This window comes from Gossypium hirsutum, chromosome D06 (assembly GCF_007990345.1).
Source record: "Gossypium hirsutum isolate 1008001.06 chromosome D06, Gossypium_hirsutum_v2.1, whole genome shotgun sequence".
Classification (NCBI taxonomy): domain Eukaryota; kingdom Viridiplantae; phylum Streptophyta; class Magnoliopsida; order Malvales; family Malvaceae; genus Gossypium; species Gossypium hirsutum.
Window position 1 is genome coordinate 42,237,039 of NC_053442.1, and position 72,089 is coordinate 42,309,127.

Sequence of the window (72,089 nt, forward strand, 5' to 3'; positions counted from 1 at the left end):
CTAAATATCGAATATTGCCTTTATTTTCATTCATTAGAAAAATCCTCGTTTCGAGAAAACAATATGTCATATCCAATGCGTTAGGACACCACATATCGAATTCCCAAAAATGAGCTTTTATCTAAAAATCATAGGTTTTATTACAAAAGAGATACTCGGCTATCTAAATTCATCGGAGAAATTGAGGCCCAGTAAGTTAGGGCACAATTCTCTCGAGAATCATGAATAGCGTGTATTTTGACAAATTGTGAAAAAAGATTATTCTAATGCTTTTATTGAAACACGGTAAAAAACGCATTGATTAAATGAACAATGAATCATGCAAAATTTGGATAGTAAATATACACCAATGAGTGATGAACGATAAATCAATAAATAAAATGACAATAGTTCCAATCATGCATTATGCCACTATCAACATCAACATTCAAAAGTTATTAATTTAAAAGGAAGATGCAATGTAACTAATTTAAAAAAAGAGAAAACAAGTGAGAAAAGAAATTTGAATTTAGCAAAGTATTTACACAAAATTATACATTTTAAAAAAAGGGGTAATTTACGAAGATTTGAAATGATTTTGTAATAAAAAATGAATAAAATGTTTAAATGAATTCTAAAGAAAGAATTATAAGAAGGAAATAAAATAAATAAAAAAATGAATAAATCACAAAATTAGTATATGTTTTAAATTAAATAAGGAATATATGAAATGAAATATTTAATATAAATAATATACGTATTTATATAACAATATATGTAAAAGAGGTTGAAATAAGTAAAATAATAAAAAATATTTATATAGAGAAAATAGGTAAAATGTACAATTTGAAATTAGTGGTATATTATATAAATACGAAAAAAAATTAGTATAAATTGTATATACACATATAAAATAGAATTAGAATTATGAAATATTATTGTATAAAATTTTTAAAGTTAAAAATATACACATATATGGTTAAAAAATAATAATCATAAAATGTGTACAAATTATACTAGTCAAACATAAAATCTATAAAATAATATATTACAAAAATTAAATAATAATATAGGGAAAACTCAAAATAATACTATATAAAAAAATAAAATAAATGTATATAAACGATTAAGTAAATTGATGAATAATAAAAATAATTAATAGTGACAAGTAATAATAATAATAATAATAATAAACCCGTTTATTTAGTAAAAAAACAATGGATTAATTTAGAAATAAAACCAAATCCTAGGGGCGAATTTGAAACAAATAAACAAACGACTGAATTGAGCAACGCTAAACATTAAAGGGACCATAGCTGCAATTAGACACGCAAATTCAACATTTAATCCAAACAACGAAAACGACGTCGCACAAATATGGATGAAATTGAAATCAAAATAAAAAAGCGATTCAAATTAAAAAGATTGAAGAAAATCAAATCGAAACACCACAAAACAAGAGGGACTCGTCGTGCAAATAGACTAATGAACAGAAGCACGCGGATCCTGCCCCGGATCGGGTCACCGCGTGGGTCTGAGCTTCCAAACAGCGTCGTTTTTCAACGCATACAAATCCCCTCATTAAAACCTAATTAGCAACCTTCTCTATTTTTAAAAAAAAAAAGTTAAAAAGAAAAAAACCCCTAAACCCTTTTGTTTATGGCTGCGCTGCTTATCGCCTCAAAACAGAGGCTTTCTGAATCCCATGCACGACTCTGATTGCGGCGGAGCGAGCTCGAGACCGGTCACCAGGTACGTTTTCATTCTCTAAACTTACTTTCTCTTATATTTCTATACTGGTAATGGACGAAAGAACGAAAGAAAAATAAAAAATGAAGAAAGGAAAAAACCTTACGAAACTTAATTTTTTTGGAATCTCTTTTTTGATTTTGGTATTCAATATCTATGTCTGCGTACAGTGTATTCTTGGCTTTTTTATAGCCTGGTTTTTACAGAGGAAAAATAAAATAAAAATAAAAATAAATAAAAGGAAAATTGCCCCGTCCTTGTTATTCTGTTCTTTTCTTTTTGCTCTCATTTTCTTGCTTTTCTTGCTTCTGTTGCTGGTTTGTCATGATGCAGGTACAACGTACGGAGCAGTGGACGTGGCTGGGGTGACGTGGCGCGGAGTTTACGGAGGCTGGTCGCGGAAGGCTTGGCTGCGGCGCCTAGATCTTCTAGGGTTCCTTGCTTTTGATCTTTGTTGTGGACCATCGGGCTGGTAATTTGGGGCTGGGGTTAATGGGTTGGGTTTAGGCCAATAGGGTTTAGTTTACTGGGCCGTGTAAATAGACTATTTTGGACTGTTATTAATTTTTGTTTGGTTTATATTTTTTATTACGGGCCGGGAAAATTGGGCCTATTACATCCCCTAAATATGCAATGAAAGGACAATTTTCAGAAAAATCAAATGTTTTTAGCTTTGGGGTATTGACATTGGAAATTGTTAGTGGAAGAAGAAACTTGAGTTTCGAAGATGATGAGCATTCACTGAGCTTGTGGGATATTTAAGTATTAGCTATTATTAAAATTTCTCAAAGTAGTAATAAAATCTCTAGATTCCAATACCTTAACATTTGTGTTTTTTTAGGCATGGAAGTTATGGAGTGAAGGCAACATTTCAGAATTAATAGATCCAATGATCTCATCAGACCTAAGTTGTCACAGGGAAATGTTGAGATACTATCATGTGGGATTGTTATGTGTGCAAAACTTTGTGAAAGATAGACCAACTATGATGGTTGTGGCTTCCATGCTTAACAGCGAGATAGAAAACTTCCTACACCAAAACAACCACCTTTCTTTGATGAGAAAATTGTGGTGGATTACTCACAATTACAAACAAGCTAAATAATTTTAACCATTGATAATATTTTCTAAAATCATGTTATATAAGCTAATTTTATGTTGAAAACGTGTCTAGAAAAAATTGGAGGCAACTATTTTTTATTTTAATTTTTTACCAAACTATAAAAATTACAATCTCTATAAGTTTCTTGAATAATTTTTTTTTAGTTTTTTCTTCAACAAGCTTCAATTCAAAGTCATCAAAACTTAATTTTAGATAAATGTGATCCATTTCAAGGGTCGTCAAGATTTTACCTTGAAAATAAGCCCAGAGACTCACTTTTTCTTTAAATTATTTGAACATTTATCCAAAGGTAGATGAGGATTGGTTCAAGGCTTGTCAAGAATTTATCTTAAAAAATGAGCTTTATCTCTGATGTGTTAATATGATTGGATGGGAGAGGGCTTGAACCAATGGTCTTCAAGTTTTGATCAGGGATGGCTAAATGTGCACCGATAAGACTTAGTTTTAAAATCGAGCCATCTAGATTTGATCTTACATAAATGTGATCGACTTCAATATTCATCAAGATTTGACCTTGAAATGGTTTTGAGAGTCACTTTCTGTTGGAACATTTTCAAATATTTATAGTGTTCTAATAACTATAAATGAAAGGTTGTAATTAATCAAAAGTTTTATACTTTGGTTACTGAAAAAGAATTATAACTATTCAAACAATATTATTTGAATAGTTATATTTAATTAAGAGATATTGATGAATAATTATGTCTTTTTTAGATATGTAATTATTCAAAAAGACACATATAAAAAGATGTCTTTATGAAGAGACAGGAAAATTCTTATAAATAGGAGTGAGATTTCACTTGGAAAACATAACAAAAGTTGTCAAAAGTTATTTCTATTCTTCTTCCATCTTCTTCTATTGTTAGATTGTTCTAAAAAGAATTACTATAAAAATTCGTTATAGAAATTGATTTTCTTGTTATACATTGTTTAGTGCTTAGTGGGCTATTTTCTCTAGTGCAAAACACAACTAATTATCAAGCTTCATTGTATCCTCGAGGTTCATTTGCTTGAAACTCATTTTCACACTAAGTATAGGTAGGGGTGAATCAAACCTTAAAGATAGTGGCTTGACCATGCCTTGGAGGCTTGTCTTACTTCTTCATTTTTTTGTTCGAATTTTTGTTTGTGTGTTCAATATTTTCCTCACCGAAGTTTTGTACTAACAGTTTTAAAGGTCTAACTTTCATGATGACAACTAAAACACATGAACGTGGAACACTGAGGGAGTTGGCTTCTAACTTTGTCAAGCTTGATCGGTTTGATAATGAAAATTTCTAATGATGGCAGAAAAAAGATTCACTTCTTATCATCAACTTTGAAGATTGCATATGTTTTGGATACTCCAAGACTGGAAGAGAATGAAAACCAATCTCTTGTTGCAACTGGAGAAATACGAAAATGGGACAATGCTGATTAGATGTGCATAGGCCACATGTTGAATGGTTTACTGATGGTTTGTTTGACACATACCTGTAATACCCTATTTTGGCTCGGGTCTAAAAGGCCCAAACTATAATGGGCCTATAGGGCCCAAACCCTAAAACAGGACAGGAGCCCAACGTTTCCAGCACAGAGGAAACCCTAGGGATCCTTCCACATTCGCGCCGCAGCCCCGCACGATCTTCACCTGCATTAAAGAAAGGAAACACAGCAAATAAACCACAAAAATGGCAAGAAAATCAAGATTGCAAATCAAAGAGATATTAAGCAGATTTGTTTCTTTATCTTTTTTATTATTAAGGTTATAAAATGACCATTGAAATACTGTAATACGAATGGAAAAATCAATAGAAAACAAGTTTTTCTTTACAACGCAAGAGCCACAGAATATAAAGAAAATCAAAAAACTCAATCAAAAAAGAGAAAGGTTGATATCTGTTTCTATTCGTTATTGATTTTTTTGTCTTTCTTGCATACTGAAATAGAATAAAACAAAAAGTGGAAACTTACCATGGTTTGCTTCTGAAACGCTGTGGGAGGCCGAGGTAACCGTCTTCGAAGACAGACGGTCAGAAGTCGAAGAGTTTCTCAAAATTTGGAGTATTTTTCGGCCATATTTTGAAAGATTTGAACCCAGATTCGGGATTAGAGGGGCCGAAAAAGCTGAATAGGGGATTTTTCCCTTTTTTGACCACTGCAGACGGTGGTGCCGTCGCCGGAGGCCGGCGGCTGGCAAGGTGGTTGACGATGGGTCGATGACCGAACTTAGGCCGGACGGCTGAAGAAGGGGGAGAGTTTTTTGAAAGTTTTTTTTGTTTTTTTTTTAAAGAGAATGAAAAATGAATTTTTTTTGAAGTAAATTTGGCTTAAATAGCCCTTCAAAACGGCGTCGTTTTGGCATGGGTCGACCAGACACCGACTCGACCTGGCCTAGGATCCACGTGTTTTTGAGCAGAGGGGTAAATTGCGCTTTTAGCCCCTCCGCCTTTTAATATGTTACAATTAAGTTTTTTTATTTTTAAATTTATCCCTCTAATTTATTTTCAATTTCAATTTGACCCTGATTGAACAACGCCATTTAGAGGAGAAGGGAAAATTTCCCTTCCAGTCTCTCTATGTAATTCACGCGTTCAATTTGGTCCTTGTGATTTCAATTATTTGCAGATTTGCCTCGATTTTTTATTTGCAATTCAATTTAGTCTTTTTTATATTTTTCTTAAAATTAATTAATTTTAATAATGTAATTATTATTTTATTTTTATAATTTTCATACGTAATTTTTTTAAACCTATATATACATGTTTTTTATGTACATATTTTTTTCCTAACAAGTATTTTTTTCATACTTATATATATATACATATATTTATTTCTTTATTTTTTTTAAATTAATTAATTTCGATAATGTAGTTATTATTTAATTATTTTTAATCTATATATATATTTTTCATATGCACATGTATATATATATCTTTTTTTCTAATGAATAGTCTTTTATATTTATATATATATATGTATATACCTATGTTTTTTATTTGTTTTCAAAATTGTTTAACTACCTACTTATATTTAACACATATTTTATAATTTATGTATATATGTATATTTTTTTTCTTTGTTTTTATAAATGCATTGTGTATTTTATATATATAAGTTTTATAACCCAAAATTTTATGTGTAAGTTATGTTTACGTATTTTATTCTTCATAATTTCAATGTATATATATTTTGTATTTTTTTTCTTTATATTTTTTTTGTTTATTTCCTTCATTTGTTTATTGATTTATGTTTTTTTTTTCATTTATTCGATATTTCGTAGGTCATTATTTTTTATTATTTATATTAATTTCTTTTATTTACTATTTATATTATTTCTATACAATTGTTGTATTTGTTACTGCGACACTTATACATACATTCAATATAACATTACATCATCTTTTCACTTGATTTTAAAAATAGAAATTTTCAAAATAGAGATAATACTCGTATTTAGGATTTTCAAGAAAATTAAGCCCTAACGTATTGGGTTCCAATTTTCTTCGTTAAATCTAACAATCGAGAATTGCTCTTTAAATAAACAAAATAAAAATCTTGTTGTCGGGAATTCAATATGTTGTGTCCTAATGCATTGGATGTGACGTGTTGATTTCTCAAGACAAAGATTTTTTAAAAATTAATAAAGGAAATGTTCAATGATTGGGATTTTGAGAAATTGTTCCCTAATGCATTGGGCTGCAATTTCTTCATAAATCTTAAACAATTGAATATTCTTTTAAATTTTATTACACGAGTCTTTTGGACAAACTCATCTTGAAGAAATAAAATGTCGTGCCCTAACACATTGGGTGTGACATTTTCTTTTTCAAAATGAGAGAGTCTCAATAAATAACTTAATTTAGCTAAGGATCGTATTTTTCAAACTCTAGACATTAAGACATTGATTAATCAACTTGGTACCAATTTTTGGGCGTTACGAGGGTGCTAATCCTTCCTCTTACGTAACTGGCTCCCAAACCCATTTTTCTAAAACTCGTAGACCAAAGTCGTTTTTAGGTGATCCAATCACACCATAATAAAAGATTGGTGGCGACTCCAATTTTCATCAACAACTAATTTTTGTTTTTCTTCAAAAATAAAAAATGGTTTCGACAGCTTGGTGACTCCGCTGGGGAAAATACGAGAGTCGAGCCACAAAGTTAATTAATTTCTGTCTTATTGTCGAGAAAATAAATCATGAGATCCTTTTGCATTCATTCATTTTCTTGCTTAATTGATCTTTGCATAATACATTACATGAATTGAATGACGTTACCCTTCTAAGTGGGAGTGAGAAATTATTCCTTCGTGAGGTTTTCACCTCCGTATAGGATAGCGGATCGCTTTTGGGATACATCTGTACCTATGCCTTCGTGAGATTTTCATCTCTGTATAGTCATAGGGAAAATGTATTCCCCTAAACCGAACTTGATCTATATGAGCCTATAATGGGTGAAGATCGAGGAATCTGCTAGTTCGGGTACCTTTGCCCTAGAAGCCGAACCTCATATAATGAACCCTAGGAATCCACACTAGGTAGAGCTACATTAAACCCCTAGTAAATATCCTAATAGGTGTTTTTACTGTTTCTTGATTGCTTTCAATATTTATGCATGATACTGACTTTTCGTCTTTTATTTTGACTGCATGACATGGCATTTCATTATAAAAAAGGTGTTGATTCACATTCGATTACTAACTTAGAAAGCTTGTCATAAGAAAATGGATTTCTTGATAAAATAGAAAATAATACGGCTGCCTGAATATATTTCTAGAAACACAAGAAGGGCGATAGAAGAATTCGTGACTTTACTTCGTGGCCCAAGGATTCAAGATGATTGTCTAAGAGCCTTCAACATTCCAACTCCCTTAAAGAAGCTAATGGGCATTGCGAGGATAGGCAGACAATGAATTGCGACCAGAATCAAGCAAAAGGAGCTAGTAGTGATATCCATTGGAAATTCGCGAGGTTTATCTTAGCATCCGGATGAAGAAGGAGAAAATGTATTTGCCTAGAGTATGAGGGAAAAGCCGTATATATATATCCGCCTTATGTAAAGAAATTTGTCTTCTAGTAAAGTTTTCTAAATGGAATTGAATCAGAATCAACGTCTCTTTATGCATTCATCTCATGCATTCGCATTACATGTCATCATACGCATTTAAATCCACTAAAAGGGCCTAATCGATTAAAATCATTCTTCAGTTAACCTGGAAACCAACCAATCAACCAAACATTGTTACGGTACTCAAGCGAAAATCAAAGACATGGATCAAAGATTAGAAAGGATAGAATAGTTCCAAAAAGAAATGCAGGATCAATGATTGGGATTTTGAGAAATTGTGCCCTAATGCATTGGGCTGCAATTTCTTCATAAATCTTAAACAATTGAATATTCTTTTAAATTTTATTACACGAGTCTTTTGGACAAACTCATCTTGAAGAATAAAATGCCGTGCCCTAACGCATTGGGTGTGACATTTTCTTTTTCAAAATGAGAGAGTCTCAATAAATAACTTAATTTAGCTAAGGATCGTATTTTTCTAACTCTCGACATTAAGACATTGATTAATCAACTTAGTACCAATTTTTGGGCATTACGAGGGTGCTAATCCTTCCTCGTATGTAACTGACTCCCGAACCCGTTTTTCTAAAACTCGTAGATCAAAGTCGTTTTTAGGTGATCCAATCACACCATAATAAAATATTGGTGGAGACTCTAATTTTCATCGACAACTCATTTTTTTCTTCAAAAATAAAAAATGGTTTCGACACTACCAAAATAAGGTCACCGCTAAGGAATTATGGGACAAATGGGAGACAAGATACATGATTGAAGATGCTACAAGTAATAAATTTCTTTTTAGTCGATTCAATAATTATCAAATGATTGATGATCGTTTTGTTATGGAACAATTTTGTGATACCAAAAAAATGTTGAATCAATTTAAGCAATATGATATGAAAATGGATAAAATGATTGTTGTATCCTCCATTACAGATAAACTTCTTCCATCTTGGAAAGACTTTAAAAGAAGTCTAAAACATAAGAAAAAGGAAATATCTGTTGAGGCTTCGGTAAATCATCTTCGTACTAATGAAGAATATTGAAAACAGGATTAGAACCTAGATTCTGAAAATGCAAAAGTGCATGATATGGAGGAAGTACAAACTACTAAACCATCCAATCGAAAGTTCAAGCAAACTAACAGTGTTGAAAAAAACTCGATTTGAAAATGGCTTTCTTTCATAGCAGAAAAATAAAATTTTTAAAATTTACCCGATTTGTTATATTTATAATAATAAACCCTAACCGAACTCATACCTGTGTTTTTGGCTTAGTGGACTTTTTTGTTCCCAACTTTCAACCAAACAATCTTCTCTGCTATTCTTGTACCATGAACTGCTTTGAGTTTGGCTCGAACCAATTGAATCGAAACATAGAACTAGAAAAGATTTTCTCTCTTTTATTTTGGGTGAAAACGAAAATTCTCTTTTCTTTAATAGAAACCGTTAGAATTGTTATTCTAGAAAAATATATTTAATAGTTGAGAAGAACTTCTTTCAATTTCAACAAAGTAACAATCTCTCAAATTTGTATGTAATGTCTTACTGATACCATCTATGTATAAGAATAGAAGGTAGAGCCCTTGTTGAGTTGTTGTAACATCCCTTACTAGGTCCAATCGTAGGGCTCGAGCTATAAGATGCTACAACAGTAAACATAAATAATCACTTACATTTTTATCAATAATATTTAATAATTTATTAAGTATAAGTCAAGTTTTATGTTTAACATGCATTTCAAAAAAGTTCGAGTCTTAATCGAGTTTACGAAAGCTCTAAAATGGGCTAGGAACCAATTCAGGATAATTTTGAAAAAATTACAAAAAAGATAGGTAAAATGGCAAAATAGGGGTCACACGACCGTGTGGCCATAACATGTGACAGGCTGAGGTCGTGTGGTGCTATATATCATACAATTGTGTCCTAAAATTGTGTAACAGACTGGTGCCATGTAAACCTAAGTCACACAGTCGTGCCCTCAGGTCATGTAACTAATTGTGGTCATGTGGACCTAATTATAAAATTTACAAAACATTCACACGGTCGTGTCACCAGATCATGTGAGAGATTGTGACCATGTTTAATAAAAACTACCTTAATCATACAAGGCACATGGTCGTGTCACTTGTTCGTGTGTGGCACACGGCCGTTTGTTAGCCCGTGTGTAGCATAATTAACCCTTTTTAAGAATATTACATACCATTCCTACAAGGTGACCTACAATGCCATTTCAAGCTATTCAAACCTATCTCAAAACATGTCAAAACTAAAACTACAATTCATATAATGATCTCTGCATACAACCAATATGCCCTCATTGACACCAACAAAACATTAAACTCATGTCATTATGATTCAAACTAAACCCTTAACCACTTCATACTACAAACTAATTCATTTGTTTAACATCATTCAAACTTTACCATTGACCTTAACATTAATAATACCAAGCTTTGCAATAACTCGTAAGTATGTATGAGCAGTAGTTAGCAAATTACCAAGTTGTCGTGAATTCATTCGTAACAACATGAACATAATTTTATTAATTCTAAGTTAAGAAATGTAATTAATCTAACACAATTATGTCATCTTGATTAAAATCATCTTTTGAAATCGTGCATTGGAACTTTATTTTATTTTATTTTACTTAGTTAAATTTTTAGTTTTTAACCACTTCCTTAAAATCAAAAAATTTTTAATCACCAAAGTGTTTTTAATTGCATTTCATAAATATTTTCTTTGCACAGTCCCTGTGGTTATGATAACTCGACATTTACTTGTCACTTTATTACTTGTTGCGATTGCGTACACTTTCACATTTTCATCATTCCAGATGCCACACCATCGTCACACATCACATGCAATCCAAATGGTCTCACTATTAAGTAAACATATTTCATTTTAGCTTTCTTAATATTCACAAGTCATACAAATTCCAGTCATTGTTAACACATGCTAAACATTCATCAAGACAGACTTAGAACATGCATTAAACATGCATTAGAACCACATAGCAAAATTTTGAAACAAATCATGTAGGTATTGATATTGTATCAAATGTATCGATATTTCTCTCAAATGGTATTTATACAGCTTGGAAAATTGATACCAAACCCCAGAAATTATCAGTACCTTTCATAAAGTATCAATTATTTTACCCTGAGTATCGATACTTGTGATATGGTATCGATACCAGATTTCATTACTGACTTCTTGGACATTCGAAAAATCATGGAGGTATCATTTTTAAAGGACGAATATCGATGTTTCTGCTTCAGACCACAAAAATTCAATAGTTGTCGCTTGTGAATATGCAATGCGAGGGTGCAAGTAAACACATCAAATCAAGTAATAAAGTGATAAATGAGATCATCTCCAAACGAATCAGAATAGGTAAAAATATAGTTGTGTTATTACTATAAAATATACTAATTAGGCTTATGGCAAAGTAAAAAGAATAATGATTTGAAGTGAAGTATTGATTTCTGAAATATAAAAATCAAATAATGAATAAAATGTTCTAGCAATTCTTCGCGAAAAAGTTGAGAGGATTGAAGCTGTTAAGTGGGAAGGTTGGAATTACTTGGATTATATCATAATAACATAATAATGTCATGACAAAATCTTGACCAAATTACTGTTTGGAGTGTAACTACTACATTCTACTTCTTTCGAGAGCTAGAATTAAAGCTATCACTCTAAATATTTGTATGTCTACAAGTCTTAAGAACAATACCTAACAATATTCTTCCTTATTCCGTATCGATCACAACTCTCTTACTCTGTATCAATCACAACTCAATATCTAGAGTGCTACGGGTATTTGTTCGAGTACTTGCTCATATCATTTGATTACGATCCAACTTATTTAAAATTGTTAGAATTAAATCAAGTCTAAGGATATATCACGCATTCATCTTTGTCTAGAGCTTGCATGCATATATTAAAAATAATCCAAACCGAATAAAATAGTAGATCTATACAAAATATCACCATGATTATCAATATATCAAGATAGATCCAGTAATTCCAACCCAAGTGAAATTAGCTCATGGGTTGGGATTTAAAATAAAAAATTAGAATAATATTCAACATCACCATGAACAGTTTAGAAGTCACAAAAACTAGTTAACAAAATGAAGGTAAAATTGTAGGAAACTTTTGTCACTCCAGCTTTCACTTCAATACTGTTGAATCGTTTAGAACCCAAGGCTAGTTGCTCATCCCTTTCCTTGCGTCTCTGCTCTCCTCTTATGCTGCTACCCTATCCCTTATCTTTGGAATTTTTCATGACTTTTTCCATAGAGAAAATTTCTTTCCAAAAATCCTCTTCTTTTCTTTCTTTTCTCTTTCCTCTTTTATAGGGTAGGTCCCCCTCTATTAGCACACACTTTTCTCCCTCTTTTTTAGGTGGATTTATCTATTACATGTTCAGCTGGTTGAAAGTGACGAGGACTAAGTGTTGCATCAGCATGTTCCTGGAATTGCCATGGCATTTGTGTTGGCAATCCATCCAACCTTTTTCCATGATAATATTTCACTTCCTTCATTATCTTCCTCTTTTTTCTCCTATTCTTCATCCTTCCTGTACCTGCTGCATACAACAACCAATTCCCTTCTTCCAAACAGTAAAAGTAACATGAAATGTTACATTTAAGGCACAATCCAAGCGCTATTATGCAATGTTCTAAAAAAATAACCTAAAAATAAAAATATATCTACTTAAGTACATGGATTTAATCAAGCTTAGATGTTTGAAATATAACTCCTTTTCAGAGTTAAGACACCCCCGAACCTGAATTTTTGCTTGTCCTCAAGAAAAATTTGTAACAATGCATGAATTTACCATAACTACACAATTTCCTCTTCTACTGCTGAATCAAACGAAACATATTTTATACCTTCATTCTCAGTAGTCTTGTGTCTAAAAAAAATTAGTTCAAATTTTATAGGTTTTTTTAGCATACTAAGTGCAGAAAATGTTACCTAAAAGTACAATCTCCTAAATATTCATTCAATTCTAACTATAGCAAACACCTCCTAATGTACTTAGTTTATCTTTCCACTAAAATCAGTTTTTATTTTCATACTTATTCTGTCATTGCATTATATAAAATTTTCTCTAGGGAATTCATCTTGCCACATGATTTCTTTACTTGAAATTATTAATGGAGAATAAACTAGATTGCCAGATATTACATCACACCACAATATGCATGTAATTTACTCATGAAGCTAAGAATTTTGACTAGAAAGATGGATGGAGCAAACAACTACCCCCTTAGCTACTCAGCCTACTACTACAGTGGACTGCCCCCTAAACTATTTTTTTACTCACTCTTATTTGATCTTTCTTTTTTTTTATCAATAATACAATGGAGCAAATAGAGTATTACTAGACTACTCAACGATTTCAAACAGTTGAGTGTTTTATAGTGTCTTTTTTAAATTTTATTTTATTTATTCATTTCAAACATTTGGGTTACTTAGTTGGTTCAGGTGGATTTCCTGGCAGCATGCTTGTAGCACTGATTTTGTTTGAGCAGATTGATTGGCACCTCCTTTTCATTACTATCTGATTTTGTGAGATCATCAATCAGCTAATTTATCTCACGATCTTACTTTGATATGGGTGTAGTGGTTTGAGGTGCAGTAGTAGGTTCCTGTAGTGCAGAAGTTTGATTCATGTTATCTCCTTCCTTATCTGAGTCAACTTTCACAGATTCTGTTTTCTCTTCCTCTCTCTCTATTTCTTTGTTCTTTTCTGCAGTGGCTGGATGTGTTGTAGTGTTCGTCATAGCGACTTCAACTTTATCCTCATCTTCATCCTCTGAATCTGATAACAACTCTTTTGGAAAATTAAGGAATGCATGCATGGGCCTAGTAAAGTTTTTTTGAAAAGGTTTCTTGATGGCATTATCTCTCCTTCTAACATAACCCCAAAATAAAGCCATTTCTTCTTAATCCTTGCTTAGATCATTAGTTGTCCTCAGTTGTTGGTTCTCCATCAAATGAAACTGTTGTTTCAACATCTCAAGAGAATCGAGCACTTGCTACTCGAAAACATTGTGAGATATGGATGGAGTGGCATGGTACCAGTAGGTGGAGAAGGGGTTGATGCAGAGCTAGGATGCTGTGGCACTTCTTCCCCTGAAAATTTAATGGCAATCTGTTTGGTGATGGCTTATTTGTTAGGGATTTTGTCTTCATTTGCTTTGATAGGGACATTGACCTGTTGAAAAAGTGTAGTAATGGGAGATTGAAAATTCGAGGTGCCTACATTCTTTTGTGCACAACGATGAATTTCTCGAAAAATAACTTTTCCAAAATTTATCTTTCTTACAGTCATAATAGAGTGCAGTAACAACATGCGTTCCTTAGAAATAGTAGAGTTATGAGTTGAAGGGCTAAGGGAAGATTTAAGAAAATGATACCATACCCTACAATGAGGCTTCAAAGAAACACGATCGATGGTGTAGCAACCATTTCGAGACACTGTCCATTTGGTCCCTTCCACGCATAAATCCTCAAGAACTTGATTGAGTCATTTTGTTGTTATTGTCTTGAAAAATTGAAAATGTTCATCAATGCCTTCAAGTAAACCATATTATGCGTTGATGGTGTATTCATTGAATAACACCGAAGCACCGCGGACATAGATGAAAGCATTATCTGGAGAGGTTAAATGGGCATAAAATTCCTTTACAACTTTCGTGTGAACATCGTCAAGATGAAGGAAAAAGAGTTGCCATCCATGTTTCTCTACCACGGAAAAAATTTCTTTAGTGTATCCCATAAAGGTTGCGTCTTGAAAAAGAAAGCCTTTTTTCCATACAAAAGGGTCGCTTTGATGTGTTCCTATTGTACTTTTCTTCAACAGCTTTGCTAAGAAATGTCCTTTGTGGCATAGAGGTTGATGATGGTGGCATACATCGAGCCATTTGGGAAGAAATAGTGACTATAAAAAGAAAAATTTAAGACCTTTATAGTTATTGTTGGAAAGCTGAAAATGGTGAAAAAGAAGAAATTGAAAATAACTTGGAGAAAGAAAATGCATCGAATAAGGTAAAATTGAGAGAGAATATAACAGTGACGTGGGGAATAAGATTAGCCTGAATTTATGGCCTGCAATGGTAAAGTAAGAATTAGGCGGGAAAAGAAAAAAGAATAATATAAAAATAAAGTTAAAAATTTGCAAGTATGCTAAGTGGGATAACTATTACAAAGCCTGGGCCAAAATTACCTGCAACAAAAGAAAGAAATAAAAATTAATTAAACCGATAAAAAAAGAAATCAAAAGCAAATTAATTAAATAAAATCAAGCAAAATAAAACACTACGCGGTTTGAAGAGCAATAGAATGTTTATCACGAAGTGTGGGAGCCCCCCAATAATGCTTCAAACGTTTTCCATTGACTTTGAAATTAAAGTCAACCTTGCCATCTTTGACTTCTACAATTCCAATAGGGTAAACATGCACTATCTCGAAAAGGCCAAACCAACGAGACTTCAATTTGCCAGGAAACAATTTCAGCCTGAAATTGAACAACAACACTTGTTGTCCAGGTTCAAATTGCCATGACAAAATCTTCTTATCATGCCATCACTTTGTCTTTTCTTTGTACAGTTTGGCATTCTCATAAGCTTGAGCTCTGAATTCCTCCATCTTATTTAGCTCCAGTAGTCAGTTATTATCAGCATTAATCCAATCCATGTTCAATTTCTTAATTGCCTAAAATGCATTATGTTCAAGTTCAACAGGAAAATGGTAAGGCTTCCTATAGACGAGCTTGAAAGGTGACATTCCTAATGGTGTCTTAAATGCAGTACGATATGCCCAAAAAGCTTCATCCAATCTGGATGACCAATCTTTGCAAGTAGAATTGACCCCTTTCTCCAAAATTTACTTAATTTCTCTATTTGAAACTTCAGCTTGTCCATTTGTCTGGGGATGATATATCGTGTCAATTTTATGTTTGGCCCTATATCTATTCAAGGTAGTAGCAACTAATTTGCAGTCGAAATGGGAGCCTTCATTGATAAGTTCCTAGTTCATTAACCCCATATATCGTGTAAGAAACCTCTTTGATAAGTTCCTAGTTCATTGACAATGATCGCAAGCTTGGCAAAATTCATGTGCATCTTTAAACATGCTTGGACAATAAAAGCTAGATTGTAGAGCTTTTACAGCAGTTCACATAACCCCAAAGTGTCCTCCATATGGTGTTGAATGACACTGGTGTAAAATACTCTAAATCTCGTCATCCAGAGTACAATAATACTTTTCGTTCTTGGGAATATTACTACTCATAAATTAACAACAAACATGAAAAATAATCAAAAGCAACTAAGTCAAAAGCAACTAAGTAAGCTCAAACTAACAAAATTAAATCGATAATAACAAACCAAAATTTCACCAAAAACTTGTCGCGTGTGAATGTGCAAGTATACACGTCGAATCAAGTAATAAAGTAATAAGTAAGAACGTCTCCACAAGAATCAGGATAGGTAAAAATATAGTTGAGTTATTACTATAAGCTATACTAACTAGGCTTATGGAAAAGTAAACAAAATAATGATTTGATTTAAAGTATTAATGTATGAAATATAAAAATCAAATAATGAATAAAATGCTATGGCAATTCTACAAGACAAAGTTGAGAGGGTTGAAGCTGTTAAGTGGGAAGGTTGGAATTACTTGGATTATATCTTAATAACATAATAATGTCATGGAAAAATCTTGACCAAATTACTGTTCAGAGTGTAACTACCGCATTCTGTTTCTTTTGAGAGCTAGAATTAAAGCTATCATTCTAAATCTTTGTATGTCTACAACTCTTAAGAATAATACCTAACAATATTCTTCCTTACTTTGCATCAAACACAACTCTATGTCTAGAGTGCTACGGGTTTTCGTTGAAGTACTCGCTCGTATCATTCGATTACGATCCAACTTATTTAACCTTTTCAAAATTAAATCAAGTCTAAGGATATATGAATTTATCTATGTCTAGATCTTGAATACATAAATTTAAAATAACCCAAACCGAATAAAACAATAGATCTAGCCAAAATATCACCATGATCATCAATATATCAAGATAGATCCAATAATTCCAACCCAAATGAAATTAGCTCATGGGATGGGATTTAAAATCCAAAATCAGAATAACATTCAACATCATCATTAACAAATTAGAAGTCATAGAAACTAGTTAACAGAATGAAGGTAGAACTGCAAAAAACTTTCGTCACTCCAGCTTTCACTTCGATGCTGCTGAATTGTGCAAAACTCAGGGCTGATTGCTCGTCCTTTTCCTTATGTCTCTTCTTAAGCTACTACCCTCTCCCTTTTCTCTGGAATTTTCCATGAGTTTTTCCAGAGAGAAAACTGCTCTCCAAATCCCCCTCCAAAAATCCTCTTCTTTTCTTTCTTTTCTCTTTCCTCTTTTATTTGGTAGGCCTCCCTCTCTCAGCTCACACTTTTCTCCCTCTTTTTCAAGTGGATTTATCTGGTGCACTTATAGCTGGCTGAGAGTGATGAGGACTGAGTGCTGCATCATCATTTTCCTGGAATTCCCATGGCATTTGTATTGGCAATCCATCCAACCTTTTGCCATGGCAATATTTCACTTCTTTCATTCTCTTCCTCTTTTTTCTCCTTTTCTTCATCTTTCCTGCAGATGCTGCATACAACAACCAATTCTTTTTTTCTCAATAGTAAAATTAACATGAAATGACATTTAAGGCACAATCCAAGTGTTACTATACAATGTCCTAAAAAATAACCTAAAAATGCAAATATATTTACTTAAGTACAAGCATTTAATCAGGCTTAGAGGTTTGAAATATAACTCTTTTCAAGAGTTATCAGCAGTTTAAGGTATATAATCCATTCAAAATAATACTACTCAACATGTAACTTTTACCTTATCAAGTAATCACCAAAACGACCACAAAAATGATTCAATCACCAAAAACATGTCAGAGTAAGCGAACAAATAAGCTATGAAAGTAATCCAAACATTATGCCAAAGTTCATGCAACAATTCTACCACATTATTCTTCGTCCATTGACCATACATACAGTTAGTGGCACTTAAACATAGCAAATATTTAAACCAAAACAATATCAATGAAATAATTATAACATCCATCAAAAGTGCTAGAGAACTAAACCCATAAAATATCATGAGGACGACAACAATAATCAATCAAAGTCCAACCACATGATCTTATCCCCACAGTTCAAAAAAATAATATTAATACCATCTACGCAAATACTAAAGCCTAACTTGGATCACTTCCTTGGTATCCCCACATTGCCCACACCACAAACGCCAAATATTTTCAATGGTTAGAGAGATCGAGTGAGCTTAAACAAGCTCAGTGAATGTCAAAATAACCACAAAGTATACAGAACATCAAAGGTTAAACAATAGCATACTACAATATGTTCACAACCATATTCTAATCATGTCACGATAACATATTCACACTTCATTAAACCATAAAACTAGCATATACTCTCACGTACGACTACATTCAACTCATATTCAAATAACTGATTTTACAATAACTCATTAAGACTAAAAAATGTATACATTCTTTTATAACTCACAAGTCTAGCTTATATATTCACATGCATTCACATGTTAAATGGTAACGACCTAAACTACAATTACATACACAATTTACCATGAGAACATACTAACATTTGCATGAAACTTAAATAAACTCATTTAGCATATTATTCATATGTTTATGCATTTGTCTCACATCGTATTATCATAATATATAAGATGACATTTAAACTATAATTTGAAACTTGAGCTAGGAAACATAAAGGCGGGCTCTACCACCACACATCGGATACACGGATCTCCAACACGCCAAATGACTTATTGAGTCGAACATATCCCAAAAGTGAAGCAGAAAGCTAACACTTTGTAACACACCAAACATGTCCCGTTGAATGGAGCTTAGTTCACATTCCCCTATCTCTCTAACTTGTCCCAGGGCCTCAATGCCAAAAACATAATACATATAGGTGTGTACTCACAATCTTAGGACATGCCAACTATATCCAACGATTTCAAGAGATCACAAAGTCAAAATATCAATAATTACACATTTTTAATTTCTGATTTAATGTACATCATCTCTGTTCTTATTCACCAATTTACATCACAACTTGTACACAATGCATTCTTATCGGATTCACATTTACTTGCACTTTAAGTGCCACAATAATTCTCATTGAGCCATCACATATCCTACCACATATGTGTGCATTACAATTAGTACATCATATATCACATACAAGTATTATCACATATTACTTGTCATAATAATATCATATTCCATAATTCAACACATATATACTTATCGAAATTCCGCTCGCTTTCGCTACATATTTGCACTATTAGCATATCATTATTACTGTCATTTGACATGTATATCATGCCCACAACACAACACAATTCACAATAGTCATCACACATGTCTCATATCACAATATCGTACCATAATAATTAATCCACAATTATTCACATAATCACAAAATTTGCCAAAATAAGGCAAGGGGAATAAAAAGTTTACACTCAAAACTTAGGATAGGGGTTTAGGCTATTCCTAAGTTCCCAATTAACACTAAGAATTGTGTCTACAAGTAACAATTCCGAACACTCACCGATCACGCTTTCACCTAATTACCGAAAGCTTGAACTAGCTTTTCCTTACCTTCTGCCTTGCAAGTAGAAGGCTCCAATTATTCCGATACTTCACGCATAATAACCACACAATATACACACTCAAAAATTAGCCAAAGACTCACTTCAAATAATTAAAACACCAGATTCAACTAAATTCTCTTGTAATCAAAACCTTCGACACAACAAACTTGAATTTTAATTATCTCAGTCTATACTTAATATTTTTACCTAAAACTGATTCTGATCATCTAATTATTCACCTATGACTGATTCTCAACTTTTAAACTACTCAAAATACCCAATTCCTGGTATCAAAATTTTCGACATGTTCATGGCAATTTTCACGAAAATTTATTAAAACTTTAGAAATATTTAGCAAAACTTTAAAGTAAGTTTAGAAACCTTCTAATCAAGTTAAAACTAATTGAAAACCACTTTAAAACTACTTTTTTACCCAAAATCTTGAAATCCACCATTAACGACCTAATTTTCGGCTTTTATTTAAAACATGCGATTTAATAGCTAAAAACTCAATTTAAAGGATCAAATAACATCAAAACCTATTAAGGAATCATATCTTTACCTTAGTTGACAAAAAATCGAACGTTTAATCAAAAACTCGAAAAACCCAAAAATTCAACAATGGAGAAATCTATGGTGTTCTTAGATGTTTTTTCTTGAAATACTATGGAGATTTATGGCTTGGTGAATAATAGAAATTTAAGGAATTAAGTTTGGGGATCAAAATTGAATGAGAGGAGCTTTGGAATGCAATGGATGACAAAAGAAAAATATGGAGAAAAGACTAACATGGGTTTTATAAAGATGAAAGGGGAAAATAGGGTGAAAATTAAATTTTGGTTTAATTGTCTTTTAAAACTCATAATTTAGACCCTTTTACAAATTAGTCCTTATTTCAAATTTGAAAGTATTTTGAACATTATTTTCAAAAATTATTTTAATTTCAAAATTTTCATATACAAACATTTTTTAATACCATGCTAACAAAATTCCCGAGCTCACTAGAGTTAAAATCCCTATTTTACCCTCGAAACTTCTAGGCCCAATTTTGGGGTGTGATAGAATCATTTGCAAAAATGTGCATACACTATCTTATATAGAAGTGTAAAATTAGTGAACTGTTCCGAAGTGTCACTTTCACTAACACCGAAATGCAAAATCATTGAATTGCATTAAAGTGCCACTATCACTAGCACGCATGAAAATTTCCTGATGACATGTCATCTATATCCTACTAGTTCACATCTTGTCTATATGGACATTTATACTTTAAATTCATTACATTTACTCAACCATTAAAGACAATTTAAACTTTACACCTTTTACAATTTAGTCCTTATTAACATTAAAATTCACCATACTCTATAACTCCACTATAATATCACATTTTCTCTATTCGCTATTACATCACACTTCATTCAAATCCTATTTCTCAATATTTTAGTTCACGTCTAACTTTGTACACTTTACAATTTATTTATTTTACTACTATTTCAATATACCAAATCTATTCATTTTTTAATTAAAATCCAATTCATATTTTCATTACTCATTCATCAACTTTTATATATAATATTGACATATTCACATATAAATTAATCATATAACCATTTTAATTTGACTTACACTTAGGTTAAGTTATGTAAAGTAAAATTCTTGAAGTACTTACAACCAAGTGCTTGGATGAGCTTCTTTCTTCTTCCTTCACTCTTTTGGTACTTCTTTCCCCTTATAAAGACCTTATAAAGACCTTGTTGATCACCTCTCTTCTCTTTCTCTTCATTAACATAGCACACATATACATGATTTAATATCAAAACAATAATCACGTATCATTTCCATTCATTTTTAATGAAATAAACATGAAATACATACAGAAACCTCATCATCCTTACCTTGAACTTTTACCCAAATCCTTAACTTCACTTTTTCTCTCCTCCAAAGTGACCACTAGTTAACATTACAAGAAACTAAGCATACTATGAGGTTGCTCTATTGATTTCACTAAGAATCCATTTGAAGAATTTGAAGTTTTTAAGCTTGAGGTGGTTGAAAATGGTAGAAAGGACTAAAATGAAACAAAATAGAAATTGACTAAAAAAGGAGATAGAGGGTGACGTGAAGAATAGTGATGATGGGGAAGTCTCTATATGTTTCTACAAATTAAATCTATTTGATTAAATATTTTAAATTATTAATAATATTTAATTAAAAAAGTCTAAACGTCATCATATACTTCTAGTGACCCACAATTAATTTCAATCTCATCCATAATTCATAACACTCTCTTGGTTAAATTGCATTTCTAATCCTTCCTTTTTTTCCCATCAATCTAATTCAATCATTTGTACTTGAAATTTTCACACTTTTTCCCAACTCTTTTCGCGATTGTGATTTAGTCAGTACCTCGAATTAATTTCTCTTAATTCAAAAGTATTTTTAATTTCCTACAATATTTAACTATCTTCTCTACTAATACTCATGATTCCTATTTTATTTACTGTCAAAATTCTAATACATGCGAATCTCGAAATAATACTATTATCATTTTAGGGTGTTAGGCATGTTATAGTAAATTTAAACACCATTTTTGGTAATTATATAGTACACGAAAAGCAAAGCTAACTGGATTTCTAAATGTAGTGATAAAAACAACTTGGTCGATTTGTCCTTGATAACTTCCTTGTTTGACTCAATCAACCAAAGTCAAATGACACTCAAGTCAGACTATGTCAATTGAAGAAGTGATGTAAAACTTTAATTAATAGGAATTCCCAACAACAGCATATATAAAGGTTTATTGAAATGGCGAATAATAGTCGGGTAAGTGCTTAAGCCTTCTATCTTTTTTCAAATAAAGTTTTGGTATGGAGCCTAGTTAATAGAAAATATGGTATTGAGAGAGTTTTATTCCGTATTTAATCAAAATCTTTCACAAGCCAAAAGGTATATTGAAATAGCCGACAATCCTTCATTTGGGCAGCAAGATTGAAGTGACAAAGAAAGTACATTGATGTTATCAAAAGTCAATGACAGCCTTAATTTTTTAGAAAACGAAAATTCAACCATTGGGCTACTAACCACCAAAATCGCCCCCTATAAGTCAACAAGCTCACGTAAGAGTAAATTATAAGTTGACAAAGCAGTTGTATTTTTAAGTTCCATCTCGTTTATACCATGTTTGAGTTTACAGAGAAAAGTAGAGTTATAGAAGTAATTGCCATGGTAGCAACAATTCTAGTAACACTTATGATTATTATCATATTATTCATTGGAAGGAGACTTCTGAATAAAGGTATATACCACTTTTAGCTTCTTGGGAAAAAGATACCTAACTATGCACTGTTGATAACTGCATTTTGATTCAGTAATGAAAGGACAATGTGAAGAGGAAAGATGTCCAGGAATTTTGTCTCGCAATGTTCCGAGGAAATGCCAAAGAGGAGTCCAACTTCAAGAGCTTCAAGTGTTAGATTTTGAGAACCTGGCGGCTGCAACAAACAACTTCGATCCTGCCAATAAGCTTGGCAAGGGTGGTTTTGGTGTAGTTTACAAGGTAATGGCTATTACAATGTATTCATCCGTTGACTTTTATAGTTGTTAAGTTAATTCGTCCTTCAGCGGATTTAGGGGCTTGCAGGGCAGACCCCCTTAAAATATAAAATTATTATTTAAGTCCTTAAAATTTAAAAAAAATTAAATTAATAAAGGTAAAATTGTACTTCGGCCCTCCTAAAATTATAAAAATTCAATTTAATCTTTTAAAAATTATAAAGATATAGACAATAAAAAATTAAAATTTCATTCGTCCCCCCTAAAAATTTATTTTGGCTTCGCCCCTGCTTCTAGGGAAAGCTTCGAGATGGGCAGGAAGTAGCAGTGAAAAGACTTTCAAGAGCATCTAGACAAGGGATAGAAGAATTCACGAACGAGGCGACTGTGATTTCTCAACTTCAACACCGGAATCTCGTGAGGCTTCTCGGAAGCTGCATTGATGGGGAAGAGAAGATGTTAGTATATGAGTACATGCCAAACAAGAGCTTGGATATTTTACTCTTTGGTTAGAGCTTGTTCGCAGCCTTTTCTCTATCATTTTCAATTGTCACATTAATCCCATAATCCATTAGGAAATGCATACTAATGTTGTTTTGTTATTATTTTGAGTGAAATTGTGTTAGATTCACAAAATGCAAAACTTCTTGATTGGAGAAAGCGTTTCAACATTATAGAAGGGATCAGTCGAGGTCTTTTATATCTTCACAGGGATTCAAGATTACGAATTGTACATAGAGACTTAAAAGCAAATAATATTTTATTAGATGAAGAACTAAACCCTAAAATTTCAGATTTTGGGTTAGCAAAGATTTTTTTTGACAATGAAAGCCAAGCCACTACTAAAAGGATATTTGGTACATAGTAAGCTATTGTTTCTTAACCAAGTGTAAAAGTTTTTAAAAACACCACTCTTCAAGCAAGATTAACCATTTTTGCATTTGATTGATGAAATTCACAGCGGTTATATGGCACCCGAATATGCAATGAGAGGACAATTTTCAGGAAAATCTGATGTTTTTAGCTTTGGGGTATTGACATTAGAGATTATCAGTGGAAGAAGAAACTCAAGTTTTCATGAGGATGAGCATTCATTGAGCCTTTTGGGATACGTAAGTTGCAGTAAAACTTGATTGAATCCCAATAATAATCGAATATGCCTAACAGTTCAATCAATTGATATCAGGCATGGAAACTGTGGAATGAGGACAACATCTTGGCCTTCATAGATCCAGCTATATCAGATTCAAGTTTTGACAGGGAAATCCTGAAATCCATACATGTTGGACTACTATGTGTGCAAAACTTTGCGAAAGATAGGCCAACCATGTCAACCGTGACTTCGATGCTTAGTAGTGAGATAGAAAATCTTCCAGCACCAAAGCAACCTCCATTCATTGATGAGAAAGCAGCCATTGATCACTCTCAGTTACAAAGCCAAAATACTTGGAAGCGTTGATAAGATTTTGTTGATTGTTATAAACCTTTGCTGGTAAATAATTTGTCATTTGAACAGGCAGCTGAGTTAAATTTGAAAGCTAAAGGTCTATTACAATTTCCAGCCGGTAACTTAGGCGGACAGATCAATAGGCTCATTTGACTAACGGCCCATCAGCAAATTCCCATCTTCTATGACAAAATTTTGAGCATTATCAAATATACCACTCTGGCAGGCATCTTCGCTACCTCAAATTCCCATTTGCGGAACATGTCACGTATAATTATATTCGAACTTTGCGTTTTTTCTCATGTTATAACCATTTTAAGGGGATTAATATTTTACTAAATTATGGCACTAACACTGATCTTGGTATTCTATGCTTAAGTTCTATGATATGCAATTTTTTAAGTTTTATTTTGAGAATAAATTATTTTTATAAATTTTATATAGAACAATAAAAAAAATTTCTTACAGTCGTATACTAGTATTTCTTTTTTTTAAAGAATTGTTTTAAATTTTTTCTAATTAAATTTGTATCTAGTTAGTTCACGTAACTAATTTAATAAAATATTTAATAATAGTAAATATAGATAAATATAGTTGTGATACATTAATAATTTATATTATATAAAATTTAAAATTTCCATATATATTCATATTTGTGACTTTTCTTTTTAGCTTTTTTTTCTTCAATAATATAGAAAAAATTATTTACTAGAATAATATAAAAAATTATTTAATTACTAGACTAATATGGATTGTGCATGAAAACCCCAAACAGTTGACAATTTGGGGTGACTAAGATGCAATAATTGTGTCAAAGAGACATGGAATCCTGATAATCCTAAATTAGTAGCCGATATGACGGTTTGAGTTTCCGATGGCATGTCATGTCAAAATTTTAATTTTTTTAATTTTTTTAAATTATTTTTTTAATTTTAAAGAGTTTACTTATTATAATTTTTATTTTTTTTAAAATATGATTTTTAATTTTTTTAAATTTATTAATTTTATAATTTTATGTTTTTTATTTCAAATATGAAAAAATAATTTTAAAATTTATTAAAATTATTTATGTACTTTTAAAGAGTAAAAGCTAAATTGATAAAAGTTTACAGATAATATCAATTAAATGAGCTTAGACTCCCACATGGTATAAATAGTATTTTAAAACTTGATTTCCATTGCGCATAAATTTTAATCCAAATAATAATATCTTCCATTTTTTACTAAAGTTATATATATTAGAAGTATTAACTCCAAAGGCAAATAATAATATCTATTTTAGAAAAAATAAATAAATGAGCGTGGACTCCCAATGGTGCAGATAACTTGAACTGCATCTACTATGGTTGCATCTCCATTTTCTAACCTCTAATTAGACCTGTTCATGGGACGGGCCGGGCCCAGAAAAAATTTTCGGCCCACCTCCTAGGCCCGGGCCCAGCTCAAAATATGGGCCTGTAATTTTGTCCAGGCCCGACCCGCGAAAAATATTATAAGCCCGGGCCCGGCCTGGGCCGGCCCATTTTTTAATAAACATTAAAAAATTATTTTAAAATAAAAAAATTAAAATTAAAATTAAAATTATTTTAAAATGATTGGAATAGCAATGCACGGAATTAACTGGAATATCATGCACAACCGAAGATCATTAAATGTTATGCAAACAATAATCAAGTCTTATTCAGCCAAAACAAATCGAAATCTGAATGACAAGCTTTGACCAAATCAGTGAACAGATGAAAAGATCATCTCAAGAAAGAATCAAACCTTGCATAACTTGTGCTTAGAACAGCAAGAACTACTAGTGAAAAAAGGCAACTTAATCCAATTCTTTCTCCGAGTCTCTCGAGTATAAAAGTAGAGAAAAGTGAGGAATAAGCAATCACCATCTGCACATATGTGAATTAATTTGATGTTATGGAGCATTTGACAGAAATAAGGTAGTAAAATTCCAAAGGGGCTATGATTATGGATGAAATAGAATGGAAACTCATCTGCAATTTCTGATTCTTTCCATGTAAAAACACAATAAAAACACCAAATTAGAAACAAAGCAAGTGAGATTTCAACTATTTGGTATTCAGCAATGAAGCGCAAATTCGAAGGGTAGACAAAAATAAAATATTGAAGTTCATGGTTTCAACTACGGCAAATGGCTGTGTTAAGAACAACATTTGAATGACGGAAACAACCATCAAGAACCGAAAGCTAGAGGAACAAATAAAAAAATATAAAGAAGTAAAGTTGCAAGGCTAACCGGCAAAGTGTCCAGCAGTACTCGATTGTCATCAGGCCTGAGATGATAATAAGCAGAACCAAAAGCCACACTTGCAGTTCCTCCATAGAAAAGCAGCCAGTCCCACAGCACTCCTGGCAATCTGCCACCAATCCACCGTCCATAAACATCAGTTAATCAACAAATGGTCACAAATTTATCCTTTACAAATTACAACTTAAAGACATCTAAGTTTTTTTTAAAAAAAAGGGGGCAAAAAACACCTTATATTGAAAAAGCTTCCTCCTCCAAGGCAAAGAACAAACCCAAGAACACCCACAATCAGAAATGGGAAATTGGTGATCACATTCAACGTGTTAGGAACGCCTATAAGCAAAACAAAGAACGAGGAAACATAAAATTTTGGCGGTTCGAAAGTTTCGATTAGCCATATTTGATCATACAATCACAAGGATTCATCAAAAACAACAACATTAATATAATTTCCTTCCCAAAATGTCATTAACAAGGAAGATAACATAATCGTAACCATTGATTCAGAAGAAATGAAGTATCTTAAAGAGAATGAAAACGAGGAAACCGAAGAAGATGAGCAAACCCGTACGTGTACCAAACTCCTCGTTCTTGTATGCTTGCTTCTACTTGGCTATTCGGGAATAAACAAACCGACCGGAGGTGGATCGGTGGAGGTCTTGACGGTGGAGGTGGATCGGTACTGGAAGACTGTCGATTTTGGAAATGGGATTTTGGGTGAGGCACAGCACAAAGGTTAGGGATTTTGGTACATTTTCTGTTCTGACGAGGAAATGAAAGTAAAGTATTAAAATAAAAAACTATTATATTTTAAAAATAAAAATATATATTTAATATATTTTCGGGCCGAGCCCGGGCCAAAAAAACTGTGCCCGAGGCCCGGCCCGTTTTCTAAACGGGCCTAAATTTTTGCCCAAGCCCATATTTCGGGCCTATATTTTTACCAAATCCTCCCATATTTCGGGCGAGCCTTCGGGCCGGGCCGGGCCGCCCGGCCCATGAACAGGTCTACCTCTAATCTCTATTTACAATGGCTGCCCCAACCGTTTGAGGATTCACTACTTGCTTTTTAGTTTCAATTTATATATATGCCATTTTAATCCATTTTAAGCTACTTGATACATTGTTTCATTATTCGGATTTGTATTTTATGCATCATCTGTTGTACATAATTTATAATCTTAAATATGCCAAATGTTTTTATACTCTTTTAAATTTTAAAATTTAGTTACTATACTTTTAATTTTGAGACATTGAATCTTTATACTTTTTTATTTCAAAATCTTGATCCCATCATCGTTTTTTTTAGTTAAAGTTAATGATGTTAAAGGTAAAGCCCAATGGAGATCTCATGGAGACCTACAAGACTATGTTGGACAAATGGAACAAGTATGTAAGATTAATTCTAATCTTACTATTGAAAACTCATTCCTTAAATTGGAGAATTAAAAACTGGTTAAATAGATGGAGGTAAAATTTTCTTTCTTTGAGGACAAGACTACAAGATTATGTTGGAAAAAACAATTCTAAAACAATGAATTAGTGTATTGTTTTCTTTCAAAACTGACTAGTTGTGATGTTTATAGCCATAAATCTATTTACATATGTCATACTTATGTTTTGTACGAAGGAGACTAAAGTGTTCTTGGCTTTCACCAACTCATTCTTCTCTGCTATCATTAACTTCAAACGGTGCTAGTAACCGGAAGACGAATTATTGTCAAAAGATAGAATTTATTTGGGAAAATAATCCTTCTATATTTTGAGAGAATATTAACGTATTTAACGTGTATTTTTAACTTAGCCCTTAGTCTCTATTTATAGAGAGAATAACAAGTGTTTCAATCAAACAAGTATAATAATATTTAAATATGAAAATACAAATTTGCTGGGATCTAATGCCCTTAGTGTAGTATTTTAGTCTAAGTATGCTTCTATTTTTCGAACAAGTTAGTTTAATATAATATCCATTAATTACATTAATACCTTTTGTGTGTTGTCCATAATGTTATTGCACACAAAGAAAAATGGAAGCAAATATTGACTCACTGGTTATCTAACATTTAATTAATACTAAGTGGTATTACATGGTCGAATTATAATACGAAAAGATAACTTATATTAGTAGATAAATCTAAACATGTTCTTAGTCTAATCATAATTAAGCAAACGGATTGAAAGACTAATATGTCATCTATCAAGTCCCATTATCTTAAGCATCAGAGTTAATGGCCCCTGAAATATAGAGACATAGATTTGACTAACTAGATTGACAGTACATCAAACAGGTTCCAAGTAGAATAGTTCATAGATCTATTTATTTATTTATTCACTTGTGATGTTCATAGTGTGAGATACCCTAATCCTGAGTGGATAATGAACTGTGTATGTGTGACTCATATACTTTGATGTAGTAAAAGGCTAAGTTCAAATAGATTAGGAACCAAGTGTAACACCCCAAACTCGGCCTAGATGTTAAGGTCAGATCTGGCGTGTCACATTGAAGTGTTTTTCGAAAGAATGGACTCGTTGGTAAAAGTTTGTTTCTAGGTTTAAAAACCCTGTAATTATTATTTAACGAATCATCTAGCCAAAACCTTTGCCTTAATTTCTGCTTTTGATATAAAAGGTTGATCTAAAATCGTGGAAGCTTTTGAAAACTCTAATGTTTAAATTTCGTGTCTTTGAAAATAGTAATTATTTTAAAAATTCGTCATATCCTAAACTAGCAGTTTAAAATAAGTAAGCAAGAGCCCAATTAAAAATTTAAACAAACTTAAAGATCTTATTACAAAAACAAAACCCAACATAAACATTAAATTTAAATGAAAGCAAATGTAGAATTACTGCAGTTGTGTGGCCACCTCCGAGTCCCTCGCAGCACCAAATCGCCTAAGACTGAGGATTACCTGCATGGTTAAAAGGAAAGAGCGAGTTTACAAAAATCAATATGTAATCCCCTATCAGTCAATCAGTATACAACAAGCAATGACAGTCTGGGCTTGAGCCCTATTCAGTAACAGTACAGTGTGGGCCTTAGCTCAATACAGTAACAATGTGGGCGTAGCCTAATACAGTAACAATGTGGCCTTAGCCCAATATAGTAACAATGTGGGCCTTAGCCCAATACAGTATCGGTACAGTGCAATAATGCAATCCATCCCAATCCAGCCAACACACCACTCCGTACCACCAACCCACCATGTGGGGATAAAATTGACCCACCCAGCCAACACACCAATATCACAGCAAACCAGCCAGTAAAATAAACGGCATATACCCATCAGTAGGTCCACAGTCGTCTTGGGCGACCCGTGCAAACTTATCAGTACGATACACTTCCTCCAAATATAACAACCCATACACATGTAATATGTCGTGACATAATATCGTACGTGTATGCAAAATGTCATGCTCAATCACAGTCATACATATTATAGAGCAAATCAGTCATAACATAAGGCCATAACAGTCATTTCATCTCGTAGAGGTATTTCGGTCATTTTACCCTATTGGGGTATTTCGATCATTTTACCCTATGGGGGTATTTCGGTCATTCTACCCTATGGGGGTATTTCGATCATTCTATCTTATGGGGGTATTTAGGCCATTTTATCCTATAAGGGTATTTTGGTCATTTTACCTATTTTAGGGTCTCGGTGTAGATATCGACCTCTCGAAATGTCCGCAGTCGCCTCAAGCGATCAGGTAACCTAAATGGTCATAGATGCGACTATCTATATCCATATGAGACTTAAAAACCTAATTCATCATATTTATAGATTATCAGGAACATTGACTACTCCAGGCAACATTATCAGAATCCATATGACCACATCAAGCTTGAAAGCAGTTTCAATATACTACAATCTTTAACTTGCAACTAATAATAACTTGATCTGTATTTATCTTTTAATAACACTATTATATATAATTCACCAAAAATATTTTACAATTGCCCAAATCATTTTCTGTATAAAGATAACTAAAATAACTCTGCTTGTACTATCTGATTTACCCTAATACAGTAACAATGTGGCCTTAGCCCAATATAGTAACAATGTGGGCCTTAGCCCAATACAGTATCGGTACAGTGCAATAATGCAATCCATCCCAATCCAGCCAACACACCACTCCGTACCACCAACCCACCATGTGGGGATAAAATCGACCCACCCAGCCAACACACCAATATCACAGCAAACCAGCCAGTAAAATAAACGGCATATACCCATCAATAGGTCCACAGTTGTCTTGGGCGACCCGTGCAAACTTATCAGTACGATACACTTCCTCCAAATATAACAACCCATACCCATGTAATATGTCGTGACATAATATCGTACGTGTATGCAAAATGTCATGCTCAATCACAGTCATACATATTATAGAGCAAATCAGTCATAACATAAGGCCATAACGGTCATTTCATCTCGTAGGGGTATTTCGGTCATTTTACCCTATTGGGGTATTTCGATCATTTTACCCTATGGGGGTATTTCGGTCATTCTACCCTATGGGGGTATTTCGATCATTCTACCTTATGGGGGTATTTCGGTCATTTTATCCTATAAGGGTATTTTGGTCATTTTACCTATTTTAGGGTCTCGGTGCAGATATCGACCTCTCGAAATGTCCGCAGTCGCCTCAAGCGATCAGGTAACCTAAATGGTCATAGATGCGACTATCTATATCCATATGAGACTTAAAAACCTAATTCATCATATTTATAGATTATCAGGAACATTGACTACTCCAGGCAACATTATCAGAATCCATATGACCACATCAAGCTTGAAAGCAGTTTCAATATACTACAATCTTTAACTTGCAACTAATAATAACTTGATCTGTATTTATCTTTTAATAACACTATTATATATAATTCACCAAAAATATTTTACAATTGACCAAATCATTTTCTGTATAAAGATAACTAAAATAACTCTGCTTGTACTATCTGATTTACCAGACTCACTATGATCATTTCACAAATCTAAAATTTCCAAATCAATTCCTTTTGATATGCAGTCTACTACAGTATCATATAACCTTTAGCCAATCTACTCCCATAACAACATCAAATTCATAATATGGTAATAGCATCAGATCAATAGGAAAGTCATAGTCATAGATTTTCAGTAAATAGTTTCTCATACCAAAATAACCATTACACTCTAACCCATTAGATTATGACTCGAAAATCAAACTCAGTTGATTCAAAACTTTGATCCATTTCCGTTACTAATGTAGTGTAAATATGTGAGTAAGTTGATAAAGTATTATCCAATGCATATGCAATAATAATTTCGAAAAGATAGAATGTACCAGATATAATATCAGATGCAGTAGCTCCAGATCTAACAATTGTGTCTTCAATCCCACTACATGTAATTTTTGTATTATTACTCTGACCAAGGAATTTGCCTTTTTAAAACATAGATAGTCTAACACTATTCACAAACACAATTTTTTTCCTCGATTGTCTTTATTGACCTGTACAAATTCCTAATCATCAATACCAAAACATGAATTATAATATTACTTGAACCCATATTCAAATGGTTTTTAACCTTTTACTTCTTAAAAGCTTATCATAGTGAAATCACACATACTCAAAGTGACATTCCACGTACCTGTATAAATCATACATTTTTATATTTTCACTTATCAAGACCATTAAATACAAATAAAACAAAACATACAAGCATATAACTAACTTGTAAATCTCCCTATCATTTAGTTCATCGAATCAAATAACTTGACTTAATTATTTTTAATAACAAAAATCACACTAGGGGCATCATAGATGCATAATAGGGGTACCAAAGTGCAATCAAGAGCACAAATATGTGATTGGGAGCACCAAAGTGCAAACAGTGGTACATATGTGCATTCAGGGGCACCAAAGTACAAACAGGGGCACAGATGTGCATTCAGGGGCACCAAAGTGCAAACAAAGGCACAGATATGCATTTAGAGGCACTTTTTCATTTCCATATACACACTAAAATTCATTTCATTCACATGTAAACTTAATATAATTTCAAGAAACACTATTAATAATCTCTTCTCAGTTTCATATATATATACATAAATACTTGCCACTCTCATTGTTATATAAATAACCAAAGAAATTTCACACTTATATATATCAATCAATTAACTAGAAACCAATAATAAATTACAAGTAAACTACATTGAGCAACAATCATTATGAACTTACTTCTTGTTTAAAAGTCAAAATATTACCTTTACCTTTTTCCTTATCAAGCTCAACATGATCAGATTCTATTAACATTTATTAAATCTAAAAGAAAATATTCTTACCCTCATTTTAGACAGTTGTAAAACTGGTATACTATGACTTGCACCATAATTAGTAGTCAGAATGTTGCTATTAATTTCATTAATTTCATCACGTTCAGAATCAAATGACATCATTAAAATCTATAATGAAAATGGGGTTAGATTGGACCAATCAATAACCCACTATCACAGGTTTATATGGCATGTACTTTTTAATCTTTAAACACATTACATTTAGTCCAAGAATCAACTAAACTGTAGCTTTGATACCACTAAATGTAACACTCATATCCTTTATCCATTGCCGGAATAGGATACCGAATGTTACCAGACAAGTTTGAACAATTAATACGATTCACATTCAATAATCAATTCAATTCCATAATTACAATTAATATTCAATATAAAAGAGATCATTTGGTTTCGGGTCTTAAATCAAGCTTTCAAAGCTCTAAAAATAAGTTATGAACATTCATGGACTAAGTCAGAACAAATCAGAACTTTCAAGAAAAATTCAAAAATTTTCAAGTCAGGGGTCACACAGCCATGTGTCCAGGCCGTGTGACAGAGTCCAGCCCATGTCCCTCCAAACATGGTCGTCTGGTTAACCTACACACTCGTGTGCGACCTTACACGCTCATGTGCATGAACCGTGTAACTCTCTAATTTGGACCACACGATCATGTCGTAGACCGTCTATTTTCCCGTGTGAGATTTCTGCATATACTATTTAAAAACACGCTATGGGCACATGCCCGTATGGTTGCCCGTGTGCTTCACGGCCATGTGACAGCCCGTGCTTGAGGCCATGTGAGCCCAAAAATGACCCATTCCATGCACAAGTTTCATCCATTTGCTTAGACACATAAAACATTTTCAAACATACAATTTTATAGGTCATTAGACACCTTTAGTGGCATCCAAAATATATAATAGAATCAATTCAAATGCCTAACCAATGTGCCATCATCGACACCTCAATCCTTCATGACAAAACACTTCCATACTAACATATACAAAGCACACATACATAATGAAGTTTACTTCCATTTCATCACTTACCAAAATTTCATATAGGGTCATTGATTTCACTTAAATCATTGATTTCAACTTAAGCAAATAAACATATTTTCTTAGTTATTGAACCTCGCAACATAAGTTTAAAGAGTCCTATTACATGTCATATATACCAACAAAACAAAGTCTACCAAAAACCTACCGGATAGTATGATTCCTTGCGTTGATCCGATCCTCTGAACCTTCACAACGTAAATCTAAAAAATGAATTAAATACAGGTAAGCTTGAATAAAGCTTAGTAAGTTCGTTTGTATATATTGATAAACTTTTCCAATTAAACATAGTAAACAGTTAAAATTAAATGTTGAAATTCCATAAAATGTAACCTTTATCATAAATTAACAATCAGTACAATAGTTCAGTATATTCAGTGGGTAATGCTTGTTTGAGCTTTACTCAGTATACGAGTAGATTTCTTTTACTCGATAAAGCATTCTTTTCAGTAGATTCAATAGGTATGGCTCAAAAGCGCATATGGTTCAGTAGATTCAGTAGGTATGGCTCAAAAGCGCATATGGTTTAGTAGATTCAGTAGGTATGGCTCTTCTGAGCAGCAATCAGTATATCAATGGGTAACACTTGCTGATCTCTTTTGGTATATAATATAACATTCAATAACATTATATTAACAAAGAGTACAAGGATTATTGGAATCATAATTAAATGCACGAACTTACAGGATTAATTTGCAGTAACGACTCATAGTATCTCAATCAATGATCAATGTCATTTTAATTCCTTATTTCCATTTCCAATTACACACATCAATATAATTCAATATTATGAAATTATGTTCCTATAATACATTTAAAAATGTACTAAAATTAAACCGTACGAACTTACCTGACTAAATTGCAACAACGACAAAGGTACAGGGACTACTCGGTAATTTCTCTTTCCCTAAATTTTCCACTCATTCATGATAAAATAATATTTCCACTCAATTAACCAATTCCAATAGTAAAATTAATAATTTTATGCAATTAATTCCTCTTTGGCATTTTTACAAAATTACCCCCAATATTTTATTTTTATTCAATTTAGTCCCTAAGCCCTAATCATGCAAATTAACAATTTTTTATTTGAAAAAAATCTATGGCTGAATATTAAATAAACTCAATACAGCCCATATTTTTAATTATTTCTCATCAAGTCCTTGTAAAACAATTTAGTCCTTAAACCTTAAAATCATCAAAAACTACTTTACAAAATAGTCCTATTTAACAACCAAAATCAATATTCTTTCATAAAATTTCAAGAATAACGAAAACTCAACAATGGCATAATTCAAAACATTTAACAATTTCACAAATTGGTGCTTGAGTTAGCTAGATAAGCTAATACTAGTTCGGAAACATAAAAATTACTAAAAACGGGTGCGATTTCACTTACCTATTATGGAACTAAAGATGGACGAATGGTTTTCTCCTCTTACACTAGGGTTTCGGCTAAAATGGAAACAATAGAGTGAATAAGATGATTAGATTTCATCTTATTTTAATGAAATTTAACTTATTAACATAATTACAACTTCCTCTTTAATTTCACTTAATATTTTAGCAAAAAGGAAACCAAAACCGTCCACTATCCCTTGAAATGGTATATTTACCATTTAAGGGCCCTGCCTTACGTTCCCTTATCATTTGATGCATTTAATCTATAAAACTCCACTTTTACAGTTTTTACAATTCATTCCTTTTCTCTTAATTAACTATCTAAACGATAAAATTTCATAAAAAAATTTTAACACGACATTAATAACCTTGTAAATATTAAATAATTAATATTTATGATCTGACACATCAAAATTGTGGCCCCAAAACCATAATTTCTAATCATACTGGAAAACGAATTAATTAGTAAATCCTCAATTAATTAGGAATTAATTGCAAATTACCAAAACCTAGAGAATTTCATATCATTTCTATTATTAGGTCATTTAAGGAGGGTCCAATTACAGCATTCGTCCTTCAATTAATTTAAATTTGAACTAAACAATCTTATTTTCAATTTAATCCTAAACTAATTTGGACTAAATGAGCAAACAGCCCAAAAGTTAGTGGATTTAATCATGCCACCACTTCTTGGACTTTTTGACCATGCTTTAATTACCATTTTGGCCCTTTTACTATTTTAAATCAATAGCAATTAAGTTTTGCCTCTGTTACAATTTAATCCTTTTAACTCAATTAAGCAATAAATCATCAAAATTACTGGACCCAACTTCAATTCACATATAATACGACTGTAAACATCTAATAAAAATTTTTGCGACTTTATATTACGGAAACGAGGTTCTAATACCTCATTTTCAATGACCACTTGACTTTTGAACCCAATCACTTACACTAACTTTTAATTCAATTGTTTAAAATCATCATATCAAAATCCAATGTAAAAATTACTATTAACTCGTATAATTTTAATGCCAATTATATGAACTTACTCGTCGAATTTGTGGTCTCGAAAGCACTATTTCCTACACCATTGAAAATTGGATTGTTTCACAATCGATCGAAACAAAATTTTGCCTAAGTCATTTTAAAAATTTCATGTTTCCTAGGAGTTTGCCTTTAGAAATTACTAAGTCAATTCTAGAGACTTAAACTTTCATGCATGTCTAACTCTCCTAAAGAATTAAAAATTTTATGGTATGATTTACAAACTTTATTAAGAGTAACATTATGTCATAGTTCAGCTAGCACAACAATTATTGAGATAATAGAACATTATTCATTCTAGAAGATAGCATAATTAACAAGAATTCAAATTTCTGAACAAAAATATAACTTGACCATAATTATAAGAATAATGTATCTTGAAAAACAATTTCAATTTTTGGTCCCCCTACTTAGGATGAAAAATGTCCCCATTGCTTAAAACAATAGAGAGAATGAAAATATAGAAGTAAATCAATATTGTACATCAGGTAGGACCCTAGGAAAAGGAGGTGAGTCAATCTTGACTACTTACATACCAAGCTTTTCCAAAGCAAATCCAATTCTAGGCATGTACATATTTATTTTCACACTTCTTATTTTGCAATTTGTTCAATTTTATTGATGATTTTCACATCTTATTTTATTATGCGAGAAATAAATTCCTAAAAGAGCTTAAAACTAAAAACTTAAAATATCCTAAAAAGTAAAATAAAGTAAAAACAAGATCACCCCTTTTATTTATTTGCAGTCCCCTCTAAATACGACCACCTTGTTCCTTCCTTGACATCGAAGTCTATGGTTCAAGTATAAAGTCTAAAAATTCAAGCATAAAAACAAACGAGTCCTGAAATATATATTTTAAATGCATCTCTGATTAAGTCATTTCGTATTTTTCAGTATCTCCAGTAAGGTTGTTGCTGCAACTATATGTGTTGCAACATAACCATTATATCAAATTGTTCACTTCGTAAAATGGTGCTAAATGAAGGGACTCTTGGCATTGGACTTAGAAAATGTGTTAAGGGTGGTTTCAGTTTCGGCCAAGTGATTGACTAGACAATGGTAAGGTTTAGAGTTGAAGGGGGTGGCGGTTTTAAGGATAGTTTAGAAGTGATAGTTGGTGACTTCGAATGAAGGTGTTTGGGGTGGTAATTTAGGGAGTTAAGGGCTGTGACATTAAGGGATTAAGTGAGATGCACTATTGGGCTACTTAGGAGTGGCGGTGGAGCAAGGGAATGGCTATAGGTTTGTGCTGAAAAGGGTTGAATATTTCCCTTCCAAATAGTGTCTTAAGCCCAATGGCAGCTCCTTTTTGGATCCTAAGCTCTTGTACTGAAAGTAAAATAAAAACACTCAAATAAATTAGTGTTTGGGTTAAAAGTTAACCCTTTATTTAACAAAATAAATACTTAAATTCTTCAGGCTACTTAGAAAAATATTAGTCAAAAAATTACATTAAATCAAACTCCCATGAAAGACAGGAGAGGTCACAGATGGTCCCGTTTAAGTCTCAATCTCCTATATAGAATTTTAATTAATGTAATGAACCAAAGAAAATTTTATCTAAGTTTACCCTTTTATTCAAATAAGACAAAAACTAAAAATATAAAATAACGATAGAGAAAGTGAAAAGAACTCCCTCTATTTTATTCAAGATCGTCATTGACCATGGTGGTGTCAAATGGCCATTTGTTATAGCTACCATACCCATCTAGGAAATAATCACATTCTTTCCCATCAAATATATCCAACATCTTACTAGGGAAAGAAAACCCAGAATGATCTTTCCTGGTGGCCTTGTTTAACTTCTTGTAATTCTTACAAATCCTCTAACCCATGACTCAAAAATCTGCAATAATCTATCTAACACCCTTCTTGTGCTTTTCCAAAACAACAAGTGACTCTTCTTCTTGATTCTTGGTGAACTCAACTGAAATCATGATAAGTAAAGTTGGAGATAAACCCAAATAATCATATTTCAAATAAGGAGGCAAAGTCTTCAGTTCCAATTCAGCTGGCTCTTCAATCAACACTTTTGGTTGTGTGTACTCCCAAGATAATAACTCTAATGATTCCAGTGGAACTTCTTGAGTGAATCCCTTCGTTTTACCTTCTAACAAAGCCAAATATTCCTCATCTTCATCATCACTTGGCGAATCTGCTAGAAGAATACATTCTAGCGGATCATCTAGAGAATTGACCTCTAATCTGTAAAAGCCAGTGATTCCATCTTGGAAATAGTAGAGAAGTCATCAACTATATCTAGGGATTTAGCAGCATCGAAGTCATTAAAAGTCACCTTGCCATCAAATATTTCTTTCAACTGACTGCTTCTCGAATTGTTGAGGATAGGGAAATAGTGGAATCTTAGTTTTAACTGGACAACTCTTCTGTGGAAATTTTTTTGCATCTGACAAGGGTGTTAGATAATCATTGATTGGTTTTGAGTTTAGTTCATCAAGGATCATCAAATCTGACTTCTATGAATAGGCTCGGTTTAACTTCCTCTTTGTCTTAAGCTACAACAGGCTCATGTTGAACCTCAACGACCTTGGGCTCCAATGTCTTTCCACTTGGAAAAATGACTATTTTGCAATATTCTTTGCCCGAAATTCTTGGATTTTCAATATCATTGGCCAAAGCTCCTTGGGGTTTATTTCGAAGTACATTGGTGAGCTGACCCATTTGATTCTCTAGATTTCTTAAAGTGGCATCATTCTTCGCTACGCATGCCTTCAACAGATTTTCAAGATCACTTGAAGATTCAGTTGGTGGGGTTATTGCACTTGTTGAGAATATTTTGGCAGATAATTTGGTCGAAATGGCATAGAGGAGTCGTTATTGTTCACCCATTGATTACTCTATAGAGAAATTGGATGATTCTGCCAAGAAGAGTAGTAAGAATTTGATTTCGGGTTATTCCAATTCTGATTTCCTATGTAATATTTTTACTCTTGATTCGATGGGCAATTTTCAAAGAAATGGTTATCTCCACTTTCTTCACAAGAAATATTCTCGAACTAGTTCGACTGCTAACCTGTCAGATTACCATTAAAACCAATAACAATTATGTTCTTAAGCATAGAAGACATGGGCTGCCAAAGAAGCAAGTGTGTCTGCTTCATATACTCTTACTACTCATGTATCTGAGGCTGCTCGGTTGGTTTCCATTGATATTTATTGCTAACAATTCTTTCAATAATCTCGTAAGCATCATTATAATACTTAGAAAGAAGGGCTCCATTTTCTGAAGCATCAATATCATTCTAGTACGAATATTGAGACCAATATAAAAAGTCTCCATTTGAACGCAGTAATGAATGCCATGATGAGGCCATTTTCATAATAACTCTTTGAACTGCTCCCATACCTCATATAAAGATTCTTCGTCAAGTTGCTGAAATGAAGTGATTTCGTTTCAGATCTTGTCGGTCAAAGATGGAGGAAAGTATTTCATTAAGAAACGTTCAACTAACTTTTTCCATGTAATTAGGGAACTGGATGGTAGGGAATTCAACCACACTCGTGCTCTATCTCTTAAAGAGTATGGGAATAATCTCAGTCTCAAGGCATCGTCGGTCACCTCGACTAGTTTAAATGAGTCACTCACTTCTGTGAATAGTCTAAGATGAAGATGTGGATCTTCAGTAGGCATTCCACTAAATTGACCCATATTTTGCAAAATTTGGAACATGACTGACTTTAGTTCAGATTGTGGTGCCTCAATTTCAGGTCTCACAATACTCTAACTGAGCTTGTTAAAAAGAGGAATGGCATATTGTCGAATGGCGCAATTTTTGTCATCAGCAACAATGATCGGACTATGAGTATTATAAACGAATGCTCCTCCTTGATTTTGGTTTTGATTCATGAAATTCATCTCTTCAGTCCTTCTTTGTTTTCCTTGTCTTATCCTTTGTCTGAATGTGTTTTCAAATTCAAGGTCTACGGGGAGTAAGTCAATAATTTGATCCATACTCATAAACACCTAAAACAAACACACAAAAAATAGAATTAAAATTTAGAAGAAAAAAAAAACCAAAATGAAAAATTAATAATTTCACAAATAATGTCTTTTAAAACAGTCCCCGGCAACAGTGCCAAAAACTTGCAACGACGGAAATGTGCAAGTGTACACAATCACAACAAGTAATAAAGTGACAAATAAATGTCGAGTTATGGTATCCACAGGGACTGTGAAAGAAAAATATTTATGAAATGTAAATCAAACACTTCGGTGTTTAAAAATATTTTGATTTTGAGGAAGTGATTAGAAACTAAATTTTAACTAAGTAAAATTAAATTAAATAAAAATAAAAATTTCAATGCATGATTTCAAAAGATAGTTTTAATAAATATGGAGTAATTGTGTTAGATCAATTACATTCCTTAACTTAGAATTACTAAACCCATGTTCATGTTGTTAGGAATATTTTCACAGCAGCTTGGTAATTTGCTAACTACTACTCATACGTACTTACTAAAGTAACTAATCTCTTAAACATTTTTCAATGCCAATTCAAACAATTAGTCAAGCTTTATAAGCACATAAAAGATTAAGTAAGGCAAAAATATATTTCTATACTGAAGCAGTTTAATAATTAACTAATCTCTTGAACATTTTTCAATGCCAATTCAAACAATTAATTAACCTTCATAAGCACATAAAAGATTAAGGTAACAATATATTTCTATATTGAAGCAGTTTAATCACAATAATCTTGCAAGTTATGCAAGGCTAATGTACCGTTTAATACTGTCGCTAATTTAATGTAACACCCCGTACCCGAGTCCGTCGCCGGAGTCGGACACGAGGGGGTTTGCAGACTTATCTCACTTCTTTGCACAATCCATTTTAAAAATTTCCAGGCAGTTGGCTAACTGCGTCACTGTCACCTTAAAAATCATATCTTGAGTTCAGAAACTCGGAATCCAGTTCCGTAAATTTTCCCTGAAACTAGACCCATATGGCCATCTATTTTTCTAGAATTTTTGGTTGGGCCAATTAGTACAGTTTATTAGTCAAAGTCTCCCATGTTACAGGCATTGACTACACTGACCTTTGCGCATTACGACTTGGATATCTCCCTGTACAGGGCTTCAATACTGATTCCTTTTGTTTCTATAAAAACTAGACTCAAAGAGGAATCTATACATGTATGGCTTGACTTCTAATTGTCTCTGGTTAATTTGTAATGAATTTCCAAAGTCGGAACAGGAAATCCAGAAACCGTTCTGGCCCTGTCTCACGAGAACCTGAATATCTCTTAACATACTGTCCGTATGATTGTTTCGTTACTTTCCTATGAAAATAGATTCATCAAGGTTCGTTTACATAATTTATTCACTATTTAATTCCATTCCTACTATTTTTAGTGACTTTCCAAATCTACATCACTGCTGCTGTCAGCATCTGCCTTTAAGGTAGACTTTACCTATTTCAAGGTTTCCATGATTCAACTAGCCCTTTTTGCATAAATAGCACAATTTATGATAGTGATTAACCATTCCCATGGCCAATCCTTGTCAAGCATATCCACACCAAATGATTATAACATTATACTCAAACACATATAAGCCATTTTCGCATGGCTATCCAAAATTATACAAGTCCAAAGGGTCCACGACCCACAACAAACAAGTAGTCCTATACATGCCATTTCGAAGTTCAACCAAAATTGTACCAAAAGGGGGGCTTTGATAGTGTGGGCGACTTTGACTTCAAGATCCCGAGTCCGATAGCTGGAGAACCAATCTATAAAACAGAGGAGCAATGAAACGGAGTAAGCAATTTATGCTTAGTAAGTTTTGAGCAAGGAATTCCAGCACAACAAAAGTATAGCATTCATATAGCTAAACGGATAATTTTATATGCACAAATTTTCGATATCATACTTGCTTCACATTACCAACCCTTATGTACATACACAAAAGATCAACTTAGCCAAAGGCCGGTAGCTCGTTTATCAACTGAGCGAATACTTATTTGTAAGGGCTCAACTAAATTCAAGCACATACGAAACATACCTCAATGTTGGGATGTTTCTAGAGTATTAACTGAAATTTTTACAGCAAGATCATTCATTCCCAAATCACGTACCTTCGGAATTTAACCGGATATAGCTCCTCGTTCAAATGCCTTCGGGACATAGCCCGGTTATAGTAACTCGCACAAATGCCTTCGGGACTTAACCCGGATTTAGTAACTCGCACAAATGCCTTCGGGCTTAGCCCGGAATTAGTATCTCGCACAAATGCCTTCGGATCTTAGTCCGGATATGGTCACTTAGCACAAAGCCTTCGGGACTTAGCCCGGACATCATTCAAATAACCATGTACATTTAACAATAAATCATGGCACATTCGTATTTCATTTTCGTTAGCAAAACTCAAACACAAGACACTTATCATTCTTGTAATTTCGGCTCAATAGCCACACACACAAAGAGCATGATTTTGATTTGCTTAAAACATGATCTAATCAAATCTTAATTTAAGCTCTCTTACTCAAGAACTTACCTCGGATGTTGTGGAACGATTCCGATGGCTATTCGACCACTTTTTCCTTCCCTTTATCGGATTTAGTTCCCCTTTGCTCTTGAGCTTAATTAAACAAATAAATTGATTTAATCATTTGAGCATCGAAAAGAGGAACACAAGGCACTTAGCCCATATTTATACATTAGACATTAAAGTCATATATGTACGGAATCATGAATCAAACTCAACATTTTAGCTAATTTTCCCCCTTGGCCGAATTTTCTAAGCCAAGACAAAAGCATCAATATGCTTGCCTCCAACCGAATACATGCAACACCAAATCTTCTTCCTATGGCCGAATATGCATGTCTATGTTGGGGCCGATTATATGCTTAATACTTCCTACAAGTATGGTTACTTGTATTGATTATAAATATCATCTTGTTTCAAGTTCAAAACTTGGCTAATACACACATATATACACTAGTAAAGCATCCTCTCCCTTTCTATCAATTTAACACATGCATTGCTCATTAACATACAAAAGTTATATTCGGCCTTAGCACACAACTTGCTAGCCGATTCTTCCCCATCTAGCAACCAATGCACATATGTGCTCACTCAAAAATGCTAAAAAGGAGATTCAAGAATCATCAATCCACCATCACATGCATCATTAACAAGCTTCATATTTAGCATGCAATGGCATTAACACTAAATCCACCTAGGCCGAATCTTAACTCATCTTCATGCCTCATCACCACAACATCAAACATCAACCAAGAATGATGCATCCATGGCCGATTGTCATTTCCATCACATAGCAAGATTTAGACCATGGGCTAGGTAGAACTCAAGCTAACAACTAAAACATGCATGCATCTCATGGAACATCATCAAACATACCTTAGCCTAGCTACATGCATGGCCGAACCTCTTCAACCTTTCTTCTTCCTTCCTCCTTAAAATTTTTGGCCAAGGATGAACCAAAGGATGAGCACTTTTTTTTTGTTTTTCTTTCTAGTTTCGACAAAATGGGGGGGGAGAAACAACCATACACTTTTTTTGTTTTCATCATATTCCCTTTCATTATTTAATTTCCATGCTCATTATTTTATTTTTTTTCCACCCATGATGCACCAACCCAACATGTCTATGACATGTCTTGCCCATCACACTTGGTCTACCATGCTTGTCATGGCCGGCCACTACTAATAGGGGGGAAATTGACATGCAAGTCCCCCCTTTTTCAACATGCACTAATAGGCCCTTATGCTTTGACCTATCACATTTCAAAATTTTCTCACATAAGTCCTATTGACTAAATTCACATGCAATCGACTAAATCGAAGCTTAAAACTTTCACTCACTCATATTCACATATTTTAGACAATAAATATCACATTCAAACATTTCGGTGATTCGGTTTAGCGGTCCCGAAACCACTTCCCGACTAGGGTCAGTTTTGGGCTGTCACATTTAACCTTCAACTACCTTAGAAGATTAAACATGCACCAATTAAATACTATGTTAATTAATTATAATTTCAATACATTTAATAATTAATTCATTTTGTTACCTTACATTTTATAATGCAAGTATAACATAAGCATGGTTTTATTTAATTGAACAACGTACCAAGGCCTATAACAATACAAACATGATTTTAATAATTCAAGTGAACATAATGCAATCAAGCTAACATGAATTCATTTAAGTCATTTAATTAGAAGAACAACAACAACAAAACAATCCTTCAAATTCATAATCTCAACATAAACAATAAAAAAATTAAAGAGAAGGGAACTAGAAAGCAAATCCAATATTTATCTGAAGCCAAACTAGTGCACTCCTCTTCTTCTCTACTTTTTTTGTTGCTCTAATTCTTATCTCATTATAGATAGTGGGTAAAGTTCTTTGTCATTTTCCAAACTTTCGAGTGTTAAAGAACAATATAGAAAATGGTTTGCGTTGTCATATAGCGTCAGTTCTTTTCTAGTTTGTTTATATTCATGAGTTATATCCAAGTTTACCATTTTTTTTACTTTTTCCTTCATATTTCCACCATTATATAAGCAAGTACCTATTTAGACGATCAAAAACATAAAATCGTGAATCGAGTTTCAATCTTGTAACAGAGTTCACATCAAAAGGCATAAGATTTTGAAGAATGATATTTTATGTAACTAAAAATTTATTTGCCAAATTGTGTTCTTTCCTAAATCTTACAATGAAATTTTATGACATTAAGTGGTTTACCCCTTTTAGCCTGAAAGTTATGTATATTGTTTATTACTATGCGCATACCCAACCGTTTATGTTAACCAAAGTTTTCTCCAATTGCATTTTTGAAAAAGAATTTCAGGCTATAACGTGTCATTCCTAGATCCTCCTCAAGGGTCGAGTTTGGGGCACTACAAGTTTTTTGTATCAGAGCCTAGGTTTAGCCAATTCTTGGACAAGCTGAGGATAGTTTAACACCCCTGTCATGCATAGTATGCCTCTGGCTTAGTCTTATCGTAACATACAAAATTTATCTTTCTTTTGTAAAGAGAAGGAAATATCTGAAAGTTTGAGATAGGTCGCTTATGCAGATATGGAGAGCCATGTTCCCACCCAAAAACAGGCTACTATCGCCAATGACAACAACACTAGGAATGCAAGAAATGCATTCTAAAATATGTTCTTCACCATGATGGCATAACTATTTGAGTAGGTCATGGGTACTAAATTTGAGCAACAACCTTAGCAGCCTCAACAACCGTAACACCCTCCTCAACCCTACCCTGAGGCAGTACGCCCAACACAACCTACTCCTCTTGCACCTATAGTGAGTCTCCCGATATCTGATCCTATCTTAGAGATTTAGAAAAGAGGAACAAAGGAATTTTCGGGAGATAAGAAAGATGACCCCACTAACACTGAGTACCGGTTGTCTCAGTTAGGAAGGGTTATTAAAGAGTTAAAGTGTAATCAAGAGGACAACCTTTGATGTGCCATATCCTTGCTAGAAGGAGAAGAGTACCAATGGTGGGAAAACATGGTCAACATTACCCCTGAGCATCTAACCAATTGAGAATTATTTTTAGAGAAGTTCCACGAGAAATATGTCAACCCAACGTTCATGGAACAAATGAAAAGGGACCATCTGTACTTGAAGTAGGGCAGAATTTCCATCTTGGAATATGAGCGTAAGTTCATGTGACTGAATAGGTACACTAAAGGTATGTTCCCATTAGAAAAAGGTATGTGTGATAAATTTGAATGGGGACTTAGGGATGAGCTTCGTGCCTTAGTGGCAGCTTCTCAATATAAAACCCTGTCAAAGGTAATGGTTATAGCCAATAAGATGGAGTCAATCTTTAGGGATAAGAGCAAGAATTATGAGAAGGAAATTATGAAGAGAGGAAGATCTAGCCTTCCACATTCCTCGAGCTTTAAGAAACCAAAAGATCATCCTTTTCAAACTTCAAGAAGAGAATCGTAGACCTCTAGCTATAAGCGTTATGGATCCCATAAGCCAGCTGCATCCATGGCTAACTCTGGTAGTTCTCAAATGGAAAAAAGGGACTACAATTTCTATGGAAGGAATCATAAGTGGAGTGTAGAAAGAAGTTAAGGGCCTGTTATAGTTGAGGGTCTAGAGACCACATGGTTAAATATTGTCTGACTGATCGGAGATGGCGATTAAGTTTAACTCAGTTCAAAGGCCATAGGGGAAAATTTTTTATAAGACAAATTCTGGCGCGTCAGCACGTGCCTGTGCTATGAAGGCCAAGGAAGACGTCGACCTGCCTAAGGTCATAATTGGTAATTTTTCTTTCCTCTAAAAAAATATTTATGCATTGATTGACCCTGGGTCTACTCACTCATATATATGCACTAACATTATACAGGGTTTAAGTCTCGAGGTAGAATGTTTTTTTACCAACATATTATTAACAAATCCCTTGGGGCAGAGCAATGTAGTGAATAAGTTAATAAGGAATTGCCCTTTAGCTATGGGTGAGCACGTGTTTTTAGCAAACTTGTTGTTATTGAGTTTTCATGAGTTTGGCGTCATATTGGGGTTAGACTAGTTGATTAGGCATAACGCTATGGTTGACTGTTGGTCTACAAGAATGCTCTTGGCAAGTTCTAAAGAAAGGAAATATGATTGTCTAGGAAAATTTCAAAATTGGTAGGTAGAATTATTTCTACGATGTCCGCCAAAAAATTGATTATTCAGGGTGTTGATGCCTACTTGGCGTATATAATGGATACACCTGAGTCCATGAGTGAAGTCAACCAAGTACCTGTAGTGCGAGAATTTACAGATTTGTTTCCTAAAGAACTTTCTAGTATGCCTAAGGATAGAGAGATAGAATTTTCAATAGAATTAGAACCCAGAACTGCTCCTATATCGTGGACACCCTATAGGATGGCACTGGTAGAACTTAAGGAATTAAAAGAAAAATTGCAAGACATGTTAAGTAAAGGTTTCATAAGGCCTAGTATATCTCATTGGGGGTGCTAGAATTTTCAATAGAATTAGAACCCGGAACAGCTCCTATATCATGGACACCCTATAGGATGGCACTGATAGAACTAAGGAATTAAAATAACAATTGCAGGGCACGTTAAGTAAAGGTTTCATAGGGCCTAATATATCTCATTGGGGGCGCCAATCTTGTTTGTCAAAAAAAAGCATGGGTCTATGTGTCTGTGCATGACTATTATCAGGTGAGCAAGGTCACCACTAAGAATAAGTACCCTCATCCCAGAATTGAAGACTTGTTTGAAAAATTAAGTGAAGCTTCAGTATTCTCCAAGATTGATTTAAGGTTTGGATATTATCATATAAGAATCAAAGATGTTGATGTGCCTACAATGGCATTTCGATCAAGGTATGGGCACTACGAGTTTTTGGTGATGCTATTTGGATTTACTAACACACCTGTAATGTTCATGCATTTAATGAATAAGGTGTTTTAACCTTACTTGGATCAATTTTTTATGATCTTCATTGATGATATATTGATCTATTACAGGAATGAGCTTGACCATGAAAAGCATTTAAGAATGTATGAAGGACCTTGCATGAACATCAATTGTACATGAAGTTCAGTAAATGTGTATTCTGGTTAAAGGAGGTACATTTTCTAGGACACATGATTTCGGCGAAAGGTGTCATGGTGGATCCCGCCAAAATAAAGGTAGTTCTTGAATGGAACTCACCAAAGAATATTACTAAGGTTTGCAGCTTCTTGGGATTAGCTGGATACTAGAAGAGGTTCGTGAAAGGTTTCTATAGCCTCACCTCTCACCAAACTCTTAAGGAACAAGGAGAAATTTGTATGGAGCGACGAATGCCAGCAAAGCTTCGAGAAGCTAAAGGCAGTTCTTACCAAAACTCAAAGTGTTGCCACAACCAGAGCTTGGAGTGGAGTATACAGTTTACACTGATGCGTCATTGAATGGACTAGGTTGTGTCCTTATGCAAAAAAAAAAGAAATTCATAGCCTATGCTTCATGTCAATTAAAATCGCATGAGATGAACTACCCCACGTATGACCTGGAATTGGCAGCTGTGGTCTTAACATTAAAGCTCGAGAGACACTATTTATACAGGGAATGATGCCATATCTTTTCTAATCATAAAAGTCTAAAGTACCTAATGACCCAGACGGATCTGAATCTACGCAGAAGAAGATGGCTGGAAATGTTGAAGGATTATGATCTAACCATCAAGTACCATCTAGGAAAAGAAAATATAGTGGCAAATGCATTGAGCAGGAAAACTATGGCGGCTTTGTTGTCTCTATGAGCCAAGTTGACACTAGTTGATGATAAAGGCTTATTGGAGGAGCTAGTTGTGAAACCAATCCATCTCTCCCTAATTTTGGGTAAATATGGCAAACTCAAGTTCAAGAATCAAGTATTCGTGCCAAAAGGAAATAAATTAAGAAAGGAATTATTAAGAGAAGCTCACTAAGGGCTTTTTTCACTCCACCCTGATGGCATCAAGATGTATAAAGACTTGAAGGATCCATACTAGTGTTCTGATATGAAGAAAATCTCGAAATATGTTTCCATATGTTTAACATGCCAAAGAGTGAAGGCGGATCATCAATTTCCATCAGGAAAAATTTATCCTTTGGAAATTCCCAAATGGAAATGGGACAGAATCACTATGGATTTTGTATCTAGGATAACTTTTAGCCCCTCCATGAAGAACTCTGTCTAGGTAGTAGTAGATCAGCTAACAAAAACCAACACATTTCCTGCTAGTGAATACTACATATTCATTAAAGAACCTGGTTGAGTTCTATATTGTTGAAGTAGTGCGCTACATGGGGTATGATCTGCCACAAATTGATGTGTCAAATTAGGCTTCTTATTACATTTAACAAGCTTGTTTCCAAGCAATTTATATGTTTATATTATTTTTTTACTTAGTTTTCTATTTAAAGCCACTCTTGGCTGAGAAAAAAGAAGCTTGTAGTTTAGGTTTAGAAAGCTATTTGGTTTAGGTTTGTTTTCATCTTTTAGTTTAAGCTTATAGTAGTTTTCTTTTCCATAGCTTAGGGTTTACTTTTCATTTACATTTTCTTGTTTTTCTTAGTGTTAATGGTAGTTAGTTAGGTTTGTTATTACTATAGCTGGGTTTATTTACATCTTTAATCCTTTTTCCTTTCTTGTAACGACATTTTCAGCTTTAAGTTTGACACATTTCAATTTTTTTACATTTAATTAGTTAAAGGTTGTTCCTTGTATGTTCCTAGCTTTAGATTTCACTGTTAGATGCTTTTATTTATCTTTCTTGCAAGTTTCAAATAGTAAAAATCCTAACTTTTATGTTTTCTTTAGGGTTTATGCTCATGGTTGTTAAGGTTTTTATTTTTACATTTATTTACTCAATTGTTAACATAGATAACTAAACCTAAAAGGGGTTGGTTGACGGAGATGTGTGTAAGCTGATTTTTAGACAAAGAACTAAATCGTAATAAATTGGACTAAATCGAATAGAACTAAGAACTTAGGTAATGATGGCCCTAACAGAATATCAAGATAAAGTGAGACCGAGAGGTAATCTTTTGTGCACTCGTTCATTGGTCTCGGATTGACTAGTGAGATCGAAAGATAAATCAGAACTAATTTGTCTAAATCAGTAAAATTGAGATTGGAAGATAAAATGGATCCACTTAGTAATTTAAGTGCTTTAAGTCCCTTATTTGAGGATCGATGAACCATATCGAAATTAACCAACCACAATTAGTTATTTATTAAATAATTTCTTAATTTTGTGTTTTTTACAATTTAGTCTTTTTCTGTCTTAGATAACTAATTAGTTTCAATTAAATTCATTAATGGTTTGTCGTACTATAGTAATTAGTGAGTAGCTAGCTAGACTCCCTTCTTGTATGCATTTTTTAATAGAAATCGCTGAATCGCCAGCTCCTTTAGGTTGACCCTAAGGAATACTTTATGTTCCATCAGAACTATAAATATTACAACTGACACTTTACGATTGCAATAAAATCGGGCTTTAAAATTTGTTATATAAATTCATTATTTTAACACGCACACGCATATTTGGTCAAGTTGTTAGCGTCGTTGCCTGGGAGTTGATGTAAGCTTTGGTGATTTTTGATTAATTATTACATGCTCGTTAGAAAGATAATTAGAAAAAATTAAGTCTATACATACAAAAAAAAATTATGGTTTTCTTGGTTTTGTTTTGTTGATTATTAACTAATAGTCATGTTTAATGGTAACTATAGGTGGCCTAAAGGACCATTTGTGTCTAATGTTGATGGCACTTCAATACTTAGTTGGGATGATTACGACCCTTTTGTGAAATAAGGATACAACCCCTGCTATGATTGGTATACCTACTCGTATCTGGTAGCTAGCGACAACCAGGATTCGAAGGTGCTTAATGATGATCATGATCAGATCCATTGGGATCACACCTTCAAGAATGGAATGTCAGAATGCCGAAAAAACATAGAAGCTATCAAGAACCAATTGAGCCAAATACTTCAACTCCTTCAACACTGAGCTAGGGAGCAACTTCAGTGGACGAGTGTCTCGAGCCAGACAAAGTTTAAGTGGAGGAAGAGGTACCCTATGAAATCGTTGAGCAACAAGACTTGAAGGTTGATGTTCAAAAAAAAATAGAGGTCGAGAACTTGAGTGAAGTATTAAGCATTAAAGAGGAAATCTCTGACTCTAATGTGGTAAAAATGTAGAGGAGTCGCCACACTTCTTGGACATTTTAGAAGAAACCCCATGGCAAGAATCAAACGAGGAAATGCTCCAACAAAGGTTTGCTCAAATGGAGGTGAAGAACTCAGAACATGTTGAGTTTCTAATCCCGACATTGATGATTCCTAGGAAGGTACAATGGAGGGGGTTCGATTTCAATAAGAATTGGCATAAAGTGTACATATTGACACGGCCTAAGTTAAGGCGGGTTCAATATGTTCATTTGCTGAAAGAGGCCCTAATCAACCTGATGATGAACAAGAAAAGGGTAAAAGTCTTGAGAATTGCATGGAAGTTCCACTTCGGGGGCATGACATACCATCGGAAAGCGATTTTAAGTTTAAACTTATTTTGTAAATAATTAAACTTATTCAAGATGAGACTCTACTTACTTTTGTTTAGTTTAGATTTAAAATTTGTTGCATGTTCAAATTTAGGATTTGGTAGGTTTAATTTTTGTATAGTTGGGAGTTTAGACTAAAAAATTAAAAAAAATTATACATTACAATGCTATCACAATACCCATAGGTTGGTATCGCAATACCCAAGATAGTTTCAAAATTGGGGCTTTAAAAGTTTTAGGGGTATCATGATACTAGCTCTAGGTATCATGATACCCTGTCAGATTTTACAAAATACTTGTTTTAAGTATTGCGACCCATGTGCTTTCACTATATTTAACCCTAAAACTAAAATTTTCTTAATATTTAGTCCTAATCTCCCAAATACATTTTCTTTTGTGGGCTTGTTTGTTTTGTGCAAGCCACCCATCCAAAGATTACACAACAACTTTGAGCTTAAATGTAAAGGTGGACTACCCAAGCTAGTTTGATGTTCCTTCTAGGAAAGTCCGGTAACCTCTTAATCTTTTGTATTGGGCTACACATTAAGGGCAATGTGTAATTTAAGTGTGGGAGGATGCATATTATTTTCTTTTCTTTTTTTATGCGTGTTTTGCATGTTTTCAGCTTATATGTCATTTTTCAAAAAAAATTCAAAATTTTTGAAAAATATTTTTCTTTATTTATTTTATTTTTGTTATTCTATGCATGGTGCTTGAACATGAAGTGATTGAAATTAGTGGATTGTGGCGTGATATTGTGCATTAAGTACTTTGAATGTGTAAATTTTAATTGATGCTTGATGAACTCTTTGTTTTGTGAATAAATTGTTTAGTTCAATTAATTACATTGTATAATAGGATAGAGGTAGTTGAAAATTTTTTGTTTTATCCAAATGATCAAAAAGAATAAAGATAGGTGTATACATGCATGTTTTAGAAATTGTCATTATTCATTAAAATAAGTAGAAACATCTTTCAGTATTGTATTCGTTGAAATGCTAAGGGATGACCTAAGATATTGTTTATGTAGCCTAGAGCCTAAAGAACCAATCTTAGATGCTACATTATCCATAGTTCTTGAATTTGAGCATTACATTGTCCTTTCTTGATGACCCTTTATATTTGAAACCTTGAGCCGAAATTGACTTCAAAACTCAACCCTTCACAGTCCCTAAACATTATATTGCACTATCAAATGGACATCAGGCCATGGACATCGAGGGTTCGGTAGGAACATTACGGAGGTTTCTTACAAAATTTACTTGAGTGACTAGTGAAAAGAGGTTGATTTAGCTCGTAATTGATTCTTACTAAAAATTGTGCATAAGAAGAAATGAAAATATGAAAGAAAGAAAATATAGTGAGGATCAAAAGCATTATGAGAGAAAAGAACAAACGAATGAAAAATATGCTCAAAATCATAATGCACAAAAACGAGCTAAAATCGACCCATCTCTTCCACATTGAGTATTTATGTTTGTGAATATATCTTCATGTTTTCAATCTGAAAAATATTTGCTGAATTTGCTGGAGCTATTTGAATCTTGCCCATTCTTCATTTCTTAATTCTAATGCTGTAACTGTTTCCATTGAATTTTGATTTTTTTTCTTCCTAATGCTTGTAGGAAAATATCAATTGCCTACTCGGCTAGAGACAGGTAATTTCTTCTTCTGCATTGTTTCTTTTTGTTCAAAATATTTGGTTAAAAGTTTGCTAACTTTTGTCCAGAAGTTTGCTTCGAATTTGAGCAAATTTAAGGTACTTATTCCTATGTTTCCCTAATATGTTTTCTTAAAAAAACATCTCCAATTGTGGAAAATTTTTGTATGGTTATATTTTAGCTTTATATTTTAATTATTATTTTTGAGTTTTAAAAGGGAGTTTTAATTATCATTTTAGCTTTATATATCATCTTGACATAAAACTTCAACTATATATTTTACTTATTTTGATAAATATAGACAAATTAATTATATTTCATTTTGCCAACTCAAAGTCTTATTTTTTTACATTTTACTTATTTTGATAAATATAGACAAAATAATTATATTTCAATTCCTTCTCCCGACTAATACAAGGAAAGCAAAATCAAAATTACTCAATCATATAAAATAAGATAAAATATATCTGTCACAAGATTATTAATAAAAGCTACAAAATGATCTTTGAATTATTCAGAAATTAAAAATTCTATTTTAAATGAATATATAATTTACATAACTTACATAAATATATATCATATCAAAAATCACATAACTTATATAATTTACATAACTCACGTAACTTACATAATTTAATAACCATATCATAACTTACATAATTTACATACCTTTAAAGAATTAAAAAAAACTTTGGATCTTAACTTAATAACTTATATATATCAGACCATAACTTACATAACTGACATACATACATAACTTAATAACTTAAATATATCATATCATAACTCACATAACTTACATAACTTAATAACTTATATATATCATACCATAACTTACAAAACAAATACATAACTTACATAATACATAAATATATATCATATCATAACTTACATAACTCACATACATACATAACTTAATGACTTATATGTATCATATCATAACTCACATAACTTACATAACTTAATAACTTATATATATCATACCATAACTTACGTAACTCACATAACTTACATAACTTACATAATACATAAATATATATCATACCATAACTTACATAACTTAATTATACTTATAACTTACATAAATATATATCACATCATAACTTACATAATTTACATAACTTAATTATACTTATCCTTAAACCCTAAACCCGTGTAATTTATTGTTAACTTTAGACTTCAAGAACTACGAAATGGACCGATCTTGGATGAATTTGTCAAGGGTAAGAAACGACTATCGAAATGGAGTACAAGCTTTTCTAAATTTTGCATTTCAAAATGCAAGCCAAGAGAATATGATTCTTTGCCCGTGTAAGAAGTGTGGCAACATTAATTGGCATTATCGTGAAGTTGTCTACGAGCATTTAATTGTTGATGGGTTTATTCGGAGTTATAAAAAATGGATTTTCCATAGAGAATGCACACCTAGTACTTCCTCTTCAACGATTAATCTGGCTTATCCTCATACTGCTTACCATCGGTCTGTTAGAGAAAATGACATGGAAGATATGTTGCGGGATGCATTTAATATGCGCAATCATGGTTTCCAATCGTTTCCACCCGACTTTGTGGCATCCGATGATTGTAATCTCAGTGGAAATGCTTTTACCGAAACAGGAAGAAGTGTACCTTATGAAGAGCCGAATGGAGAAACGGTAAAGTTCTACACGTTACTTAATGAAATGAATGAAGAACTTTATGAGGGATCAAAATTTTCAAAAATTTCCTTCTGTATTCATCATTTTCAGTTAAAATGTTTGGGAGGGTGGACCGGAAACTCTTTGACAATGCTGTTAGAGTTTTTGAGAGATATACTTCCGTTTGCAAAAATCCCTCATTCATGCAAAGATATGAAGAAACTGATAAAAGATTTAGGCCTTGGATACAACAAAATTCATAGTTGCCCAAATGACTACATGTTGTATTGGGGTGATCGAAAAAAACCAATAGTGTTGTCATGTATGCGGCCAATCCCGTTGGATGAATAGAAACACAAAAGAAGGGAATGACGATGAAAATGATGCACAGTCAAGGAAGAAGCCAATATATGTAATATCATAATTTAAGTCTTGGTCTTATTAAATATTTCAACTATTTTATATGTGTTGTTATTGTTGTAATTAGTTACTAAAATTTCAACTATTTTATGTGTATTGCAGATAAAATGCCTAGAAGAAGATTGCGAGATCTAAGTATTGTTCAAAATGCTCCAAACTCGGAAGAAACAAATAGTGAACAACAGACTGCTATTGGATCTGCGAATGTTCTGAATACACCTGACGAACCTGCAGAAATTCAAAGTAATGTTAAATTTAATTTACATGCGTGTTGACTTTTATTATTGTTTTCCCTTTCAAATTCTTATATTATAATATACCATTTTTCAGCTGAAAGTGGTGGGACGTGTAGAGGTCAAGGACATACGCTACTTAAAGATTTATACGAGGTAGATCCTGCCGAGCGTGTCAAAGTATGTAGAAACAGTTTTGGTTAGCCTGTTGGATCAGAAGCTCAACTTTTAGCAGGATATTTGGGCATTATAGCATGAAATGCCAATATGTTGCCTATCAACTACGAGCCATGGCATCAAATGCCTGATAGTAACAAAAATCAAGCTCTTGATAATATTAAGGTAACAAAACTTGAATGTAATTTATAATACTTTGGTTTAAGTTTCATTTATATTTACTTTCTAAACTTGTGTTTTTTGTAGGTGAGGTTTGCTTTAGAGGTCTCGGATAATTATGTCAAAAAGGCATTGGGAAAAAGATGGAGAGACCATAAAAGTACTTTAAAGAAAGATTATTTTAAGACAAAAACAACCCTAGAAGAGAAATTGCGAAATGTCCCGCCGAGAATGTTGAGGTACCAATGGGAAGATGCGGTTAGATTTTAGAATTCAAAGAAATGAGAGGTATTACGTACTTCCAAACTCTTATAATTATTTCGGTTTATATTATTTACTATATACGTAATAATAATTTCATAATGTAGGATCGTGAATGAGTTGGAACAGGCAGCAGGCAAAAACAGAAATTCACTCACACAGTTGGGTCGAAAAGTTTTGCTTGTATAGCTGAGGCCGAGGTATTTTGAATTTATTAATAGTTTCAAATATTTAATACTTTCCAATAAATAATATTCTTACTACTATATTGTAGGAACTGTCCTCTGGTCAAAAAGTTGGACGCGTTTAGCTTTTTGACATTACACATAGCAAAAAAGATGGATCTCCTATGACTTCTGAAGCTGCAGAAATTATGGTATGTTTACTTAATAAAATTTGAATTATTTTAAATTTTTATAATGTTTAATTACAATGGTTTAATTCGTCGTTTGTAATGAAAATAATGTTAAGTTATGTTGCATTTGTTTTTATAATATATATTGCGTTTCTAACTCTTTGATTGGTTTATTAGGAGAAACTAAAGGATAAAAAGGCATTGTATGAAGCGATTGCTTCGAGTGATAGTTCTGTTAATGTTGACAACATTGATAATCGGATTATTACTGAAGTTTTGGGTCCTGAAAGGTATGGTCAGGTTCAATTTCAAGGATCTTTTGTTAACCCAACTCAATATTTTGGATCCAGCTCGCAGCAATACATGCCTTCGGGGAGTCAGGCTCAAGCTGAAGTTCAGAGGTTAAGAGACCAGATGCTCAAATGCAAGCGAGCACAGTTGAGCAAATTACTCAACTTAAAGAAGAGGCAACATCAAGAGAAGCTGGGGTTCAAAGAAAATATGAAGAACTCCAGCTACAATTTAAAGCAGAAGCAGCAACGAGGGAAACAGAGGCAGCAGCGAGGGAAGCAAAGGCAGCAGCGAAGGAAGTAGAGGCAGTAGCGAGAGAAGCAGAGGCAGCAGCGAGGGAAGTAGAGCAGAGCAGAAAGTACGACGCACTCCAACTACAGCTTCAGAATATGATGAAGATGTTTCAGCAGTCGCAAAATCCGCCATCTTAGACTATTGTATGAATATTTTTAACATTTTAACTTTTAACATTATTGTAAGAATAATTTCAATTATACTTCATTTATCAATTTATATCATATATCTTTCGTTAAATTTGAAGTATCATTTAAATTTGCTATTTTTGGTTGGTTTCCATGCTACAGGAAGGGTTGCATATGGATGAAAATTGGATGCCAAAGTTAGTGGCGTTTTTAGTAAAATGCTGCTAAAGGTCATGTTTTTAGCGGCATTTGCTATAAAAGTGCCGCTAAAGGTTATGTTTTTTAGCGGCGTTTTCTACAAAGGCGCCGCTAAAGGTCATGTTCTTTAGTAGCGTTTCTATAAAAGCGTCGCTAAAGGTCATGTTCTTAGTGGCGTTTTCTATAAAAGCGCCGCTAAAGGTCATGATCTTTAGCGGCATTGCTATAAAAACGTCGCTAAATGTCATGATCTATAGCGGCGTTTATGTGAAAAAAGCGCCGCTAAAGGTCATGACCTTTAGCGGCGTTTATGTAAAAAAAACGCCACCAATATTAGCAACGTGGTCTATAGCAACACTTTTTAGCGCCGTTATAGGCCTAAAAAATGTTGCTAAAAGTAGGGGTGTGCAAAATTCGAGTAAAACTGAAAAAATTCGGTTAACCGAATTTTTTCGGTCGGGGGTCGGTTAATTATTTTTTGATTTTTCGGTTAACGGTTAATTCGGTTCGAAACCGGTCGGTTAACCGAATTTTTTCGGTTTAAGCGAAAAAATTAATAAATAAAATTATAATATATAAATAGGCCCACTATTCACCTAAACCCAATCCAAGCCCAAGTATTCAACCCAACCCAATTACCCAACCTAACCCAATCATAAAAATTACAAATAATTTAATAAATAAAAATAAAATTCTAAAACTAAAACTAAAACTAAAGTCTACAAGTCTAAAAATAATTTAATTATGTAGTGATTCAATTCGGTTAATTCGGGTAATTCGGTTAATTCGGGTAATTCGATTAATTCGATTAATTCAAGTAATTCGGTTAATTCAGTTAATTTGGTTAACCGACCGAATTAACCGAAAAAATTTCGGTTCGGTTAATTTTTTTTGAAAAAAATTCGGTTCGGTTAACGGTTAAAAATTTTGAAAGGTCGGTTAATGTTATTTCGGGTCGATTAACCGAATGAACACACCTAGCTAAAAGCTTGTTTTGCTATAGTGTGTAGTAATCAAACACTGAAAATAAGAGCTTGTTTAACGATGGGCTGATTTATTACACACATGTAAAATCAAAAAATTGGCATATGTTTATTACCACAGTTGCACATATAATTTTGTTAAATATTAACCTTCCTTTGGACTGATCAATATTAACGTAGCTTAAATTACATGCACACAAATTTTTATATTTTAAAACAAAATAATTTCAACAACAGAGGTCACTTAGACAACTTATTGTTTCAATTGAGTTATTTTAAAAAATATATAAATATACTAATATTCAAATTTAAAATTTCCATAACAGTCAAAGACTAAAACTAAAATTTCTTATCATGCTACAATTTCTGAAATAACCCACCTAAAATAAGGTTGTATAAATGATGCAATAAAAAAAACTGAAACTTTAATCTTTAACTTTTTTAATAGCTTAACCAAGCACCAATCCAAATTTTTTTTTTTACAATAAAATACAAAATTAAAATTTAACTGAACTTAAAACCAAATTTTGTATCATAGTGAACATATATATCTAATCATAGTAAACTATTAACAACTTTAACGAATGCTTAGCCGCTCGTCATATCTTAGTGCCATTGCTTACATATATTAATAAAATGATATCCTCGTCATTTCAAGCCAATCGAAGCTTTTCGCTAAATAAGAATCACATACCGAGCAACATGCAAATATCTCATATATTCCAGCCAATTGGAAAATGTTAGCCCAAGCAAAATATATGATTAACCATGTTAGGATCATCATTACTACAATATAACCTTGTTAAGCGCTAATGATAATAAAGCAACTTAGCACTTAATCCTTTAGTGATTTTGCATGCACTGCATTTTTCAAATTAAAGCATCATGATTCAAAAGTATATGATATTCATGATATCTAGAACTTAAATAAAAGATTTATTATATCATTAACACTTAAGTCATGTATATATATATAGTAGCCCCAAGAATTAAACATCTAAGCAATTCTAGCAAGCCGAATCAACTATTCATCTTTATAAAACCCTAAAACTTTAATATAAAGACTCAAAACTTAAAAAAAATTATCAAGAATCTTAAAAATTCAACATAGCATATAATTGAATTATTAAATCCATAAAAAAATAAAATAAAGAAACTTAATCAATTTCCAATGATTCAACATGATGTGGCTCAAATGCAACTTGTTAGAATCATAAAACAATATCTAATATAAAACTTAACAAACCAGGATCTGTCATGTAAAATCATCAAGAACAAGACTAAATGCGGAAGCGTACTTGAATCCAGTGATTTCTTAGAATCTTTGATATTGTAGTTTTGACCTTCCAAATTAACACACATGTAATTCAGAGAAAGTGGTTCTCTTTTCTAAAGATGAAATATTAGAAAATTTACGTGTGTGTAATTAAGGGACCATAACCCTAATATATAACTTTTGCACATTAACCCTAATTTATAATCAATCCATTATCAATTAGAAATCTGTTTCTATACTATCTACACATATTTGACTCATACTTTGTTTAATAATTAAAGACCAATAAACTTTAACCAAATTAGATTACTTTTAATATGGGCTAACCTTTTATGATAGTAAATAATAACATATAATTACTCTTATTATATATGTGATGTCCATATTTTCTAACAAAAAAAATTAAAATAAAAAATAGTTGCCTCCAATTTTTTCTAGACACGTTTTCAACATAAAATTTGCTTATACAACAAGAATTTAGAAAATATTGTCAATGGCTAAAATTATTTGGCTTGCTTGTAATTGTGAGTGATCCATCATAATTTTCTCATCAAAGAAAGGTGGTTGTTTTGGTGTAGGAAGATTTTCTATCTCACTGCTAAGCATGGAATCTACAACCATCATAGTTGGTCTATCTTTCACAAAGTTTTGCACACATAACAATCCCACATGAAAGCATCTCAGCATTTTCCTATGACAACTTGGATCTGATGAGATCACTGGATCTATTAATTCCAAAATGTTGCCTTCGCTCCATAATTTCCATGCCTGAAAAACACAAATGTTAAGGCGTTGGAATCTAGAGATTTTATTACTACCTAATACTTACGTATCCCAAAAGGCTCGGTGAATGCTCTTCATCTTGGAAACTCGAGTTTCTTCTTCCACTAACAATCTCCAATGTCAAGACCCCAAAGCTAAAAACATCTGATTTTTCTGAAAATTGTCCTTTCATTGCATATTCAGGGGACATATAACCACTGCATTTAATTCATCAACGCAAAGAAAACCATTTTAGCCAACGTGATATATGCATATATTATATATTTAAATATTAGATTTTGATAGAAAAATGAAGGATAGCTTACTATGTTCCGAAAACCCGCCTAGTAATTGCTTGGCTCTCATTGCCACAAAATATCTTTGCTATACCAAAATCTGAAATTTTCGGATTTAATTCATCATCTAATAAAATATTACTTGCTTTTAGATCTCTATGAACAATTCGCAATCTTGAGTCCCTATGAAGATAGAGAAGTCCTCGACTAATTCCTTCTATAATATTGAGACGTTTTTTCCAATCAAGAAGTTTTTGTTTTTCTGCATCTAAATATATTTTTTTAAAAGTATTCAAATAGTGTTAGCTAGATTTGCTTTAGGTTTAATAATAATATTTTCCATAAATAATAAAGAAAATGTATCTAACCGAAGAGGAAAACATCCAAGCTCTTGTTTGGCATGTATTCATAGACCAACATCTTTTCTTCCCCATCAACGCAACAACCAAGAAGCCTTACAAGATTTCGATGTTGGAGTCTTGAAATCACCATTGCCTCGTTCCTAAATTCTTCTAGCCCCTGCCCTGAAGCTCTAGAAAGTCTTTTCACTGCTATTTCCTGCCCATCTTGGAGTTTCCCCTACAATATTCAAATATCATTTTAGCATCTAGAACCATATGGGTTGTTTAATAACTTCAATCTTATTGATATCCAACTGGCAATATGAAGAAGTTAACTTACAGGTAGCATGTTACCTTGTATACTGGTCCAAAACCCCCCTTTCCTAGCATATTTGTTGGATGAAAATTATTTGTTGCAGTGGCTAGCTTCCCAAAATCTAATAGTTGAAGCTCTTGTAATTTGACTCCATTTTGAGATTTCCCGAGCATATTGTGAGAAAATAACTCTAAACATGATTCATCTTTCCTAAAATCATCTTCACTTCCTTTCTTCGCTGAAGGAAAAATTAAGCTATAAATATTTTTTTTTTTAAAAGCTGTTAAACATGTATAATTTTAGACTTTATTAATAAATTGGCTCAATTATAACGAAATTTTAATATTGATAGTTAATTTATATATTTTTTAAAATAATCAATTTTGTTTTATTTTATTTAAAAAGTATGCCACACATCACATTCTTATTAGTTAATATTGTGGTTAATATTTTTTCTTTTTTAAATTTTGATAGCTTACATATCAATTCTTATTCTAAGAAAGAAAGAAAAATTTTGAATCGAGATATATTTTATGGGCAAATTTGTCAATAAAATCCTTTTTATCAATAATAGGAAAGGATTGTCCAAGTTTAAACCCAACAATACCTATGTCAACAAAAACTTAAACAAGACAAATCATTTGTCACTACATGTATGAATATAATGTGTCAATATTTATTGATATTAATATCATCATACCTGTAGTAGTAGTTATCCTCCTTCCAATGAAAATACAGAAGATGACACCAACAATTGTTCCCACAACTATTCCTGCTATTATGCCTCTTTTTTGCCCTGTAAATTGAAACATGGTATAAATATTGTAAGCTAAGATCGCTAGCTAGGTAAAGTAAAAATAAGTTCCTATATGGAAACCAGAGAAATATGACTATCCTCCTATTGTCAGAGGATAAGGGCAATCACAATCTGCCATGCACGAAAGGGCTTGAATAAAATCATATGTTTACTACAAATCGAAGTAGACAAGGTGTCATACCCTCTGGAGGGAAATCAGATGTATTGCCTGTTCTACTTGGAATTAGCAAGTCATTTCCGCTGGTTATTAGCTTCACCGATGGTGCAAAAGTAGGGATAATCCCAGAGAGATTGTTATTGGAAACATCCAGGACTTCAAGGTTAGGTAACTTCACCAAGCTCTTAGGGATAGGACCTGTCAAGTTATTGTCATTTAGATTGAGATACCGTAACGCAGTTAGATCAGCAAATGATGGAGAAATTGTTCCTTGCAATCGTTGCCTCTGAAGACTGATTTTCGTAATACTTTTCTCCGAGTTGCATGTCACAAATGACCAATTTCGACATGCATCATTTCCTTCCCAAGCTACGGATAACTCATAAGGATACATCCAAGCGCTCGCAATCTCAAGCAATATTGTAACTTGACTATCACACGAGTCTGCTGTGTTTGTGCAGAAATTATTATTCTCAACAGTGGTTAACTTATGGATGAATATATAAGCAGGGAAAGGACCCTGCAACTTGTTGTCATTGACGATAATGACTACTAAACTAGGATGAGAAGCTAGAGATGACGGGAAAACTCCTGTGAGATTATTGCTACTCAAGTCTAATAATTTCAAACTTTTGCAATTAGATAAATCCGGGATGGTGCCTGTAAATTGATTGAATCCTAGGTTAACACTGTACAAAGAAGTCATGTTTGATAATAGATCAATGGTTCCTGTCAGCCCTACCTTCTGATTTTGGAGCTGCAAATCTTTAATCTGGGATCTCGAAAAAGAGGGTGGCAAAGATCCAGTCAGGTTATTGTCATGAAGGCTCAGATTTGTTAAAGCTAGAGAATGGAAAATGTCTGGAATAGAACCTCCCAAATTTGTATTATAAGCAGAGAATGCTGTCAGATTGCCCAACTTGGTAAATTCAAGGGGTATCATCCAGGTGCTTAGAAAGGGATTACCACCAAGCATCAAGAGCTGCAAACTGCTAGACAGTCCTTGAAAAAAGCCTGGTGGGATTCTTGTGAAGTTGTTGATATTTAGGTAAAGTCTCTTCAAGAAAGGGAGTTTGTTTAAAGAAGGAAGAGAACCAGTTAACTTATTCCTTGAAAGATCAAGGACTTGAAGGAAAGGGAAAGGAGGGAATTGGGATGGCAAAGAACCACTGAGAGTCCTGGCTTGGAGATCAATCTCTAGAACGTGCTTGGACCTGTCGCATTTGACATAATGCCATTCACAATAAGAAGAAGTTGAATTGGTGGACCAAGTCCACGGCAAAGGACTAAGAGCCGCCGCAAGCTTGGCCATGGAAGCGGAGTCATCGTCGTCGTAGTCATCATTGTCACTCATGGAGTTAACCAAAAGGAGAGAAAACACTAGGAAGAGAAGGAGAGATGAACCTGAGAATTTTATGAAACCCATGATGTCGATGAAATTGGATTTGAGAACCTCCCAAATGAGTTCTGTATTTATATACAGTAACTATTTTTTTTTTCAAGGACTTCAATCTTATAATCTCAATGTTAGGAACTTGGAAATATTTCAAGAGATGGTATAGTGCCGAATGATTTAATCTCACCTTGTTAATTTGACAACAAGAAATGTCCCTTTCTTCTTATTTTCTTGCAGCCGATTGAGATGAAGGATTGATTAATGGCACTTTTCATGATCATAAATCCGGCTAGCTTTGTTTTTCTTGGCCAAATTGGCAATTGGCCGAAAATTATGAAACTAGAAAGATCTTAACTGTAATTTTATTACAGCTATATCATAGATATTAAACCTCTTACTCATAATCTCCCATTCTTAATTTTATAAGATATATTAATGATAAATTATAAATTATAATATATAGATAATAATTATTTGATAAGATTTCACAAGCGGGTAACAAGTATAACATTTATTTATATAATTAATTTTTTTATTGTTTTATTACACCTTCTGATATATGTACAAGCCCAATTTTAGCCCGAGTCCATACCAGCAAAACAAATACAGCAAACCCAAACCTAAAATAACAGTCCATTACAAAGCCCAAAATTAAAAAAACCTAATGGCCCAAAACCTAAACAAATTTCAGCAAAAAAAGAAACCCTAGCTCCTGCCTTGCGCCGCACCCTCTGCCGCCACCCACGTGCCTCCGTAGCGCGTTTGTCGCCCGAGGTCTACCACCGCCTGTCAGCCTTGCACCAAAACAGCAAGTTGACTTCGCCCTATAACCTACAAGAAAGACGAAAATAGCAGCCGAGAAAAGTAGAGGCAGCGTAATAATAGCGAAAAATAAAAGAAAAATTCTTGTATTTCGGCTTTATAAGCCCAGAAACAAAACGATGTAAAGGGGGGATTTTTTGAGAGAAATAAAAAAAACCGAGTTCTGAGAAAGGTGACTTTTAAGATTCGAATTTTTCATCCTATTTCATTCTTTTTTTATTTTTTATTTTATATATAGATATATAAACGGAAAATATATAAAAAAAACTACCTATTCGTTCTTCGTCGTCGAGATTCAAACGGCCCTCCTCCTTTCGGCTATTTTTGGCCACTTTTTCTAAAAAAACAACCCCAGATTCGGAATCAGGGGGTCGAGAGGATTAAAGAGTTTTTTTTTAATATTCTGTCCACCGCGAACGGCGGCACCGGCGCGGGAGAAGAGAGGGAAGGGGAGAGCATTTTCAAAAGAAATTTTGAGGAAAGGAGGAAAATGATTTTTTTTAGAAAATTTTTAACTTATAGGGGTGATAAAACGACGTCGTTTTGCCTGGTGCTCAGAAGCCCCAAAACGGCGTCGTTTCGCATAAGACCCGAAATTCGACCCATTTACCCTCAGGATCCACGTGTTTTTGCGGTGAAGGGTCTATTTATGTTGCAGGTCCTTCTGCATTTCGCCTTTCTTATGATTTAGTCCCTTTTTGTTAGATTTATTTTATTTTTAATTTCGCCCCAAAATTGTTTTCTGATTTCATTTGAGTCCCGCGTAAAGCGCTTTGTTTTGGAGGGAGGGGATATTTTCCCCTTTAGTCCCTCATTGTTATTCACGTACTCGATTTGGTCCCTTTCTTTTATTTATTTGCGTTTCGACCCGAATTTTAATTTTTATTTCGATTTAGTCATTTTCTTTGTTATTTTGGTTGTTTTCTCATTGAAATTAATCAATTTAATATCATTATATTTATTATTAATTATTATTATTAATATTTACTCCTATCTACCTTTTAAATTTCAAATTTTGTTATATATATATATACATGCATATATTTTATAATATATACATAAACGTACACATTTTTTAATTTATATATATATACACACATACTTTTATATATTTTCTATGTTTCATAATTTTATATACATACTTATATTTTTTTTTACTTTTTAAAATATGTATATTTATATTTATATATATTTTTTTTATAATTCACATACATATATATTTTTCTTATATGTACATATATATTTTTAGTTTTTATAATTTTTATCTATATTCTTTGTTGTTATAATTGCTTCACTTCGTATTCATTTATTTATTTATTTATTTACATGTTCATTATTATTATTATTATTATTATTATTATTATTATTATGATTATTATTATTATTATTATTATTATGCTTTAGTTTTTATTTGTTTATTACTTATTGTTGTGTACACATGATTGATTTTTTATATATATTTATCTTCTTATTTATTTATCTTTTTGTTTTTGCTCATATTATTTTTACTTGCATTATCATAATTTTTATTCCATTACATCAATTTTTACTCAGATTCGTAAAATAGAAAATTTTGAAAATAAAGGCAATACTCAATATTTGGGATCTTCGAGGGGATTGAGCCCTAACGTATTGGGTTCTAATTTTATTCGTTGAATCTAAATAATCAAGAATGCTCTTTAATAAAAAAACATAAATAAAAAGCTCATTATCGGGAATTCAATACGTTGTGTCCTAACGCATTGGATATGACACGTTGTTTTCTCGATATGAGAATTTTTCTAGAAAAATAATAAAGGCAATATTTTGCATTTGGAAATTCGAGAAAGCGTGCCCTAATGTGCTGTGTTTTGCTTTCTCGTTTAGCCAAATAGCCAAATACCCTCTTAAAGTTTCAAAGTATGGGTTTTGGAAACCATAAAGTGATCTTGATTTCGAGAGTTTAAAGTATCGTATCCTAATGTGCTGGACGTGATATTCTTTCGGAACGAGAGAATCCTAAATTCCAACCATATTGTTCGAAAATTTTTAGGATCGTATTTTTAAAATTCTTCAAAGTTTTCAATCTTCGACACTAAAGACACTAATTAATCAACAAGGTACCAATTTTGGGCGTGTCGATGGTGCTAATCCTTCCACATACGTAACCGACTCCCGAACCTGTTTTTCTGAATTTCATGGACCAAATTCGTTGTTTTAATAAAATCAAATCGCTTATTAAAAACAACCACTTTTCGAGGTGACCCAATCACATCTCATTAAAAAAGGATTGGTGGCGACTCCTATTTTCGTTTTCATTTTCAAAATCCAAGTCGACCCCGTTTTCACAAAAAAAAATGGTGTCAACAATATACTTATCAAACTCTTAACCTACTTGTGTAGTCTAAAATATCTTATTGACTGTGTATCAAATAATTTTTCATATATATATAGACAATTTTCTTTTGAAAAAAAGTTGTAAGTAATGAATAAACAAAAATGAGTATTGATTTATTATTTTAAAAAAATTATTAGTATCAATAATAGTAAAATATATTGCAATCTTGAATATGATATTATTAAGAAGGATAAGCACGAAGTTTGAAAATTAATTTTAAGCACGAAGTTTGAAATTTTAATTTTCATAAATAGTAAAACGAACATAAAAAATACATTAATTATAAAAAAATGTGTTGAAAATATTAATTGACTTAATTTCTAACCTACACAATTTTGATCAATTTTAGATAATCAAAATAAATAATATATTTTAAAATTATCTTTTTGGTTAAATAATAAAAATCTAAATTTAAATTTAAAAAATTAATTTTAATTTTTTTATACCGACCAGTACATTATATTACGGCCTATACGGGAAAATTCAACTTAAAAGTAGATAAAGCCAACTTTTAAGTACTAAAATTTCAACGTAAAATTTTTTGATGGTGACTAACATGCACTTGAAATTGTATTCTTAGACCCAATAGAACCAAGCATTGTGCTCCTAATGGTCCAATTTGAAGGCCCAAAATATTCTTTCTAATCATCACTTCATTGGGCTATGAGCGTTGATAGAATGAGCCTGATTGAATACCCAACCCATCCAAAAGGCCATCAAATTTTAATACCCAGAAAAGAAATTTATTATATCAAATATGAGGATCTCATTAATGGGAGGATATATGGGTCCGAAACCTCGGAATGGTCTGAAACTTCGAGTGGGGGCAGCAAATCACGAACCTGACAAAGAGCGTGCTGTCAGCAGTGAGGTGTGAGGCTTGGCATCTGGCAGGAGAAAAGACGGCCTGCTGCAAACAAGGACACCCACCTATATTGGACCCAGATACTTGTCCAATACTCCTAAGGTTGTTGGTTACCGGCAAATTTCGATTGCTGTCAGCCGTAAACACCATCCAAGCAATCAAGAGATGATTAAGCATAGCATTTTATATTGTAGTAATTATATTAAGTATTATATTGTATTTTATTTTTTAATTAAAAATAAATAAATTAATATATACGTTAGGAATATGTGTAAATTGATTTTTTTTATTAAAAATTCACCACTAAACAATGATGTGGAATCAAATATTTTAGATGGATTTTTTATTTAAAAAAACATAAAATCTGATGTAGTATATTATATAAGGTGTAATGACCCAAAATTCGCGGGTATCGAAAAAGTATAATATCGGGCCTCCGTCTTAGTAATTTGAGTTCAGAAATAATTATTATAAATATTTACGAGGCTAGTTGTGTGTTTAAGTAGGTTTTGGATAGGTGAATTTAGTTTAATTATGAGTAATTAGTAAAAAGGATTAAATTGAATAAAGAGTGAAAGTCTAATTATAGATTAAAAGAAAGTGAAAAGGGCTAAAATGGCAATTAAGCCATTTATATGAAATGAGGCAGCATAAACGCTTAAAATCTAAGATTTTAATTAAGATATATATAAATATTATATGTATATAATTATTATAATTATTTATTTAAATGGTAATTTATATTAATTATATTATTTTATTATGAAATAAGTTAAAATTAAGACTGATAGGATGGTACAAGTGTAATAACATATATATATACACTTGTATTATAATTATTATTTACTTAAAATTTAAGTAAAAGATATTAATTAATTAATTAATTAATTATATCATAAGATTTTTATTTGGTAAACAAATTAAATAATGACAATTGTAATAAAACTATTGGCACAAATGTAAAAATATAAGTGTGACCAAATGTAAAATGAATATTGATATTAAATAGACATTAATATAATATAAAGAAAAGGAAATAAAAGGAAATAAAAACAAAGCAAAAGAAAAGAAAGAAACAGAATAGAAGTGACGAAGCAGAGAAGAAACAGGGGAGGAAGAAAGAAAGAAGAAAATAGGGAAAATAGGGTTTTTGAGGCTTGAAATTTAATTTGGTAAGTCAATTTAGCCATTTTATCTTAATTCTAATGTTTTAGAAGTTTTAAAACAAAGTTTTGATGGAATTAAATTGATATTTAGAAAGTTAATAGATTTTTGAATAGGGTTTATGTTGAATAAATGATGGAATTGAGGGTTTATTTGATAGAAATTTTGATTGGAATTGATAAGGGGATTAAATTGTAAAAGAAATTATAAATTTTATGTTTTAGGGACTAAATTGAGGGAAATTCGAAATTAGGAAAATATGCTGAAATTTTAATAGTTAAATTTAAGTTTGGATGAAATTTGAATAGAAATAGAGTGTGAATTGAATTAGGAAAGTAAGTGAATTTAGTTAGGATTAAATTGAGAATAAGGAAGAAATTGAATAGAAATTCAATTATTTATCATAATTAGTGTTGAAATTAATAGTATAAATTATTATTATTTTCGTAGCTAACAAAGAACCCGAGGCATCAGCATCAAAGGGAAAGGAGAAGATTATCGAGGAGTAAACTCGAGAAAATCACGGTTTGTATTACTATAATTCAAGTTATTTATTATTAAATGCTAAATTTCAATTTATGTGTCTAGTAAATGAAATGTGAGGTAAGTATTAATATTAGTATTTGTATTAGTATTATTATTATTATTATTATTATGAGTGGGAATTAAATTGAATAGTTGATATGAATTAATATTTGAATTGTTTGTTGATTGAAAGCGGGAAATGAATTTGAATCGAATTGTGAATGGTATTAAATTGTATGGAAATGTATTGAGTTGTGAAAATGTGTGAATTTGTAAAATAATTATTGATTGAAAGGTGGAAAAATGATTGAATTGAAAATGTGAGAAATTGTGATTGAATTGAGAATATATGTGATTTAAATACCCTATTAACTAGTCGGGCTGAGTCGGATATAGTTGGCATGCCATAGGATTGGAAGAGTTCAGGGATACTTCGACCTCGAGTCGATGAGACACTGGGTGTCACAATATTTCTTCAGATAGATTCGATGAGGTACTGGGTACCAACTTTCTTCGGCTTGGCCGATGAGGCACTGGGTGTCAACTATTGCTTCGAACTATCCGATGAGGCACTGGGTGCCATTCTGGTGTGTTTGGTTGGATCCGTGTATCCGCCAAAGTCCGAATTTTGTTAATAGGGTAAATGATGAAATGATAAACTGAACAAGTTGGTCAAACGAGATATTGAAATGAAATGAAAAAGTTGAATTGCGAATTGAAATGTGAAATGAGATTGAGAAATGAACCTAAGGTTCATGATTTGTTTAAACTCAAATTGTGGATATATGATATTGGTTGATGAATTGCTATTGTTGAGATATTGAATTTAAATTGTATATACTAATTATGCATTACATGTTTATTATTTTTATAATTTGAATTATGGTAATACCACTGAGTATGAAATACTCAGCGTACGGTTGTTTCCGTGCGCAGGTCGATAGAAGTCAAATGTCCCGGTTTAGCATCCAGATCAATTCCGACTTCAGCGTAACTTTGGTGATGTATATTTTCTTTGGTAAATGTGGCATGTACATAGGATGTGTATAAAGATTATTATGTTTAATATAAATGGTTAAAAATGTTAGTATTATAAGTTTAAGATTTATAATGAATGAAGTTTACCTAATTTGATTTATTTATTGTTTTGTTAAATTTAAATTAATATCATGTAGATTGAGTTTGATTAGACGTATTTAGAATAGAAAATGAGAACATGAAATGAATTGGTTGATTTGGTTATATTTGGAAATGTTATGAATTTTAATTGCAGGGGGTTGTATGCAAAAATAAGCCGAAGTGCTGCCGAAATTTTTAAAAATATATATACTTAAAAGAAGAAAAAAATAAAAAATTTTGAATGAAGTCAATTAGTAAAATTTATATGAATTTATGACTCTTTTGTATATGTTTGTTAATTGTTTATGAATTATTTGTAGATTATCTGATATGTCCGGTAATGTCTTATAACCCTGTTTCGGCGACAGATAGGGTTAGGGGGTGTTACATAAGGCTTATGTATTAAGAGTTAGATTCTATTTTATCTTTTTTATTCAAAAAATAGATGAATTCGTCTATGAATGTTAGATAAAAAAAATTAAACTAGTTTTTTTTTTAAATTCATCCATTTTTACTGTCAAGTACTAATGTAACTAATGGAAAAATCAAACGGTAACATAGGACATACCATGTATACCTCATGTTTACATGACAATATTTAAAAAATTAAAAAATCCTAAAACAAATAAGAATGTTTATAATTATTTAAAAACCACATCCAGAAAAATTGTCTATGTTCATCCTAGACATGGTTTTTCAAATAATTATAAAAAAATTAGAAATATAGAAAATTATTTAAAATTTATTACGAACAGTAAGAAATTACTAAAAATATTAAAAATTATTAAAAACAATGTCCATAGTGAACCTAAACAAATGGTTGTTCAAACTCAAATGAACCTTCACAAGTCACAACCATTTGTTCTTGTTTATTTTGGTGTAGTTTCTTAAATAATTTTAAAACATTATAGAAATTTTTTAAAAATAATTATAAGAAATTATAAATAATTTTAAATTTTATTAAAAATTATAAAACACATATAATATATTTAAAGAATTCAAATATGTATACATATATACACGTATGTATCTTCTTAATTGAATTGATACTTTTAATTAATTATGTTAATGAGTTATATTTTATTAATTTATTATAATTCAAATATAATAATAGTAACATTTAATAATAAATTTTTATTATTAATTTTTAAAAGTTTTATATTCTCTATTACTTATAAAGCATGTCACCCATCAACCGAGTCAAAACTAAATTAAGAAATTATCAAAAAAATTCATTTTATTTGTTATAATGGTT

At 32.4% G+C, this 72,089-nt stretch overlaps 3 protein-coding genes and 1 non-coding gene across 4 annotated transcripts; 2 read left to right on the top strand and 2 right to left on the bottom strand.

The window, feature by feature from the left end:
* The first annotated feature begins 23,005 nt into the window (after window positions 1-23,005).
* On the top strand, window positions 23,006-25,022 carry LOC107900131 (G-type lectin S-receptor-like serine/threonine-protein kinase At1g11300). The gene is made up of 5 exons (XM_016825835.2): window positions 23,006-23,191; window positions 23,485-23,695; window positions 23,814-24,051; window positions 24,149-24,299; window positions 24,374-25,022. Exons 1-5 carry the CDS (start codon window positions 23,006-23,008, stop codon window positions 24,644-24,646), a joined length of 1,059 nt encoding a protein of 352 aa, XP_016681324.2. The 3' UTR covers window positions 24,647-25,022.
* Window positions 25,023-26,241: 1,219 nt separating this feature from the next.
* On the bottom strand, window positions 26,242-39,038 carry LOC107900132 (uncharacterized). Its single transcript, XM_016825836.2, has 6 exons — window positions 39,031-39,038; window positions 38,600-38,939; window positions 27,475-27,508; window positions 27,134-27,236; window positions 26,892-27,012; window positions 26,242-26,523 (listed from the first exon to the last, which is right to left on the bottom strand). The coding sequence occupies exons 1-6, from the start codon at window positions 39,036-39,038 to the stop codon at window positions 26,380-26,382; spliced, it is 750 nt and encodes a 249-aa protein (XP_016681325.1). The 3' UTR covers window positions 26,242-26,379.
* A 1,013-nt stretch (window positions 39,039-40,051) lies between these two features.
* Window positions 40,052-40,158, top strand: LOC121219007 (small nucleolar RNA R71). The gene has a single exon (XR_005915487.1). It is a non-coding gene; the product is annotated as a small nucleolar RNA R71 (small nucleolar RNA).
* A 20,196-nt stretch (window positions 40,159-60,354) lies between these two features.
* Window positions 60,355-63,992, bottom strand: LOC107900133 (receptor-like kinase TMK3). Its single transcript, XM_016825837.1, has 7 exons — window positions 62,591-63,992; window positions 62,293-62,388; window positions 61,631-61,830; window positions 61,304-61,514; window positions 60,966-61,203; window positions 60,707-60,857; window positions 60,355-60,645 (listed from the first exon to the last, which is right to left on the bottom strand). The coding sequence occupies exons 1-7, from the start codon at window positions 63,990-63,992 to the stop codon at window positions 60,355-60,357; spliced, it is 2,589 nt and encodes an 862-aa protein (XP_016681326.1).
* Between the last annotated feature and the right edge of the window lie 8,097 nt (window positions 63,993-72,089).

Coding starts and splice junctions, on each gene's coding strand:
- LOC107900131 (XM_016825835.2), top strand. CDS start 23,006: ATGAAAGGACAATGTGAAGAGGAAAGATGTCCAGGAATTTTGTCTCGC. Junction 23,696..23,813: donor CTTGGATATTTTACTCTTTG/GTTAGAGCTTGT, acceptor AAATTGTGTTAG/ATTCACAAAATGCAAAACTT. Junction 24,300..24,373: donor CATTGAGCCTTTTGGGATAC/GTAAGTTGCAGT, acceptor AATTGATATCAG/GCATGGAAACTGTGGAATGA.
- LOC107900132 (XM_016825836.2), bottom strand. Junction 27,237..27,474: donor GAACGAGGAGTTTGGTACAC/GTACGGGTTTGC, acceptor TTTTGCTTATAG/GCGTTCCTAACACGTTGAAT. Junction 26,524..26,891: donor TACTGCTGGACACTTTGCCG/GTTAGCCTTGCA, acceptor ACATATGTGCAG/ATGGTGATTGCTTATTCCTC.
- LOC107900133 (XM_016825837.1), bottom strand. CDS start 63,992: ATGGGTTTCATAAAATTCTCAGGTTCATCTCTCCTTCTCTTCCTAGTG. Junction 61,515..61,630: donor GTTTTGGACCAGTATACAAG/GTAACATGCTAC, acceptor TGAATATTGTAG/GGGAAACTCCAAGATGGGCA. Junction 60,646..60,706: donor CACCGAGCCTTTTGGGATAC/GTAAGTATTAGG, acceptor TGTGTTTTTCAG/GCATGGAAATTATGGAGCGA.